General features: G+C 32.3%; 8 protein-coding genes across 23 annotated transcripts in view; 6 read left to right on the top strand and 2 right to left on the bottom strand.

Moving 5' to 3' along the window:
- The first annotated feature begins 4,439 nt into the window (after positions 1-4,439).
- LOC112698332 (uncharacterized) lies at positions 4,440-5,981 on the top strand. Its single transcript, XM_072220801.1, has 4 exons — positions 4,440-4,469; positions 4,569-4,659; positions 4,948-5,210; positions 5,513-5,981. Exons 1-4 carry the CDS (start codon positions 4,440-4,442, stop codon positions 5,621-5,623), a joined length of 495 nt encoding a protein of 164 aa, XP_072076902.1. The 3' UTR covers positions 5,624-5,981.
- Positions 5,982-11,937: 5,956 nt separating this feature from the next.
- LOC112697917 (zinc finger BED domain-containing protein RICESLEEPER 2-like) lies at positions 11,938-15,068 on the bottom strand. Of its 2 annotated transcripts, XM_025751293.3 has the most exons (4): positions 14,826-15,068; positions 12,712-14,391; positions 12,299-12,614; positions 11,938-12,229 (listed from the first exon to the last, which is right to left on the bottom strand). In XM_025751293.3, the coding sequence occupies exons 2-4, from the start codon at positions 13,567-13,569 to the stop codon at positions 12,105-12,107; spliced, it is 1,299 nt and encodes a 432-aa protein (XP_025607078.1). In that variant the 5' UTR covers positions 13,570-14,391; positions 14,826-15,068; the 3' UTR covers positions 11,938-12,104. The 2 variants fall into 2 exon arrangements, with proteins under 2 accessions (XP_025607078.1, XP_025607076.1); XM_025751291.3 differs by having other exon boundaries at positions 11,938-12,614.
- Positions 15,069-16,417: 1,349 nt separating this feature from the next.
- On the top strand, positions 16,418-19,269 carry LOC112697916 (F-box/FBD/LRR-repeat protein At1g13570-like). Of its 3 annotated transcripts, none has more exons than XM_025751290.3 (5): positions 16,418-16,591; positions 16,736-16,790; positions 17,268-18,110; positions 18,321-18,476; positions 18,748-19,269. In XM_025751290.3, exons 2-5 carry the CDS (start codon positions 16,788-16,790, stop codon positions 19,024-19,026), a joined length of 1,281 nt encoding a protein of 426 aa, XP_025607075.1. In that variant the 5' UTR covers positions 16,418-16,591; positions 16,736-16,787; the 3' UTR covers positions 19,027-19,269. The 3 variants fall into 3 exon arrangements, with proteins under 3 accessions (XP_025607075.1, XP_025607074.1, XP_072075546.1); XM_025751289.3 differs by having other exon boundaries at positions 16,428-16,630; XM_072219445.1 differs by having other exon boundaries at positions 16,428-16,790.
- Positions 19,270-19,920: 651 nt separating this feature from the next.
- LOC112697915 (protein DETOXIFICATION 33-like) lies at positions 19,921-26,609 on the top strand. Its single transcript, XM_025751288.3, has 9 exons — positions 19,921-20,283; positions 21,138-21,333; positions 22,163-22,508; positions 23,309-23,395; positions 23,532-23,588; positions 24,087-24,325; positions 25,082-25,200; positions 25,638-25,724; positions 26,231-26,609. Exons 1-9 carry the CDS (start codon positions 20,005-20,007, stop codon positions 26,288-26,290), a joined length of 1,470 nt encoding a protein of 489 aa, XP_025607073.1. The 5' UTR covers positions 19,921-20,004; the 3' UTR covers positions 26,291-26,609.
- Positions 26,610-30,073: 3,464 nt separating this feature from the next.
- LOC112697914 (large ribosomal subunit protein uL30y-like) lies at positions 30,074-34,254 on the bottom strand. 3 transcript variants are annotated; one of them, XM_072219444.1, is made up of 8 exons: positions 33,766-34,115; positions 32,904-32,950; positions 31,844-32,022; positions 31,633-31,730; positions 31,462-31,519; positions 30,854-30,933; positions 30,660-30,762; positions 30,074-30,459 (listed from the first exon to the last, which is right to left on the bottom strand). In XM_072219444.1, exons 3-8 carry the CDS (start codon positions 32,018-32,020, stop codon positions 30,244-30,246), a joined length of 732 nt encoding a protein of 243 aa, XP_072075545.1. In that variant the 5' UTR covers positions 32,021-32,022; positions 32,904-32,950; positions 33,766-34,115; the 3' UTR covers positions 30,074-30,243. The 3 variants fall into 3 exon arrangements, with proteins under 3 accessions (XP_072075545.1, XP_025607072.1, XP_025607071.1); XM_025751287.3 differs by lacking the exon at positions 32,904-32,950 and having other exon boundaries at positions 33,766-34,254; XM_025751286.3 differs by lacking the exons at positions 32,904-32,950; positions 33,766-34,115 and having other exon boundaries at positions 31,844-32,029.
- Positions 34,255-43,537: 9,283 nt separating this feature from the next.
- LOC112697913 (small ribosomal subunit protein uS9c-like) lies at positions 43,538-46,033 on the top strand. 2 transcript variants are annotated; one of them, XM_025751285.2, is made up of 3 exons: positions 43,538-44,002; positions 44,831-45,134; positions 45,737-46,033. In XM_025751285.2, the coding sequence occupies exons 1-2, from the start codon at positions 43,667-43,669 to the stop codon at positions 45,116-45,118; spliced, it is 624 nt and encodes a 207-aa protein (XP_025607070.1). In that variant the 5' UTR covers positions 43,538-43,666; the 3' UTR covers positions 45,119-45,134; positions 45,737-46,033. The 2 variants fall into 2 exon arrangements, with proteins under 2 accessions (XP_025607070.1, XP_025607069.1); XM_025751284.3 differs by lacking the exon at positions 45,737-46,033 and having other exon boundaries at positions 43,541-44,002; positions 44,831-45,383.
- Positions 46,034-46,662: 629 nt separating this feature from the next.
- Positions 46,663-50,597, top strand: LOC112697912 (probable hexosyltransferase MUCI70). 2 transcript variants are annotated; one of them, XR_003151351.3, is made up of 7 exons: positions 46,689-47,225; positions 48,214-48,434; positions 48,522-48,698; positions 48,784-48,939; positions 49,408-49,684; positions 49,930-50,326; positions 50,422-50,597. XR_003151351.3 is itself a non-coding variant. In XM_025751282.3 (6 exons), exons 1-6 carry the CDS (start codon positions 46,841-46,843, stop codon positions 50,160-50,162), a joined length of 1,449 nt encoding a protein of 482 aa, XP_025607067.1. In that variant the 5' UTR covers positions 46,663-46,840; the 3' UTR covers positions 50,163-50,597. The 2 variants fall into 2 exon arrangements, 1 of the variants encoding a protein (XP_025607067.1); XM_025751282.3 differs by having other exon boundaries at positions 46,663-47,225; positions 49,930-50,597.
- A 2,489-nt stretch (positions 50,598-53,086) lies between these two features.
- Positions 53,087-60,948, top strand: part of LOC112697909 (uncharacterized) — a 17,246-nt gene continuing 9,384 nt past the window's right edge. For 5 of the 9 annotated variants that reach the window (XR_011873578.1, XR_011873577.1, XM_072219436.1 and 2 more), the window contains exons 1-3: positions 53,156-57,132; positions 57,253-59,839; positions 59,942-60,948. The exon at positions 59,942-60,948 is cut by the window's right edge. The gene's annotated coding sequence lies outside the window, so the exon portion shown is untranslated. Of the gene's footprint in view, positions 57,133-57,252 lie in introns of all 9 variants that reach the window. The other 4 variants (XM_072219440.1, XM_072219441.1, XM_072219442.1 and 1 more) reach the window with 4 other exon arrangements.

Below are 60,948 nucleotides of genomic sequence, written 5' to 3'. Positions count from 1 at the left end.
TAAGTAATCTTCATGATCTAAGTCCCTTTCCAGAAAATTTAGTGTGAATGAATTTATTAGCATGTTAATTGTGATTTATACATAAACTCAAACTTGACTCACAAAAAGGTAAACCATAAATCCAAAGCATACTCTTTGTGATGCATACTCAAAAAGAATCCTACAAGATCAATAAGGGAAAGCTAGAATCTTCCCAAACTATATCTCTCTCTCTCACTCTCTATATATATGTATACACAGTTTCAAGAAATAACAATCAAAGATTAATGTATTGAAGTTTTTAGTTTGTAATATGATCGATCACCTTGCTCCTCCTTCCCCTTCGTTCTCTTGGAAGAGGCGGCGGCGGCGGCGGCAGGATTGGGGCCCTTGTAGAAGTTTCTGGCGGGCTAAAAAATTTTGATATGGTAGTAAAATGAATGTTATACTTTAACGTGGTGATTTTTGGTATTTTTCAAAATTACGGGAGTACACAAATCGGATCCACTTTAAAAAATTTTAAAAATTTGGAGTACACAAATTGGACCTACCGATTTGTGTTAAAAAAATTAAAAAAATTTAGAGTACACAAATCGGATGTACTCCAAAAATTTTTTATTTTTTCAACACAAATCGGACGGTTCGAGTACAGAAATCGAACGATCTGATTTGTGTACCTAAAAATCGGAGGGTCCGATTTCTGTACCACTTAAAAATCGGACGTACTCCAAAAATTTTCTATTTTTTCTACGATGTGCGCACTTGGCATTCTGAGAAAGAATCGAAACCGGTCAGAGAAACAAGAAAAATGGGAGAAAACAATGGACGGTGGCTCTAAGTCTAAGAGTAAAACAAGAAAGAAGCAAGCTCACAAAACCGGCTTGACTAAGAAGTTAGTTATTTATACTCGAAGAGTTAGTTGGCATTTTGCATTTTTGTTACTTTGCTCCTATAGAACCAAAAAAATAATAATTAATTTAAATTTTTGTTGATAAAATCTTAAATGCCGATAATATCATATTTTCATTTACTTAAAAAATATTTAATTCGGATATAGTTATAACTTAAATTAATTTGTAGATAGTTGGTATATACTAATCAAGTAATTATGCATTACCCAAATAATAAACAAATTAAAAGTGTATAATTCAAAATAATTCTAATATTTCATTCTTATTATCTAAGTTCTATATATATTATTTATCATTGAATTACCAATTATACTGTTAATCAATAAATTCATATCAACAAACAATATTTAATAAAATTTTCCGTTTAAATTTTATAAAATGTTTACTTAACAAATAAGATAAAAATAAAAATAAAAAAATCTAATAAAGTTTTTAACATAAAAATAAATATAATTTAGTTGAAAAGTACATTTACTTAAATAAAATACACTAATAAATTAGTTCAACCTCAAAATTATGTCAATATCTTATTTTGATTTTCGTTACAAGTATATTCTAAATGATTCTATGCAAATTGAATTAATTGGATCCGATTTAGCATGTATATGTTGTAACAGTAATAAATCTAATTGATTCGATTTATATATTAAAATAGGATATTGACGTAATTGAGACTAAAATGATTTATTAGTGTATTTTACTCTTAAATATACTCTTAAACACAGGTAAATATTAATTTTGTTATTTATTTACAAGATACTTCATTCGTACATAGTTGTAACTTAAATAAATTAGAAGATAAATAGTACTTATAATGTATTACACAAATAATAAAAATATTAAAATAGTTTATAATTCAAAATAATTCTAAAATAAATATCATTGTAAAATAAATGAAACTATTTTTTATTTTATAATATGTAAAATTTATAATTATATAACATATAATATTAATAATATAAATATTTTGTTTTATAATAATAATATTTGAGTAAAATACTCTACATAGATTAAGACACTAATTTGTAGTCAGTGACATAAAATTAACATAAAATAATGTCTATTTTGTTGTAATATAAATAATTAAGGAAGATATAATAAATATAAAATAAGAATATGTAAATAAGAAATTATAGTATTACTATTTACTACAATTACTATCACAATATATTAATATTATAGTATAAGAGAGAGAAGAGATTGTTGTTATTGATTTTGTGTGTAGTGTATAATCAACGGAGGCTTAACCTCCTATTTATACATGAATAGGGTCCACATTTTTAACCTTCATTAAATGGAAGTTCTCTTAGTAATATGAGTATTCTACTATGGAAATATTGAGCCATCCATGTTATTAATGGTCATCCACATCATTCATACTTATCACAACACTTCCCTTTGGATAACCATTTAGGATTATTGACTCATTAAAACCTTACTAAAGAAAACCCAATGAAAAAAACTTTAGTGAAGGAAAAAGAGTACAATATCCTTTGTGATGGGGACAGCCTCATTAAAAACTTTGTCAAGAAAAACTCAATGGAAAAAAACTTGACCAAGGAAAAAAGAGTACAGTCTCCCCCTCTTGTCGACATCATTTAATGTTTCGAAATCGGTGCATCCCAATCTGATGTACCAATCTTTCAAAAGAAAGTTTTGGGAGTGACTTTGTAAATAAATCTGTCAGATTGTCACTTGAGCGGATTTGTTGGACATCAATTGTCCATTGATTTTGAAGATCATGAGTGAAGAAGAATTTGGGAGAAATATGCTTTGTTCTATCACCTTTGATGTATCCACCCTTAAGTTGAACAATGCATGCTGTATTATCTTCAAACAAGACAGTTGGAGCTATCTTATGATCAATCAGTTCACATGTCAGGACAGTTGGAGCTATCTTATGATCAATCAGTTCACATGATGACAGAATATATTGGATCAAACTCCTCATCCAAAAACACTTGCGACTAGCTTCATGTATCACTAGTATTTCGGTATGATTAAAGGATGTTGCAGCAATCGTCTGTTTCGTGGACCTCCATGATATAGTTGTACCACCATATGTGAACAAGTATCCTGTTTGAGATCTCCCTTTGTGTGGATCAAACAAGTATCCAGCATCTGCATAGCCAACTAGTTGTGACTTGGATCCATAGGGATAAAACAATCCCATATCAACCGTTTCATGAAGATATCAAAAAGATTTGCGTGATTCCACTCCAATGTCTTCTGGTTGGAGAGGAACTATACCTTACTAGTAAATTCAATGCTAATGATATGTCAGGTCGCGTATTATTAGCAAGATACATTAGCGCTCCAATGACACTAAGATATGGTACTTCAGGACCAAGGATATCTTCATTCTCTTCTTTAGGACAGAATTGATCATTCTCCACATCCAAAGATCTTACGATCATTGGGGTACTCAAGGGATGTGACTTATCCATATAAAATCTTTTCAAGATATTTTCTGTGTATGTCGCTTGATGAATAAAAATCCTATTTTTTGTATGCTCTATCTGCAGGCCGAGACAAAATTTAGTCTTTTCAAGATCTTTCATCTCAAACTCTTCTTTTAGAGTTTTTATAATTGTTCGAATCTCTTCAGGAGTTCCAATGATATTTAAATCATCAACGTACACAGCAACTATAATGAATCCAGATGCAGTTTTCTTTATGAAAACACATGGACAGATATCATCATTCTTGAATCCATTTTTGGCCAAATACTCAGTAAGACGATTATACCACATTCGTCCAGATTGCTTTAGACCGTATAAAGATATTTGCAATTTGATTGAGTATAACCCTTGCGAATATTCATTGGATGGTTTAGATATCTTTAGTCCTTCAGGGACTTTCATATAGATATTCCGGTCTAATGAGCCATATAAATACGCTGTTACCACATCCATTAAATACATATGCAATTTATGATATGCAGATAAACTGACCAAATAACGCAATGTTATTGCACACTGATTGATTTATTAGAGGAAAATTATTCAATAGTTTCATGTTTTAGTTGATACCGGAGTTTTAGATGGGTGATGAATTAATAAATGTTGAGAGGGTTTATGATAGGACACAACTTCATCTGAAAGATATATTCAGCTCTACATCTCAAGAAATGGCTTCATTTATTTGTATGTGAATCTTTTTATCCAACTACTGTGTATAAAATATCAGTCACACTTTTTTGTTAGAAAGTTTCCTCCTTTGTTGCTTCTAAAAGTGTTGGGGATATTTATCTTGAGAATGGAAAATTAAGCTCCCTTCTTATATGAGTAATAAGTCATTCTTTTTTCTGACACAAATTTTTATTTGGTTATGTAAATGCTAAATTGGTAGTATTTGGATGATATTTTATTGCAAAATTATCTTTAACATAAACTCATCCAATACAGAAGCAATAGAAAACTGGCGCAAGGAAAGGTTGAATGAGATTAAGTTGGCCCTTGTTAGAGGGACTTCAAGCTCAAACATCAATTTTAAAGAGGTAGGTATGGCCGTATGGGCAATTGATTTTCTGTGACATTTCCTACATTTATGAGACACGTTCTTGTCTTCTGCACATTGGTAATGAATGCTCACACAAATCTTTGACACTTTAGTACTTTACAAAATATCTATTTGAACTTCGTGGGCATACTAGCAAGAGCTTTGGATTCTGGTTAGGATACGTTTTCTGAAGAAATTGGCCTTTGGATACCTGTTCAAGTCGCAAATGAGGAACATGATGACAAACCAAATGGTGCTGAGGAGTTTGGTAATATCATGTTCTTTAGACTATTTTTCTGAGTCAACCTCCAATATATTCTCTAACAAAACAATGAATAAAGTTGTTCCTTTGTTTTCTTAATAATGAACCTGTTTGGTAATGGAATGATGAGGGACAAATTTGCCATTTGTGGTTTACTCGATGTCATTTAAGTTGTCATTTGATTTCTCTGGGATCAATTAACAAATTAACATGCAAGGCGTCACAGAATCTTGAAATATGCATGTATCTTTTCTTTCTGTGCTAAAACAAATTTTTGCATGTGACAATCCACAGATGAGGAAGTTCTTCCAGGTAGGCCCCTTCCACCTGTGTGCAATGCGGAACTTCACACAGATTATGGTGGCGATGCAGTTCGATGGGGTCTTACTCACCCCCAAGATAGTGTAGCCAATTGCTGTCAAGCTTGCTTGGATCAGGCTAAAAACGCCAAAGAAGGCGAAAAGAAATGCAACATTTGGGATTATTGTCCATCAGAGTTTGGGTGTCATTCTCCGGATATTTATCAGCACAAACATCAGGAGTGCTGGCTAAAATTTGTAAGTTAGCCTTTGATACTTACTTTTTCTGGATTTGACAAATTGCTCTTGAACATGGTAATCAAACTCAGAGTTTGCCTAAATTTGTGGAGCTTAAAGGAAACTAAAACTTGTAAACTTGTTAACTTTATCTAAGGACCTAAACTTGTACCCAGAAAAGTTTGCTAGTTAACTTGAGAATTTGATAACTGTGCTGTTGAACTTTGAACCAATGTCTGTTCTGGTCTTAGAAGTTCCCATCTATTGTTGTAGTTTTTCTTCTCTGCTGACTAATTTATACCTTCATGGTATTCTGAATCCAGGTTGAGAAACCGAAGCTGAACTTTAAAGATAGGTATCCGAAATGGTATCGAAATTTGCATCCGTCTGCACCTGTGATTGTTCCGTGGGCCTCTGGAGTTGTTAGCGCATGAGCCAAATAGCTGACGCCAAATGTGACAAAATCAACTGGGTCCGGCACTACGTTCTAGACTTACAGGCACATAAAATCTAGCTTAGGAAAGCCTTTGCCATGCTTTGAAGATCATAGTATGGTGTTGGTCAACATATTTTTGCCCCCTATTTTTACAGTTAGAAAGAAAATGAGAAGGGGAAGAGAGGGTTTTCCCCTAATGGTGATTTAGGACTAAGGTTTTGGTTAAAGTGAGTTCTAATCACCGAGACAATGTGAGTTAAATAGATGAGAAAGAAGTTGTTTTTGTTGTGATCAATGTATCTGGTATTATCATTCATTTATCTGTGGGATTTATATTCATCCCACTCAAATATAATTCCTGCATTGGTAATATTGATGGTCTAATTCATTTATCTGTGTCTTTGAGTTTTGATTTGAAAGGGCCAAGAAATGCCTGAAGTGTAAACTGTAAAGTGAAAGCTTTTTAATTCCTCACTCTTTTCCATTCATTTCATCTATTCCCCTACCAAACTCCAATTCATAAATGCACTTTGAAGTATTTTTTTTTAAAATTGATAATATTAATAAGGAATGAGTAACTAATTGTGGTGCTGCTTGTATTTTTCTAGTTAACATTGTCTGAAGAATGCAAAATAGACTATTGTGTCTAACAAAGTTAAAGTATCTCCTTGTGCCCCTCTCTTTCTCTCTCTCTTAATAATTGGTTTAGAGTGCAAAATAAATTGATAGTAAAAGACCGTTAGATTATTTAATGAATTTGAGTAAATTATCTAAGGATTATCAATGGTCAACTTTATATTAAGATAATTTCATCCAAGTTTTTACCAAAATTCTTTCTTTTTTTTTTTAAAGAAAGAGCTCAACACACAAAGTAGAGCAAGAGCGAAACAAGTAAGAAAACAAGAAAAATAAAAGCGTAAACATCCTTCTGTCATCTCTGGCATTACCATCAACAACAAAAGGGATAAGCACCTAACCACTCAGTGAAGCTTTGGAAGGATAAAGTTATAATCTCCTGAGCTCCTTTTTCTTTTTTCTGAAAAATCCTTCGGTTTCGTTCCAACCAAATGTTCCACATGATCGCCCAAAAGCACACCATCCATCTCTTGCGCTCCTCCTTTCTATTTGATATCTCATTCCAACTCTGAAAGTGCTCCTTCATGGTACCCGGACAAGTCCATTGCAATCCAACATAAGATAACCAAGCACACCACACCTGCCATGTAAAACTACAACCAAGAAACAAGTGGTAATCATTTTCATCACCTCTGTTACATAATACACAAAGAGTATCTTGTTGGCTAATAACCCCTAGTCGACACAGTCTCGCCTTTGTATTGACCCTGCCAATCAATCCAAACCAAACAAATAACTCCACTCTAGGAGGTACAAGCCCTTTCCAAATCGACTTAGTAAAGCTGTAACTTGATATATCTTCTGGAGCCATTTCCACATGCAACATCTACACAAATGAGTTAGTAGAAAAAATGCCTTGGTTATCATATTTCTACACCACTCTATCCTCTCTCCCATATGCAAGTTTGATCAATCTCAAAGTATTATGAAGTTGGTTCACTAGCTCCAACTCCCATTGGAAAAGTTCTCTCCTCCATTGAAAGTTTCACACCCAAACTAACCCATCCCAAAACCCACAATCCCCTATCATTGATACTCTTTGGTTTGAAACAGAGAAGAGTCTCGGAAAGCGATCTTTCAAAGAACCTCCACTAATCCAGACATCCTCTCAAAATCGAGTACGTCTCCTATCTCCCAGCTCCATAGCCAAACCAGTAATCATCCTCTGCCTAACTTCTTGATCCTTGAACTGAAGTTGACATATATCCTTCCACGGGCCTCCCTGAACAGGTAATTTCTGAGAGGATAGGAGCTCATTTGGATTCAAGTTGTTACAGGAGCATACCACCTTCTTCCACAACGGGCACTCTTCCTTAGAGAATCGCCACCACCACTTAAACAGAAGGGTTGTATTGCGTATCACAGCATCTCCCACTCCCAACCCGCCTAACCTTTTAGGAGTCTGCACCACTTCTCACTTCACCAAGGTCATACTAGGCCTTCCATCCTCCTTACTCCATAGAAAACTCCTTTGCAAAGAAATCAACTTTTATGCAACAGCCTTTGGCATCTTATAGAGGCTCAAATAATAAACCGGAAGGCTATTTAACACAGATTTGATAAGTACCAGCTTATCGGCTTTATTGAGCACCTTGGCTTTTCACAGACTGAGCTTCTCCTCAACTTTGTCTATTATCGGCTTCCACATCTTAACCAACCTTGGGTTCGCTCCTAAAGATATGCCCAGATATTTAACTGGAAGAGAGTCTTGTTTGCAACCTAACACACTGCACATACATTGTACCCACTGCTCATCACAGTTAATAGGAATTAAACTTGACTTCTCAAAATTAATATTTAAACCTGACATCAACTCAAAACACCGAAGTAACCTCTGGTGATTCTTGATGGTCTCATCATTAGGAGGACAGAACAAAATAGTATCGTCAGCAAACTAGAGATGCGACAACTGAATCTGATCTCTTCCAACCAACAATGGTGCTAAGCGCCCATTTCTAACTACTTCTTCAAGCATTCTATGTAAGACCTCAACAACGAGTACGAATAAGAATGGAGATAAAGGATCACCTTGTCTCAGACCCCTTTCCATCTTGAACGGCTTAGAATGCGAGCCATTTATCAATACTGACATAGAGCACGAACGTAGACACTCCATAACCCAAGCCTTCCATCTCTGTCTAAATCCCATCTTCTGCAGCACAAGGTCTACGAACTTCCACTTTACTCTATCATATGCTTTCTGGAAGTCTAACTTTATTATCGCAGCTTCCATCTTCCTCATTTTGATCCACTGAACTGTTTCGCATACGATAAGCGCCCCATCATGAATCTTCCGGCCGTTGACAAATGCACTCTGTGTCTCACCTACTAATCCTGGCATAACTGCTCTCATCCTCCTAAATAGCATCTTCGAGATAACCTTATACACACATCCCACTATGCTAATCGGCCGCAAATCTTTGATCTCCTTAGCACTAGTAAACTTAGGGGCCAGCGCCACCCAGGTTACATTAGCGTCTGTCGGCAATCTAGAGGTTTGGAAGAAATTCAGCACCGCTGTCGTGAATTCAGAGCCAATGTCGTTCCAACACTTCTTTATGAAATTCAAGTTGTAACCATCACTCCCTGGAGCCTTTGACGATTCACAATCCCACACTGCGTCTCTAACCTCCTCCGGTGTTGGTAACCTCTCTAGAGTCATAGCATCCTCCTCGTTGATCTTTTCCACCAGGCCATCCCTGAAACCCACCATCGGAGACTTCTCTTGACGATATAACTCCTTGTAGAACTCCCTTATGGCAATCTTAATCCTCGCTTGATTCCTTATCATTCTTCCATTAATGACCAGAGCATCAATTCTATTATTCCTCCTTCTCGCAGAAGTTAGATTATGGAAATACCTCGTGTTTTTATCCATGTGCCTCACATGCCTAGACCTCGACATCTACTTTCAATGTATTCCTTTCCTCACATACCACTTCTCACAGCAAGTAACTAAGGCCTTCCTCCTTGCTTCCACTGTTTCATCATACATCCCATTACCAACCATGTCATCAATTTTCTTAATCTCTTCTTCAAACTTCCTGATTTTCTTATCCATGTCACCAAAATTGTCTTTGTGCCATCTTTCCAAAGGACCCGTCAACGTCTTCAATTTATTGGTGAATTATAGCTCTCCCAATCCTCTCCATTCCTCCTTAACCACCCTTAGGAACCCTTCATGTGAAAACCACGTATCAAGGTTACGGAACGGTCTTGGTCCATCCCTTATCCTCTTGTCTTCTATTATAATAGGGCAATGGTCTGACAATCCCCGTGGACCACCCCTTAAACGAGTTTCTGGAAACACCTCAAGCCATTCCAGGCTAACCAGGACTCTATCAATACGGTGATGAGCGGATAATTTATACGCTTTTTGGCATTGTTTTTATATAGTTTTTAGTATAATTTAGTTAGTTTTTAGTATATTTTTATTAGTTTCTAAGCAAAATTCACATTTCTGGACTTTACTATGAGTTTGTGTTTTTCTGTGATTTCAGGTATTTTCTGGCTAAAATTGAGGGACTTGAGAAAAAATCTGATTCAGAGGCTGACAAAGGACTGTAGATGCTGTTGGATTCTGACCTCCCTGTACTCGAAGTGGATTTTTTGGACCTACAAGACTCCAAATGGCGCGCTCTCAATTGCGTTGGAAAAGTAGACATCCAGGGCTTTCCAGCAATATATAATAGTCTATACTTTGCGCGAGTTTTGAGGACGTAAAATGGCGTCAAAACGCCATCTCCTTGCCCTTTTCTGGCGTCAAAACGCCAGAACTGGCATAAAAGTTGGAGTTAAACGCCCAAACTGGCACCAAAACTGGTGTTTAACTCCAAGAGAAGCCTCTACACGTGTGAAGCTCAATGCTCAACCCAAGCACACACCAAGTGGGCCCGGAAGTGGATTTTCGCATCATTTACCTATTTTTGTAAACCCTAGTAGCTAGTTTCATTATAAATAGGATCTTTTACTATTGTATTTTCATCTTCGGATCATAGAGAATTCTGGATGATATATTTTAATATTTGGGGAGGCGGGCCATTCGGCCATGCCTAGACCTTATTCTTATGTATTTTCAACGGTGGAGTTTCTACACACCATAGATTAAGGTGTGGAGCTCTGCTGTTCTTCGAGTATTAATGCAATTACTACTGTTTTCTATTCAATTCATGCTTATTCTTATTCTAAGATATCCTCTTGCACTTCAACATGATGAATGTGATGATCCGTGACACTCATCACTATTCTCAACCTATGAACGCGTGCCTAACAACCACTTCCGTTCTACCTTAGATCGAGCGTATATCTCTTAGCCTCCATTCCGAAAGATCGGAGTCTTCGTGGTATAAGTTAGAATTATTGGCGGCTATTCCTGAGATCCGGAAAGTCTAAACCTTGATTGTGGTATTTCGAGTAGGATCTGGGAAGGGATAACTGTGACGAGCTTCAAACTCGCGAGTGTTGGGCGTAGCGACAGACGCAAAAGGATCTCTGGATTCTATGCCAACGTGATCGAGAACCGATAGATAATTAGCCGTACAGTGACAGCACACCATAGTTTCTGTTTTCTATTCATATCTTTTTTTTTTCTATTTATGATATCTCTAAAACTATTTTTAAGATATTTATTAACAAGACTTTAACAATTAGTAAATTATATATATTATAAAATTCACATCCATTGATAACAAACAAATGAGAAAATATAATTAAAAAATATAAGTTACTATAATGAATATAAAGTATGATAACAAACAAATGAGAAAATATAATTAAAAAATATAAGTTACTATAATGAATATAAAGTATGAATTTTATACTTGATAGATAATGTTAAAATATAGTAAAAATGTTCGCAAATTATTGGATTTTATTAATTATTAACTTTTTATTATTAAATTTATTTTTATTTAAATAGTATTTTTTAGTTTATCAAACTAAAAATTGTGGATATAAATTTCATTTAAAATTTATTAATCAATAAATTATTACATATACAAAATATAATTTAATACTCCCGACATTAGTTAAAATATAGGTGAGCTGACTACTAAAGTAAGTGTTTGATTAGATTAATTTTTTTGTTGAAAAAAATATTATTTTAAAAAAATAAAATATTTTTATTAAATTTTAAATATATTTAGATATATCTTTTAAAAATATTTTTATTAAAAAATAAATTATTTTTTTGTAAAATCTAATAATACCTTATTCTTAAAAAAAATAAAAGTTTTTAATAAAAGTATACGAAATCCTTTTGGTGCTGACCACGTTAAAGACTGCTATTATGCAAACTACAAAGTTAAAAAATCAATATTCAAAAATAGTGTAACTTACTATTTTTTATAGTGATTTAAACATTAATAATTAACATATAAATTAATTTGATATTCTTTAAAACATTGAAAAATAGATAAGTCGTCAACTAGTTTTACTTTTACCAAATGTTGAGTAATCTTGTCGAATAAACCCAATCTTTAATGAAGATCAAGTTATTTTACATCTTGTAAGAATTATCAAAGCTCAATTAAAAATGTTAATTTAATATCCAAGATATATAACTGATAACTGTTTGTCAACTAAAAAAGAAAAAACAACTAATATTTCTTCTGAAAGATACTTCTGCTAAAATGAAAAGTAACTCCATAATCAAAATTAAAATAGACTAGCTGAAACTAAAACCAAACAACCTCTTCACTTGTTCATACGGTACTCCTGAACAAAATTAGTTGAGTTTCTGAGAAATCATAACCAAAAACCAAAAACCAAAAGTTAGGGACAAAATAATTAACTAGAAAGCATGATTGTAATAAATTGCAAGTGTAAACGGATGATCCAACTCTTCAACCATTTAGAGCACCATCATCATCATCATCATCTTCATCTTCATCTTCCTCTTCATCTTCATCTTCATCACAATCCCATTCACATTGATCTTCATCACAATCACATAAATCTTCATCTTCATCTATTACAAAAATAGAAAATAAATAAAAACAAATTGATATATGATAACAGAATATCAGAAGGAAATTACCTTTACAGTAAAAACCACACAACCAAGTTCGACTACAAATGAAAGCTTGATGATTCTTTGACAGTGTTGAGCTTCTGTACTTTCTAAGAACTCGAGCACCAATACTAAAATCAAACTTAGACGCCACACTGGTAATGGGAATACTCAACAAGTCACAAGCCATCTTTGATAATTCTGGAAAGCGTTTCTGAGTATACTTCCACCATTCCAGTACATCCAAATCCTCATAATAATCAAAGTTTAAATTTGGTTCATCCAGATAGACATCAAGTTGACTCTTTCCAACTCTGAGTGTAAGTTCATGATGTTTCAATGCCTTCCATAGATGACAGTTAGCAAGTAAACAACATGAGTCAATTTATAAGAGAAAAAAGAAGGTTAAATCATATATAAAATTGAATAAATATACTTACACCAAACATTCTCTGCTTCATTTCATTTAATCCAGCTGAACTTGATGGTGCAGGATGGGAACGAGTTGGAGTAGCACTCTGCACATTGGAAGTAGTAGAGGGAATGTTGTTGTTGCTTGTATATCCCTCAAAAAGCTTATACAACTTTCTTTTCACATGCTCTGTCTTCTCATGACTTGTAGAAGGATCAATTTTTGAAAAGAGAAACTCCAAAGAAGAAAGCTTAATCCGGGGATCAAGAACTGCTGAAAGTCCAAGCACAACACTATACTCCTCCCAATATGTCTTAAATTCTATCAGCATTTTTTCTCCCACACTCCTTATCGCCTCGTCTTCACTATTTAAACTTTCTTGCAGGGTCAGTTGAATTTGGTGAATTTGTAAAAAGTATAAGTTGGAAGTGGGATATGATGTGTCGGAAAACAATTTGGTAATGTCATAGACGGGAAGTAAGAATTTATACATCTTTTCGGCTCTTTTCCACTCTTCCACAGAAGGACAGCACTTAAAATCATGATCGTTCACTTGAAAGTTGACAAATGCACTCTGTTTTTTGACAGCACATTCAAGCATCAAATAGGTTGAATTCAATCTAGTAGGATTATCTCGACGTAATTCAAGCCTGGTGGCTTTACCACCGAGCGTTCCAGCACATTTTTTAAACTCTATCCTCCTACTCTTTGATGCCGTCACATATGCAACACTTTCCCTAATCTTGTCCAATACATCATTGCATGCTTCCAATCCTTCTTGCACAATAAGATTAAAAATATGGGCACAACATCTCACATTAAAAAACTCTCCATCACATAACAACCAGTTTTCCACAGACAAATTAGTTTTCAGATTTTCTTGCATGCCATCATTGTCTGGATCATTGTCATAAGTGAGAGAAAAAAATCCTTTTCTCTATTCCCCACTCCCTCAAACATTCTTGAATTTCTGAAGATATTTCAAATCCACTGTAAGGACAAGATATGTAGCAAAAATCAAGAATTTTGCTATTCAACTTCCAGTTTGAATCAACAAAATGTGCACTCAAACATATATAAAGCTCAGTAGTACAAGTTGTCCATAGATAGGAAGTTAGACAAATCCTATTAGGAATACTTGCTAGTGTTTGTTTAAGCTTCTCCTTCTCTCTCATATGAATCTTCAACACATCAGCTCTAATAGTATCACTAGAGATGGGCATTACATTTGGATTCAAATATTGCACCCACCTTAGAAAGGGCCCTCGATAAAATGCCCCTATTGGAAAATCACTCTCAAGTACCATGCCAACAGCCATCTTACGTAATACCAATTGGAATATCTCAGGATACTTTGATTGCCCTTCTGTATCATTAACTAGTTGACGAGCATCTTCAACTTCAATTTCATCACATTGTTCGATATGGTGGATTAATAACGCGGTCCCATCTAAACGATCCTCAACTTTAAATTCCTTTCGACAAGCATTACACCTAGCCCTTTCACTTCCATCCTTTCCAACACCAATTTTGGTGAAAAAATTCCAACAATCAGAGATTGTTAGTTTACACCTTTTACAGGTAGGTTCTTCGGATTCAGCTACATGTGTGAAATCTTCAGATTCCCTTTTTGCACTTGGCTGACTAACAGATTGGTCACACAATTCCATTTTAATTGTCAAACAACAAAAATGGACTATTCTAGTTACTGCAGAAAACAACATAGCACAACATAACACAATTATTTGAGTTCTGGCTTCTAAACTTAATTAACACTCACAAACAGAAAATGAAAAATAATAGGCAACTCAACCAATACAGAACACAGCCACAGTATCAATATCTAGCAGTATGTTCTTTTCATGAATGAGTTTGATCAATAATAATAATAATAATAAAAAGCACTGATCAAATAAGTAGCCCGCAACTTAAAAATGAGCTTATAAAGTAAAAAAAAAATGAAACAAGGATAGGAAAAAGAAAAGTGACATTGCAGAACACAAGAAGCGGAGGACAAGGGTTCGTAAACAATGTTACTACACTCTAAAAATTCTGAAAATAAATATCGTGAAGACGTGAACAATGTTTAAAAATTAATGATGATTAGAAAAAACAAAACAAAAGCACATCCGTGACACGTACCGCAAAGAAGACGAGATGCGATCACCGGAGACGAAGAGCAGAAGAAGAAGCAGGTCGCCGCCGGGAGAAAGAGTAACCTCCGCCAGAGATTGGAAGAGAAGAAACGAAGAAAAAGAAGCAGAAGAATGATCCAGTAAGAAATCGGAAGTTTCGAGAAACTACGTCATGATTCAGTGACTGACTGAGTGAGAGTGTATAGTCAGCTTAACTTCTGTATTCGCGCGCCAAATGAGAGAGAGGGAGAGAGAGCGCCCGCGCGCAGCGCTGTGCGTATTGGGCTAACTTAGCTAACAAAAAAATATATACAGACCTATCTAATTTAGCCCGATAAAAAAACATATACTCTAAATATAAAAGAGTTTAATTACTTTTTTCTTTGTTTTTCTTTCCTAAAAATTAAATACAATATATAAAAAATAACATAACATATTAAATACATAAAATTCGATGATATAAAATAAAAGTATGAAACATGTATTATTTGAATTTAAGGCACAAATTATATGTAAAATACACAATATTATTTAGTCTATTATACTTCAATTTATTTTTTTCTTTGTATGAATCTAATAAAAAAGATGAGGACTGGAGAGCGAAAGAAAACAAGTTGAACAATGGTAGAAGCATGACAAAACAAAAACAGCGATAAAATTAGGGCAAAACAAAGGTGAAATAACATAACCAACAAATAACCAAGACCAAAGAAAAAAAAAGTTAAATATAATCAATTTGTGATTTAGTAGACAATCATTAATCCACTTAAATAAGTATGGAAGTTTCACATTTCACTTTGTGCTTAGTCATTGGATTGCCAAGTAATCAGCTTAGGTTGATTTAGTAGTTAGTTCACTAGTCTATTTAAGTAAGTATTAAAATTTGAATTCCGACTTATATATGCAACAATTTTTTAACTAATGACAAATTTTTAAATAAACAACTGATCTACCGATGAATTAGTCCTTTAAAAAATATTGTAAACAAAAACAAATTAAAGAGTTTGATATATACATCAAATTAATTAATTTTTAAATATATCACTTAAAATTAATCTAAATATATGAATTTAATTAGATATTATATAAAAAATTATTGTGAGTATATTAAAATTAAATTTTTTATTTATAATATTCTTAAAAAAATTTATTAAACTACTTATTTGTGAAAATTTTTAAAATTATTTTTGATAAATTATTATATACGCAAAATAATATTAAATTCTAATATTTATTTAAACAAATTAATGCATTAATTACTAAATTATTTAAAAAAATTATATACATTATACAATCCGCGTCAATTGATAACCACAACAAATTAAATAAGAGTGAGAAAATATAATAAAAAATACGAATATATTACATGTATACTAAAATTAATCATTAATATAAAATATATATTGAAATATAAATATATATTAGTGGCTGATTTTAGTATACGAATAATATTTTTGTAAAAAATAACTATAATAAAATGTGAATACAAAAAATAACTATAATAAAATGTGAAGTAAAAATTTTTATTCAGGAAAAATATCCACATGTAAGCAACTATTGTATTTTCTTAATTAGTAATTATTAATAAGCAAATTCATTAGGGGTTCTTAGTTTCGAAACTCCACTTATTTTGTCATTTATACCCTTGTTCTCCAGCATATACAACACGAAACAAGCTCTATGCTCTTCCACATATCAGTTTATAACCACTACACTGCCACTACTCTCTGCTGTGTTTCTGATCTAAAACCCCTCTTTGATCCGATTCCTCTGGTATTCAGACAAGCTTGCTTCTTGGATTCTTCAATTTCGGTCCTTTCTCCATTACTCTCGTCATTCTCTTCATAATTGTTATATATTTTGTTAGTCTGATTGTTCAATACGTGTTTTCATTTTGGGGCTTTTTCTCTGTTGTAGGTACCTTTGAAGATTACGTGCGGTGCCTGGAAAATTTACTTGCTAGCTTAACATGGTAATTTCCCACGATTCTTCTGCATAATTAAATAATTAATAGTTATAATATGAAATTTGATGGATTTATTCATTAATTTTATTTATATATTTTGTTTGGGGAAGTTTAGGGTTAAAAAATGATGAATTTAATCTTTCTATGGCACGTTGGTAAACCTCCTAACATGTATTTTGAGTTTATGATTGAAGAAAGTTTGGTTCTAGCTTTTGTTCTTGTGGATAAGCCAAATTGCTACAAGCAACAGCTTTGATGTGTTACTTTGTGGTTTTTGGTAAGGAAAAAAAAAAAACAAAATTTGCTAGCTGGAAATTTAGACACCACTAAAATAATTTTTTAATTATGCCAAATTGTCAAACTATTTTGCTGTCCGAATTTCGGCATATATTTTTCGATTTTCTAAAGACCAAAGGCCACCATGTATCTAGTAACATAGTGTTTTTTTAACTGATTCTTTCATCCTTTGTTTGATATGTGAAGCGACGAGAACAAGTCCAGCCCGCTTGCCATTCAGATTTTGAGCCAGATAGATTGAGTTGCTTACCTGGTCATGTTATAGACCAAATTCTTTCGCATTTGCCCCTTCGGGAAGCAGTGAGAACAAGTGTGTTATCAAGCAAATGGAGGTACAAATGGGCAACGCTACCAAATCTTGTGTTTGATAACCAATGTCACTCGGTAGCTTCCCAAGATCATTCAGATATCAAGAACAAGCTTTTGAGAATCATCGATCACGTACTTTTACTTCATGCTGGGGCAATCAACAAGTTCAAGCTCTCCCATCGCGATCTCATTGGTGTGACTGATATTGATCGTTGGTCACTTCATCTAACCAGAAGGTCTGTCAAGGAGTTTGTGCTGGAAATCTGGAAAGGGCAGCGCTATAAGATACCATCGTGCTTATTTACTTGTCAAAGTTTAGTTCATTTAGAATTGTTTAATTGTTGGCTTAAGCCTCCATCGACATTTCAAGGCTTTAAGAACTTGAAGAGTCTTGATCTGCAGCATGTTACCTTGGCTCAAGATGTGTTTGAAAACTTAATATCTAGCTGCCCCATGCTGGAACGATTAACGTTGATGAACTTTGATGGTTTCGCTAATCTCAACATTGATGCACCTAATCTTCAATTTTTCGACATTGGAGGCAAATTTGAAGATATCAGCTTCGAGAACACTTTCCAGTTATCTGTAGTATCCATTGGTTTGTATTTAAACTTTGAAACCAATCAAAATAGATTGCGTGGCAGTTCAAGCAATTTGCTCAAGTTTTTTGTTCATCTCCCTCATGTTCGAAGGCTAGAGGTTCAAAGCTATTTCTTAAAGGTATTTTTTCATATCATAATTTAATTTCTTGATCATTTGAATATTGAATTAAGGTATTACCCTATTAGAACATTTGAATGGTGCAATGCTAGTTTTTGCTGACAAAATATAGTGTATTGATGCCTTGGTAACTTGGTTTTGGACCTTAAGATCAACCTTGAGCTGTAATATTCTGATTTAGAGCTAATATGTTTCTTCTTTCTGCCCCAGTATTTGGCAATAGGGGCTGTGCCGCTAAAGCTTCCAAGACCATGCATTGATCTTAGTTACCTCTCCATTCGTATGAACTTCGATGATTCAAAGGAAATTTCAACTGCTTTATGCCTGCTAAGAAGCTCTCCTAATCTGCAAGAACTAGAAGTATTGGTGAGTACTCACTTTAACTCGAGTGTTACTTGATTTTGGATAATAATTTTCGGTTGCACATTCATATTTAGTCATTTATTTTAAGTTATTATTCTCTAATTTAGGAACTTTGGCATTATTTGATCCATGTTATTGACTCCATCTAGTGGGACAAGGCTTAGTAGTAGTTGTTGAATGCTCTCCAATTTTAAGATTAGTTTAGCTTTGCGCATTTGTCCTGTCCCTGGAAATTCCCTATATTTTAACACGTGCAAGTGATGATTGCGTGTAGGCTCGCCCTGACGAGCAGAATGTCCTGATACACCCTTATTGCGGGGAAGATGAATATTGTAGTTGTCCTATCATGCAATTGCGACATGTGAGGATAGATGGTGTCTCTGGTACCAAACCCGAATTAGATTTTATCAGTTTTCTGCTTCTGTATTCGCCGGTGCTAGAAAGGATGACTGTGAAGCCGGTTTCAAGTGGAGTGACTGAGTTGATGAAAGAGTTATTAAGGTTCAGGAGAGCTTCAGGGCGAGCTGAAATCATTTACCAAGAATCTCCTTGATGCTATCATTATATTCTTAAATGTAATTATCAATTTTTTATTTTACTTTGTGTTTCTTTTTGGTGTTGAATGTATGGCTTTTCATGTTTCTACACTTAGCAACTTGTAACTAAGAAGCCATGGTGTGAACCTACCTATGCTTAAAATCCAAGACATCTATGCATTCTATGACTGGAAGAAGTTGCAATCATTACAATTGAAAATTTAAGTCATTTTATTATTTAAGAATTAAGATCTTAGTAACGAGTGTCTCAGTGATAATAATCTATATATTAGATTTATATACTTCAAACTTTAAATCAAATTTTGGGTTGGTTTATCTAGTCAGCTTTTTGACTCATGATTTCAGTTTAATTTTTGGATTTTTCTTATTAGTGGATTATTGATAAATACTTCAGTTTTTAGTAAGTTTTTGTTATGCTTGAAAGAATCAAAGATAAATTGAGCAAGTCCTCATCTTTTTTGTTTTATAATGTGAATTGTTGTTTGACAGAAGTTTAATGCAGAAATTATGGATCATACTATATGTTTATGTGGTGACAATAACATAGAGAAATATGCAGGGGGAAATGAGCACGTGCTTTAATGCTTAGAAGCATTTGGGGCAATCAATTTTGGCCAATATTTTTTGGTGGGGCTAATTAACTTCAAACTTTATAGCTATCCTTCAAGTCAAAATATTCAGGTTGAAAGTTTGGGTAGCTGAAACACCCACTTGTATATAATTATTTTCTTATTTTCTTTTTTTCCTTTTGAAATGTGGAAATGAATTGAAAACTTTAGAGGGAAGCATCAATTTGACATAAGAAAAAATAAAAATACCAATAAATTATTCCGTAAAACCAATAGCAAGTAGCTACCATTCAAATACATAGCTACCTAAGATTTTCTCATCTCCAATATAAGTTATTGCAGTTACTCTCCAATATTCAATGACCCTTTGCAATAAATTTTTTGAAATTACCTAACTTAGTAACCATGCCTATGAACACCACCCCATTACTTGATAACAATAATGGAAACCATGGTATCATTAATGCTGAGAATGATGATGAAAGGCCATTTAATTTGGTTAAGAAATTTGGTTTTGAATCAAAGAAGTTATGGAAGTTAGCGGGGCCAGCAATAATCACAGCCTTGGCTCAGTTTTCACTTGGTGCACTCACTCAAACATTTGCTGGTTTGACCAGTGAGCTTGATCTTGCTGCTGTTTCTGTTGAAAACTCTGTTATTGCTGGCTTGGCTTTTGGAGTCATGGTAATGAGTAATAACTTTACTTTTTTAATTTAATTTCTTTTCTTGCTACTTGACTTCTTTTACATAATTTGATTCTCTGCACATTTATTTATGAGTTAGGAGACATAGACACATCAATAAGTATAATTAATTTTTCATTCAATCTTAGGCCTTTTCATTCAATGAAGTCAATATAGTATAAAAACTCAGGTGCAGTCGACTTCACATGAAGTGAATAACTGAGAGCCGTTAGATGGTTTGACTGATTTGACTAAATTTTCATCCAACAACTCTTAATTATCAACTTCACATAAAGTCGACTGCACCTGAGTTTTCACATATTTTATATAGATTCCGCTTTGCTGCTATTCACAAGTAGTACAAAATTTGCACCCTAATCCTATCTTGCGAATACTTGTTCTGCCCCTATTTGCTTTTATAACTTTTTAAATTAAATTTCTATTGTAACTTATATGTATAAATATACACATTAGATTGAAAGTTTGGGTAGCTGAAACACCCACTTATATGTATATATTGCCATCCCTACTTAATTACATAGAGGTATATACTATTTAGTCTTTTGTTAACAAGTTCCTTACGTTTGCAGTTTTGGTGTTGCCATTTTCTATTTTTGTGAGCATTAAGGATTTGTATTTATTTTATCATTAACCAAAGTATGAAGTTTAATTTGCATGTGCTAGATTTACACCCAATTTGGCAATGTTAGTGATGAATGGGCAAATCTAAAAATAGTTTTTTTTTTGTGTGTCAATGTCATATTGCATTTTTGTTTTTGTATATTTGTGTCTTTGTACATGTCTCCAAATACAATAATGTTATTTCACAAAAAAAAAATGAATACAAATTAACAGTTGGGAATGGGGAGTGCATTGGAGACACTATGTGGGCAAGCATATGGTGCTGGTCAGATTAGAATGTTAGGAGTTTACATGCAAAGATCATGGATCATCTTGTTGACCACTGCCCTTATTTTGGTACCTATTTATGTTTGGTCTTCTCCCATCTTAAAGCTCATTGGAGAGACTGATGAAATCTCAGATGCTGCTGGTTAGTTCTCATTCAACTCTTCCAGCTTCATTGTAAAAATTATGTTATTGCATAATAATAATAATGCCTTACATCATTAAAAATAAAAAAAAATTAATTATAACGACAGCTATTTGCAATTTAAGTGTCCTTAAATAATAATGTAATTCAATAGTAGTATAAAAATATTCTAGTTGATTATTAGGAAAAAATTGGCTTATATTATATATACACACTTTCTCAATATTTTATATAATTAAAAATAATTATGCTAAGAACTAACTAGGAGTAAAGTCAACTCTAGCCAATTAGTTGAAAAACAGGTTCGTTACAAAAAAATCATTACCATAATTTTTCAAATTTCAAAATAAAAAATAAAAAAAGGCGGACTTAGTTGGTTTATATTATAGTTGATCTCCTAAACTTTTTCAATTAAAAAATACTAAAAACACTTAAAAATATTAGTTTGTATTTTAATATTAATAAAATATTAAGATATTATTACAATTTATCTAAAAAATACTATATATATATATATATATATATATATATATATATATATCGTTTTCGTGTCTTACAAAAAATTAAAACTAAATGTTCGTATATTTGGTGTCATATCATGTCTAGTATTAGTACATGCTTCCTAGATTATTAGAAAGATATATATATACACACTAATTTTTTTTTCTTTAAATTTCTCACTTTTTTTTTAGTTACAAACTGTTTTAAATCAACTAAAATTATAATTTTGTTTTATAAATTACTAATTAAAATTGTCTATTATAGATAACTTTTAATTCCAATATATCATTTTCTGATGTTATATTACTTTTATTTTCTAATTGGGTAGGAAATTTTGCTTTGTGGATGTTACCTCAATTGTTTGCTTATGCATTGAACTTCCCAATCCAAAAGTTCTTACAATCACAGAGGAAAGTTGCAGTGATGTTATGGATATCAATAATAGTGTTGGTGCTACACATATTTTTCAGTTGGCTCCTAATGTTTAAGTTGGATTGGGGCTTAACTGGAGCAGCTATTACCCTTAATTCATCATGGTGGCTAATTGTCATTTTGGAATTAATATACATTTTCGTCACAAAATCTGATGGTGCTTGGAGTGGATTCACATGGCTAGCATTTGAGGATTTGTATGGTTTTGTCAAACTTTCTTTGGCTTCTGCTGTCATGTTATGGTATTTTTCTCCACTATTTTCTCTAAGAACGTTTTCATTTTTTATTTTTATTTTTACAACTATGTTACATGTACACTAAAATTAAGGTTAAATTACACGGTTAGTCCTTACACTTTAAAAGTTTGTAATTGGGTTCCTAAAGAAAATTAAAATTTGTAATTTAGTATCTGCCATTCAAAAAGTGTTTGATTTAACAGAATATTTTCAGCATATTCTCTATTTTAACAGAATATTCTCAACATATGTTATGCTGAGAATATTCTATTAAATCAACACTTTTTGAACGGTAATGACTAAATTATAAATTTTAATTCTCTTTAGGACCCAATTACAAATTTTTAAAGTGTAGAGACCAATTTGCAATTTCACAAGTGTAGGACCAACTATGTAATTTAACTTAAAATTATCGACAAAAATCAGCTACTAGTATAATACATGTTAAAAATGAGTTAAACAATATATATATTTATATACAAATACACAATAACTAATTTTGATAGTTGATTTTAGTGTATAAATAATATTTTTATTATTTTTGATATTGATATGTTTAAAATTTTATAAAAAAATAACTAAAATAATAAAATTCTATTTTTTATTTTCACCTCACGTTTTTTTATTATAAAATTTCTAAAATAAAAACTAAAACTACAAACTAAACTCACCCACACTTTGAGAATATAGGGGAAATTAGGATGACAACATTTTTTTTATTAATTATTATTTTGTGATTTTGCTCTATTAAGAGCTTTTACAAATAAATCACACAAACTTAAGAAAATTTACTTTTCTAATGGCAGCTTGGAGCTTTGGTACTTGATGATATTGATGGTGATAACAGGGCGTTTGAAAAATCCTCTAATACCTGTTGATGCCATATCTATCTGGTAAAATTTTCTTTACTCTCTCTATCCAACGTCTCATTATTTCCTTATAGAAAAAGTTAACAAAAGTTTCAATTTAATCACCATTATTGTGTTTATGTTCCTTGTAATCTCACTTATTATTATTCACATGTTTCAGTATGAACATAAATGGTTGGGATGCCATGATTGCAATTGGGTTCAATGCTGCAATAAGGTGACTTGGCTACATCATATAACAACATTTTAAGTTCTATATAATATAGGAAGAGTTTTAAGTGTACTAGAAACACTGGTGTTTTAGTTGTTTTAACTGTGGATTTGAATTATAAAAAATATATATAATATATATTAATTAAAATCAACGGTTAAAATAACTGGAACATTAGTGTTTTCAATACACTTAAATTTTTTTTTTATAATATAATATATATACATTTTGGCTTACTTAAAGAAAAAGGGTTTGTAGACATATTGAATGTAATTTAGAGAAATATTAGGGCTAGTAAATTTTATTAATATAACTTTAATTTAGATAACAATATATTTTTTGAATATTACGTATAAAAATGATTTATTAGTCAAATATTTGTCTAGAATAATAAATTTTATTAATTATATAGTATTATTATTTAATTAATTTTAATTTTCTATTTCATTATTAGATACAATAATTTTAAAGAACTTAAAAGTTTGAGTTTATTTTTCTGAACAGTGTGAGGGTATCAAATGAACTTGGAGGTGGTGATTTCAATGCAGCAAGATTTGCAGTGTGGGTGGTTTCCATAACATCAGTTTCCATAGGAGTTATAATTATGATTATAGTACTCACAACAAGGGACTATTTTCCATACTTGTTCACAACAAGTGTTGCTGTTGCAAAAGAAACAACTAAGCTTGCTTCCTTATTAGGTGTCACAGTGCTTCTAAACAGCCTTCAACCTGTCCTATCCGGTTAGTTATTTCCAACATATTATATTTATAAAAAAAATAATAATAAAAACTCGAGTATAATCTTTATATAAAGTTAATATTAGATCATAATTTAATTAAATATATTAAATCATCTAACGACTTTTAACTATCAACTTCATATGAAAATAGCTGCGTGAGTCTCCACCTATAAAATATTTGATTTGAACAAAATAGTTTTGTTTTGTACATGTGTCCTTGATTTTTTTTGTTATTTAACTAGCTCTATAGTTAATTTTTTTTTTTTTTTTGCGGTTAAGGCTTAAATAGTTAAATAATTTTTGAGTCCTTGTAAAATATGTGAATTTTGACTTGGATCTCTATTCCTAATTTATTCTTTATTAAATATCATTATCATCAATCATAAATACTTGTGCATATATAAATCAGTTCTTATATCAGTTTTTATATATTTGTACATAATTTTTTGTATTATTTTACACATTTTAATGTATATGTATTTTATTTTTGTATTTTAATATATATTTTATATAAATAGATAATTTAGTGACCGATTTCTATATATATATATAACATGATTGATTAAATATTGACGTAATAAGTTAAATAATGATGTATCTTATGTTATATCATTGTTTATTTAACTGAATAAGCTAATATTAGAGATTAAAACAGAAAGTTTTAAATTTTATAAAAACAAAATTATATGGAAAAAAGTGTGTATTTTATTGACACAACTTATTCAAAATTAAATGTCAAATACCTATTATGTATTAGGTGTTGCTGTTGGAGCTGGGTGGCAAGCTCTTGTAGCATACATCAACATTGGTTGTTACTATATTGTTGGTTTACCAGCTGGGATACTTTTGGGATTCACATTTGGTTTTGGAGCAGAGGTAATAATTAATTAGGATTTATATTATTTCTATTTACTATTCTATTTTATTTACCAATGTGATGCCATATAATTTTTTTTTAACTTCCATTCAGTAAAGACTTAATATAAGAATATGTAAAAATTCAAGTGCATTCAATAACTGAGAACCGTTAAATAAAAATTTAGTTAAATTTTTTAAATTATTTAACGAATCTCAATTATCAACTTCATGTGAAATTGACTGCACCTAAGTTTTCAACCATAAAAAAAATACGGTAGCAATGACTTAATATTATAACATGTGACATATATCATACTCCAGTTTATTCTCATTCTTTTCAAATACAGAGTTTAGAAAGGAAAATATAATAATTAAAAAAAGTTGATTGTGGACCCTTTATTAAACATTGTTTATAATATTATGAAAAGCATATAATTAGATTTTACTATTTTCAGGGTATTTGGTCAGGGATGATTGGAGGCATAGCTTTGCAAACCATAATCCTTATCATCGTCACATCAGTAACCAACTGGAGAAAAGAGGTTTTTTTTTTCTTTTTTTTCTCTTATTATCATAATACAGGTGTAGATTAAGATTTAAGCAAGACATTGAATCAGTTAATAATTTTTTTTTCCTAAAGAAAAAAAATTACTAAATAAGTTCTTCAAGAATTGCAATGTAGCACTTATAATGTCTGAACGATGACATGACACACTAAAAAAAAAAAGGATGAAAGAGTTTTCCAAGAACTTGTAAATTTAATATTGTAATTTTTTCAGGATATACTTAATTTTTTTTCTAAGAATTTATATGTTGATCACAAAAATTCCTTAAAATTTAAGTTGATACATATCTTATAAATTCATCACAAAATTCTTCAAGAAGACCCCTTTTTGTTCTTTTGTTAGTCAAGTAGTAATTTACTAAATTAATGTCTAAAAACATTTGGATTTTTGAACACTAAATGTCAATATTTACTCTTTAAGAATTAAGTAATAATATGCTATTTAATATGTTTCATATTTTGGCAATGGAAACTTGTTCACAGGCTGATGTAGCTGAAAGTCGCGTGAAGAAGTGGGGAGGATCAACTGCTTATGAACAATGATTTTTGTTTTGATTTTTACCTTTCATGATTATTTGATTAAATTAAAAGCATGATGAATTGTAAAACTATTAGTTCGCTCAATAATAAGTTAAGGTGGAAACTCAGGTGCAGTCGATTTCAGGTGAAGTTGATAGTTGAGAGCCGTTAAATGAAAATTTAGTCAAATCAGTCAAATCATCTAACAGCTTTCAGTTATCAACTTTACGTGAAGTCGACTGTACCTGAGTTTTTACCATAAGTTATAGTAGAGTTGGAAATTCAAAATCTAAGAAGTTTTTTTAGACAAAAATTGTATCATTATTTGCTATTTTATATTTGAGAGGATTAACACTTTTTTTTGTTCCACTTCAGTTCTATTATTATCTTTTGCTATTTTATAATAATAATAATAATAATAATAATAACAATAATAATTAGAAAGGCTCGAGATATTTTGAAAATCTATAAGTAAATTTTTAGAAATATGTATATATTTTGAATCAAATTATTCTCAAATATCATACACAGAATATATTTAAAGTTTAAACACTTAGTTAATCATATTTAAGACTTTAAATGACATCTTAATGAATAAGAAAAAAAAGTTTAACAGAATAATGGACAAAAAAATTAGTTTGACTCGTACAAAAATGTTCATGATTAAAAAAGAGTAATTTATTGTTTTTTATTTAGAAAAAATCTCTCGTAAATTACTCTGAGAAAAAAATACATTAATTCCTTAAAGATTATACTAAACAAAAACTTTGTACAAATGAAAATGATTCATAAATTTAATTTACTATCTTGTGAGAATATTTAAATATTATTCAAAAAGTGTATATAATAGAACTGTTACTTTTAAATTCTATTTTGTAAAAACTAAAAAGTAAATATCTTATTGGTAGATAATTTACTCAAAAAATAAATGTTTAATTATTCTCTTGATCCTTATAATTTTACCAAACTTTTTATTTATTGCTTGTATTTCCTTGAGTTATTGAATTCATTTTTAGCATTTGTCGTGATGATGATGATGATGATGTTGATGATGATGATGATGATGATGATGATGATGATGATGATGGATGATGATGATGATGGGATGAGGTTGAAAAGGGGCACACTGGCAGCTGAATAACCTTCCAAGTATAGGAAACAAGCCCATTTGCATTAATGAGGAATCCACACTGAAAGGAAAAGAAGAAAACTGATGATTCCATTGGAGCCGAAGAAATTAAATAAAAAAAATAAAAAATAAAAAATATAAATGTGTTTTCTGTAACAGTCCAAACCGCCTAAGAGTTTTGTCTTTGACGATAGGGATGATGGCCAAACCCCCCACACTCACTCGTCAAAACGCGTTATGTTAGGGATAGGTATCCACACCCTTATAAGGCATGCTTCGTTTCTCTCCCCAACCGATGTGGGACCTTACATTTTCATCGAATAAGACATAAAAAAAATTATTTTTATTTTTAACGTTTAAATTTAAATTTTAGATTTATAATTTTAGATGTGTTTCAAACATATTTTGTATATAAATCAATAATTTTAGATGTGTAATGATAAAAAAATAACCAATTTTTACAAGCATACATTTTAATAATTTTAAAAACGTTAATGTTCAAATAAGTAACGATAAAATCCAACAAACAATAAAAAAATAAAAAATATTAGATGAGTTTTTATCGAATAAGATATAAAAAAATTAATTTTATATTTAGCGTTTAAATTTAAATTTCTGATTTATGATTTTGAATGTGTTACAATTAAAAATAAAAACGAATTTTTACAAACATACATTTTAATAATTTTATAAGCATTAATATTCAAATAAGTAACGAAAACTCTAACTATTAAAAAAAATATTAGATGAATTTTTATCGAATAAGATATAAAAAATTAATTTTATTTTTAATGTTTAAATTTAAATTTTAGATTTTTTATTTTGGATGTGTTTTAAAAATATTTTCGGTATAACTTAATAATTTTAGATGTGTTACAATTAAAAAAATTAATTTTTACGAACATACATTTTAATAATTTTAAAAGTGTTAGTATCCAAATAAGTAATGAAAAATTCAACTAATAAAAAATTTTATTGAAAACTATAAACTTTTATTAAATTTTTATTTGTTATCTTTTTTTTTTTCCGAATATCTACAATTGCTCCTTTATTTATCTTTAATTTGGTCTAATTATTTTATGTTGGTGGTCTTCTCTAATCATTATGGAGACAAAGATTAAATAAATAAATAAAAAAGAAAGTAAAAAAAAAGAAAAGAATATTGATGCATAAACTCATAATTTATTTATTGTTTAATTCAAATGTTGATATAATCTTATTAAAATTTCATTCGACAGTGATGATAAATGAATTTTAAGTTAGCATGTAAGTTACTCGAAATAGAAATAAAATAGCACGACTTATTTAATAATGATAGTAAAAAAAATAAATATAAAATAGTAAATTTATTTGTAAAAAAGTAATAAAAATTTTAGTATTTGAAATTTTAATTAATTTTAATTACTAACATATTTAACTATAAATTAAAAATATATTTTAATTAAAATTTAATTAAATAATATTATTTGAATTAAAATATTGATTGAAAACTGAATTTCAAAAGACACAACATTTTTTCATTGTGGCATAACATTACAATGACTTATTGTAATTGTTGCCTCTGATTCACATTTTCAAGATATTACATTTTCCAATTTCATCCTCGTCGTTTCTATTTCATGGCTCGAAAACGTAATTCAAATAAAATAAAACAAGAAAAATTATTATTACTCTTAACATTTTCTCATCCATGTTCAAGATAAAAAAAGGTTTTTTTATATATAAGACCTTTTGCACACCTTTTTTTATCGTTATCGTTATCACCTCATGTTCAAAATTATTAATACCCCTTGCACACTTATGTAACACCGTTTCTTCTCATTTATTGTTTCTTTCTTGTAATCGGTCGTTTTCCATGTCTGCAGTTTTGAATCTTGTCTTGTGGTGGCCTCAACTTTCTCTCTTGGGAGGATTGTGATTTGTAATTCGAAACAAATGAATTCAAATTGTATAAATATATATACTAATAGTAAATCGAATCTACCTAATTCAATTTATCTTAGCCTCCTTTTTTTATAAATCGAATTAACCAATTTAATTGTCTCGATTTACTATGGACAGGTCAAAATCGAATTAACCAATTTAATTGTCTCGATTTACTATGGGCAGGTCAAAATCAAAGCATTTTCCTACTAAATCGAAGCTAGCTAGTTTGATTTACCACTATCCATGCTAATTCAAATCCATTTGATTATAGATATAAAAACAAGACAACCATGTAACCTATTTAGATTTAGGACATTGGTGTAATATTGGAATCCATAACATTTGTTTATGTGAATTACTCTAAAAAATACACATTTTTTGTAATTCAAAATATATTTTCTATCAGTAAATTTCTATAATACATCTTATATAATTTATTTGCATAAATCTTATTTTAAAATTATATTATTAGCCCCATAATAATATTCTGAATCCGTACATGTGTTTTTTTCATTCTACAGGGTAGAATTGGCCAAATGTTAATATAGCTCAATTCTTAAATAAGGGCATCAAAACTTATTAGTATTTTCCTTTGCTTCCTCATGATCCCAAACAAGGTGCATGAACAGAATAATATAGTTTACTTCTTTCTTGTCAAAATGGTGAAATGCAATTGAGATATAGTTTAGAGGGAGTAAATTGTACTTAACCACAACAAAATTCAGAAAAGGAATCAAAAGAGAAAGCAAGAATGATCAGAAATCAGAATTGAACAATAAAGTCAAAATCATAACATCCTCATCGGTTCAAGCATTAGTCAAAATAACAAAGATTCTTTCCAAACCAAAACTAGAAGAACGAAAAAAAACATCTTATCCTTAATGATTTTATAATACTAATGACCATATAACAAAAAAGTAAATTAATTCATCCTTCTAATAAGCTCATTTATGTAAGCTTCCCTGTTACCTGCGTCACCTCCTTCAACATAGTGATTTCTTTTCTTCTTCAAACCACCCAATGGAGCCTTCAATTTGAAGGGCCATAGATAGTTGTTTGCTTCTCTGAAGTGAGGACCAACTGTCATTATCTCGTGGATCAGATCTTCAACGCATATAATTCCGTGCTTCCCCAATGTCTAACATTGAATATTTTAATCATGTAAGGGCAATTGAACATATCATTACAACAACAATCACTTAATTTGTTTCCTTTTTCAGTCACCATCATGGTTTAACACCATTGGATCAATGTACGAGTATATGAAGAGATTGAAAGAAAAGTGACAATTACATATAAAAGAGATTGAAGGGAACATAAATCATACACCAAACTCACCTGTTCAATGATGGCGTTGTCTGTCAAAGCAATTCTCTGCTTATCAACTTTTCCATAGCCTCTCTTGTAAATTAATTCTCTAACACTCTTCAGATTGGGATACCTGAAATATCAATTTTGAATGCTTTAAGAAGGCATTATGCAGGTAAGCGACTCAAGATGATGTGGTCTCTGAATATGTGAAATTCGCATACCCGTATGTAACATACGGCTCTACCCTGTGCAGCATATTCATGGTTGCTTTGTTAACCTTGAGGAATACACCATTAAAGATCTGAAGCCAAAAGAACTTGAAATAAGGCTATACCCTAATACCACAAGGACATAGTGTATAAATATAAGATACACCACAATTAAGAGCATAATTTGGGGGAGAATAAGTTGTGAAAGAAAATTAACATAACTTTGAATTTTATGTTGTGACTAATATTGGTGGCCTTGAGACATTGCGCATATTACTGAATACACAAGACAAACAATTTGTGCACAATCAAAAGAATAATGTTTTCTAATCATTAAAGTGAGGTTTTTCTACCAAGTAGATCAGAATACATGAAATTTGCCAAAAACAAATGCTTCTCGAGAATGACAAAAAATGACCAGACAAATATAACCTATTCCAATTTAAATACACATTAAACAGGGACTTGAATTCAAATTGAAGCACATCAATGATCATCACATTAAACATGGTTATAAAACAACAGTCATGAACTGTACCACTAGCACCAAGTAAACCATAATAACGCCCACATAAGAAATAACACAATAAAGCTCAACATTCAATGATTATAAGCAGTACCTGTCTCAACCTCAACAACTGCAAGATCTTTCTTGACTTGGGGTCCATGGCATTGATACTGAAAAAACACAGCTCAAACAAGTAAGAATACCCAGATTACAGAATTGGTTAAAACTTGGGAAACAGTATAAATAGCATAAATATGGAGTAACAAAGGAAACAAACACATACCCACGGATGCGGATGATAAACAGGAGTTTAGCCTCTGGATCAACATAGAATCCACCTTTCAGCTTTGCTTCCCGCTTCAATTGGATCAGCTCCTTTTCCTGTAATATAAAAGCGGGTCAATGTGGCGGAGAAAAATGCAAAGCGCAATAAAGGAAACAGAAACAAACGTTAAAACAGAGAAAAACGGAAATAGATTAAGGTGAAATGCAACCTGCTCCTGGTATTCCTTTGCATATTGCTTTGCCCTGCTGTAAATGAGCTTGCGGCTCTCAGCTCTCTTCTTCTTTCCAGCATTCAGCTCCTCCTTTTTCTTCAAGGCCCATTCCTCCTCCCTTTTCTGCTTCTTAAGCACAGACTCGGGAACAATTGCTTTCACCTCCTCACCCATCTCTGCCATTCATTCAAAATAAAAATCTCAGTTATGATTAACATCCAACAAAGAATTCATTAGTTTCAATTATTATACCGACACATTTCAGCTCCAACTCAAGCTAAATGTTCAGTGTTTCAAATAAAAAACCTACATGCTCTCTTAAACAATAAAAAATAGGACCTTCCAATGTTTTTTAACAATGAAAATCCATTTACATCAAATTCATACTAAGAACAGAGAACTTCCAATGTTTTTTTAACAATGATAATCCAATTTTCCACACAACATGCTGAATACAAGCTAATCAGATCACGAGATATAATAGGAATAATACGGACAAATCAAACGAGCGACAGAAAATAAATGAAGCCGAAGCAAGGAATGAAATCAACACAATTGAATGAGACAAATAATGAACAAGACATAATCATAAAAATAATACACAGAATTAAATTAAAAAAAATGGGAGTTTGATCAGGAAAGCATTGAAGGAATCTTATCAAACACTTGGTATGCACTTCATTCGCTAATACAAGAAATACCTAATACAACTTAATCAATCACTCCGTCCCCACCCCGACCTCTAAAAGGAGATTGTGCAATACCCGAGAAGGAGACGACCAATGAGGGGAGCAACGACAAGCCGACGCACGGACTAATAAAATTATTAAAATTTATTATACATGTAGATATTATAAAAACTAAAGCAGTAACTAGGTAAAAATATTTGTACATTTCAGCGTAAAAGAGTCATGCATATCATAATAAAATCAATTTTCTTTTTTATTCTCAAATTCTCTTTCACTCTATGACTTATTGGCTCTTGCACAACAATAAACTGGTGCTGGTGCTGCATAATTCTTCTATCCAATTTATCATCTCTGAGCAATTCCTTTACCTCTAATGACATTCTTGGCAACAATATACAGTTCTTGCTTTTGGAGGCTAGAACCAAGAAGATCAAATTCAGTACTCACAAAAAAATCCAAAATAACAAACTTACATAAAAATTCAAATCACTAACAACAAAGAATTCAGAATCAAAAAATTATAACAAAGACTTATAATCAAGTATTCAACAATAAAAACTCAGCATTCAAAAACAGAAAACTCGGCATCCAAAGTCAGAAAATCCAAAAACAGAAAAACTAAAAGAATCCATACTCAAAACAAAGAATTCATACTCAGCATCCAAAGTAAATTCAGAATCACATCACCAACAACCCCCAACTCAGAACACACAATTAACAAAATTAACAACCACAGTTAAAATCAATCATCAACTCCAACTCAGAATCTCATCCACAAAATTAACTCAGCAAGAAAAATTCAACAAAATCATTGAAATTAACCATCAACCATTATTTCAAAAAATTAGCAACATCATAAATTGAAGCAACAGCGCTTAACGACAACAAGGGATAAGTGTCGGTGAGAGAGGAAGGAAACTCAGATCGGACAGAGGGAGGAAACAGAGAGGGCTCGAAGGAGACTAGCTTGACGACATCACAAAAATAACATAAATCACAGAACAATTCGTAAAATACAAAAATTAACTCACAGACGTCTCAAAATCATATAAATTACATAAATCACAGATTCCACAAAGAATCACATAAATAATAGAAATCAGAATTAGAAACAGAAATATAAATTATAATTAACATGTCTCACAGAAATCATAACACTGCTACTGTAATTAACAAATGCTTCAAAATCAAAGTAAATGAAAATTTCAGAGTTCACAGAAGGTGACTTACCGGAGAGCAGAGCAGCTGTTGGCGAAAACGAAGAAGAGGCGCAGACGCGAAGACCGGCGAAGATGGCGAACACTGGAAGACGGCGACGACTCACTGCTGTAGTGAGCGGTGACGTCGAGAGTGAGAGGGGAGGATCTTAGCGTTGGCGGTGAGGGGCTGAGGGGGTAGGATGTGGCGGTCGGCGGTGGTGAATGATGAGACCGTGAGAGGAGAGGGTTTGAGAGTGACGGCTAGGGTTAGGAGGTTCTTACATGACATATATATAATAAGAAAAAGTGTGGAAACCAACTAAAGTATAGGACAAGCCATTGCTTTATTTTTAGGGTTGGATCCATTTCTAGTTGGTTTTCTAGCAAAACGATATAATAATTAATAAAAGGCATTTTATTTTAGTATCTTCACATCCTGCGAGTAAAAACAGTTTCTATATTTATTCTCCGACAGTAAATTCCTGCAGATACTCGTTCGACCGGGGGTTTTGTCATTCCTAAATGAATTTAGGATTAGAGCCTTAAAGGAAGAAGAGCAAGACTATTATTTTTTTTTTAATCTAAAGCTGCGTCGTTTCGATGGTTATCACTAAATCAAAAATTTAAAGAAACTTGTTCGATTTTATCGGTTCATCAATTAATAGTTGATTCAACCAATTTTTTACTGGACGTTTTAAACATTATCCAAAGTCCAAACCAACCACAAAAAAAATTGATGATTTTATTGGAGCATAATAAATTAAACAAAAAAAGCTACTCTATATGATTGAGTTTTGGAATATTTAATAAATTTGTGAAATTCTCACAGTGGTCTAAAAATATAATGTAACATCCCCATTATAAAAGGTTTTACCCTAAACAAACCTAAAAGAAGATGAACTATTAAATTTTATATTTCATATTTTTAAATTTATAGTGAATAAATAAACTTACAATTTTATTTCGTTTGCATTACAATTTTAGTTAGATAGAATAAAAATTATTTCATCTGCAGACGAAGATTAGGGATTGACACCAAACTCGAGGAAGGAGGTGCGATTGCTTAATGAAAAAGAAGGGCGGACGATTAGACGACGAAGGTGGTGCTTGAGCTTGATGGACGATGGCAGTCCTTTCGGCAGTGATAGAAAAGTTAGGGTTTCAGGTGGCAGCTCTCCGAAGAAGAAAAAAGGATAGCTGGGAGGGTTTTAAGGATTTTTTTTTTTCTCTATTAAACTTCAAATAGTGTTGTTTATGTAAAATCGGCTGGGTCTCGGTTCAATCCGACTAGCCGGTCCAACAGTTCACGAATGATTTTTAATTTGTGATTTTTTCTTCTAATCAAACCACAAAAAATGTCCAGTTCGTGGTTAGACCAATCTGACCAACCGGTCCGATCCAATTTTTTAGAACCATATTTTTGGGTTCTAGCAATAAGGATAGAGTTGTTGTCATCCTACAATTTGCTAGAGCGGAATTATTTAATGGTAATATTCATTCACAATTTTCTCAAAATATATTTTTTTATGAATTTTTACCCTTTGTGTAATAAATTAAAATGTTTAGAAAATAGTTTTACAAAATTCCATGTATGGCACAAAGATATTCAATTTAAAAAATGAAAATGTCATTCAATATAAAAATAGGTGTGTATGTTTCTTTTTTTTATTCTTTAGCTTTAAACTATTTGTGTGTCATCTAATGTAATTTTTTTCTTTATTTATTTAGTTTTGCAAGATTTAAATGACCTAGCCTAGAGACAATATCAGCAGAATTTCAAATGAGGCTATATTCATAAAGTTTATTAAGGCAAAAACTATTGAGTAGTTAAAGAATTAGATATATAATTTTTTTAACTGGAAAAAAAATTAATTCATTGCCATAGATTATTTTTATTTATTCATCTTAATTATTTAAGTTTAATTTTAAGATTTAAAAACTCACCGAATTAGGAGATTTGTTCAGTTTTTATATTCAAATCAAACTTAAATTTGTTTTTAAGTTCAAATTATATTTAAATTTTATTTTTACTGTCATATTATGTTTTTTCCTCTCACGTTAAACCAAAATTTTTTTTTTTAGAATGTTGTTTGTGTTGTCTTGGCTACCTACCATAAATTATATTATGGATACTCCAAAGTAATGGTGCGACCAATATAAATATAAAAAGTCTATTTATATTCTTACAAAAACTTTCAAGTGTTCAAATTATGACGAAACTAAAAAGATTATTCTTAATTTCTATTTTCTGATTAAATTAAAGACAAGCATTAGAAATTAAAAGGTGATAGAAAAAATTAATATTAATATACAGTTGATACAATTAAATAGGATATGTTAAAAAAGAATTTTTAATTCAAATTTCTATATTCCTAAGTGAACAACAAACATTTAATATTAATATTCTCATTCTAATTTTTATTTGCTAATTAAAAAATTCTATTTAAAATTTTAAAATTTTAATACTAATTTCTAATTAATTAACTTTTTAACCGTTTGATTTTTAAATTTAATTTTTTATATGTTATATCTATAAATTCTTTCTTTACTTAATTCACATTGTTATTTTTTAGGTTGTGTTTGTTTCCGAAAATAAGATAAGACAATATACTGAGAAAAAAATATAAATAATAGAGTCATAAAATTTTGTGGTATTGTATTCTGTTGAGTGATAAACTAGAACAATGTATGAAAATTCAATTTATTCTCATTTTTTAATTCAAAAAATTTAAGACAAGAAATATAATAATAAAAAATATAATTATGAAAAGTTAATAAGAATAATAAAAAAATAAAAAATAAGTTGTATCTCTTGTTAGTATAGATGGACACAAAATATTAATTTAGTATCTTTTGACACATTGTCTCGCTTTATATCTCCTCTACTAAATACGATTTAATGTCTATATGTTATTATCTCAGTGTCTTTGTAAATAAATACAGTCTTAAATTGTATATGCACAATAGAAATATTCTTTTTTTCTTTTTAAATTACAAACTATTCATTTTCAATCTCCTTGTTTAAATATATATGAATTTTATATTATTTCATTATTATGCATTTCTCTATGCTTAATTATAGTGAGACTATCTATGTTAACTTGTATATTAACCTATTTAAAAACTACACATATGCACCTTTACATAAGTTATTTATAGGGCAATTCACGAAAATAAAATATTTAGCTTTTAAAATTATGGAAATACAACTTTTGCAATTTAAATACAAAAATACAATTTTTTATAGACTTATGTAAATCATGAGAGGGGTCCAACGGTTTATACACGAGTTTCACTATATAAACTAACCTAGAGTGAGTGGGATATATTTACATCTATAATTTGTATTGTCAACGAAATAAGACTATATTTTAGAGTATATTTTGAATTTATTCAAATTGTAAAAATGATATAATTTTAAATTAATTTAATTTATAATTTTTAATCTAATTTAATTTTATGCAAATGATTGATTTATACAGTATTAATTTAAATTTATTTTTCAAATTATTTTAATTTAATCTAATATAATTTGAATTAAATAGAATTATATTCTATTTAAATTTTAATTTTTTAATTTAAGTAACTCATTCAAATTTTTTATACATATATTCAAATAATATTTTAAAATTTTAATACGTATATTTATATATATTTATTTAAATAATATTCTCAAATTTTTATTAATAATAATATATTTTACTCCAAAATATTTAAAATTTAAATAAATATAACTTAAATTTTTAAAATTTTAAACCTTATTATTTAGATGATATATAATTTCATATATTTTTTAATAATTTTTTTGGTGACTTAAGAAGGATAAATTCAACAAAAAGAAAAAAAAAGTTTCAATAGAAGTTGCAAGTCTACAATATCACTGGGGATAAGCATTCGAAAGTCTGACCATGTCAACAATCATTTAGTGTATTTAACTTTTTTCTTTTAACTAAGTTCAAATGTACTTTCTATTTTGGACTATTATTTTAGAATGTTTTCAATTTTTTAAGTGTAAAACAAATAAAAGGACAAATTACTGAAATAAAAATGACACTCTACTATCCATAGTTATTAAAACCGAATCGGTAATCGACTCCGTCATACGACTAGATCACTGGTTCAACCGATGAGTTATAGATTTATCCGGTTGATCCGGTCATAATAAAAAAATATAAAATTAAAAAAAATAAAATTAAAATTAAAAGTTAAATACATATTTTTGAAATATATTAATAATAATTAAATATCAATTCTTAGATATAATGTATAGTGCAAAGAAAGATAATAAATTAGTCACTAATACAAAATATTTTTTCAATTTAAATGAACAAGAAAAAAATAAGAATAAAGTATTGTTTTTGTCCCCAATATTTAGAGTAAATCCTATTTGCGTCCCTAACGTTTAAATCATCCTATTTGTATCCCTAACGTTTGTAAAAGTGATTCAATGTTATTCTGCAGTCAATTACACATCATGAGCGCTTTAGTTTGAGTTTTGAAAATCTCTTCTTGGAGTTAGAATACAAATGTCTGTGATAGAATCGATGATTTACTCCGAAAAATAGCTCATCAAAAGTTGAAACTAATTCCTACAACATTTACATAATTCACTTTTCTAGGAATATAATTGAATCTAAACACAAATAGTGAGTATAATATTAAAATCAAACACATCCAAGTGAGACCTAATTGAGAATGAATACATCCAAGTAAGAATAATTGAAAAATATAATCTGATTTGTTAGTATAATTGATAGTAGGATAACATTGAATAATTTTTATAAATGTTAGGGATACAAATAGGACGATTTAAACGTTAGGGACACAAATAGAACTTACCCCAAACGTTGAGGACAAAAATAACACAATTATTCTTACTTGGCTCCTCACCACAACAACGACAAAAATGACACTTTACTCAGATATTGTCTGCAATTGGCCAAGACGCAAACAATCATATATATGTTATTGCCTATGCAATTGTCCCTGTTGAGAACACTGAAAACTGGAGATGGTTCTTGGAATTACTCCATCAAGACATGAGGGATTATAAGAAGAACAAGCTCTGTTTTATCTCAGATATGCAAAAGATATGCAATATTTATAGGTTGTCACTTAAAATGATGTTTACACACTGGGCTGCTGATTATATATGCTGAATTAATCTATTGTGACTTAAATTGATGTTTATACACTGGTTGTGACTTAATACTTCTTAGTCATAACAAGTCACTTGTTGTTACTTATTATTTACCTATTGGGTGTGTTTCAACATGATGATAATAACACATGGCTGCTGTCTATAGTTGCTGAATTAATCTATTGTGACTTATTTATACAGTGGTTGTGACTTAAGAATTCTAAGTTATTTAGTGTCAACCTATCTATTGTAGTTATCTATCTGATATTAATACACTGGGCTGCTGTCTATATATGCAGAATTAATCCTGGACTGATTATATGCTGTATAATGTTCTGTCAATCTGTTGTTACTCATTTATCCTGTTCTACATAATGTTCTGTAATAGTGCTGTGTAGGGACTAGTTTGATGTCACTTACATAAGTGTAGGGACTAGTTTGATGTCACTTGAACAAGTCTAGGGACTATTTTGATGTCACTTATATAACTGTAGGGACATATTTGCTGCCCGATAACAACTATCTGACCCCTTCTTTGGTATCTGAAATAGGGCCTTATAAATGCAGTTAAGGAGGTTTTTCCAGATGTGCATCACAGATTCTGTGTTTGGCATCTGTGGAAGAACTTCAACAAGCAATGGAAGGATCTCCAGCTTAGAGGGCTACTTTGGGATTGTGCAAGGTGTACTAGCCAAGATGGCTTCCTTGATATCATCAAAAAGATTGAAAGGGTAAATAAGGAAGCCTGGGAGTATTTGAACAAGTGGCCTAGAGACTCTTGGAGCCGGGCATTCTTCAGTAATGCACCTAAAATAGATAACATCTGCAACAATGCCTGTGAAGTCTTCAACTCCAGGATCAAAGATGCTAGAGCTAAGCCTATTATCACACTCTTGGAAGAAGTCAGAATGTATGCAATGAGATCGATAGCTAGGAACAAGGTGAAGCTGAATTCGAACACTGGAGTTCTACCTCCTATACAACGTAGCAGGTTAGAAAAGATACGGAAGGAATCAAAAAATTGGGTCCCGATGTGGTCTGGTGACGCAGATTATGAGAAGTTCGAAGTACATGGCTGGCCGACCAACATGGTTGTGGACTTGGGAAAGAGGCTCTGCACATGTGGTTTCTGGCAATTGAGTGGTACTGTTTTTTAAATTCATTGTCTTAGTCTTATTATCATTATCAACCTTTGTTGTAGGCTTACTGTTGTTGTCTTCGTTGTTGTGTGAATGTTGTTTAGGGATGCCATGTGTGCATGCGTGTGCTGCACTGGCAAGGGCTGGTAAGAGACCGGAGGACTACTGTCACCAGTGGTTGACCATGGAAGCATATAACAACACATATGCCTTTCATATCAATCCAATTCCAGGTCAAGCACTATGGGAAAAGTCACCATATAACAGACCACAAGCACCAAAATTTAGAAACAAGCCCGGACCACTCAAGAAAAAAAGAAGAAAAGATGCTGATGAGGAGCCAAGTGGGAGTAAGAAGTTAAAGACAAAGATGAAAAGAATATATAAAAAAGGTCGATGTCGTTGTTGTGGTGAAGCAGAACACACGAGAAGGAACTGTCCAAAGAGGGCTGCTGCCGAAGAGGCTGTTGCAGCTGCAGAGGCTGCCGCTGCACAACCCACTGCTGCTAATGGTGGTGAAGGTCAGGCCAACTCTGCTGCCCCTGTCCCAGAAGCCCCAACCGAAATCAATCTTGACCAAAGTCAACCACCCTCGGAAGCAACTGATGACTCTCAACAGGTTCATGAGCTTATATGATTTTAAATTTATCATACTCACATTCTTACCTAGTTTACTAACTATGTTACATTTCTTGGCTGATAGGTTCTACCCTCACCTGTTAGGCCGCCAAAGCTCCCTTTAAAAAGAAAGTTAGCCAAGGGTTGTGAAAAACCAGCTTCAGAAAGTAGCAATCCACCAGTAACCACCCCACCTGCTGCTACCCCACCAGGAAGTAGTCATACATCAAGGAATCCCCCACCTAACCCTATGCAAGGTGCAACACAGGGAACTGCTACAAGGCTTGCAAATTTCATGAAATTTGTGCCCAATCCTGGATTCAAGGCACCCAGACACAAAAAATGAAGATTAGAATGATTATATTTACGGAAAGCAGGCTGTTTTTTTGTATCTATTTTGCTGATGTTGTTTACAATGCCTAAAAACATTGTCCCAGTGTTGGGGATTTTAGGGAAAGCAGGCTATTTTTTTGTATCTATTTTGCTGATGTTGTTTACAATGCCTAAAACATTGTCCCAGTGTTGGGGATTTTAGGGAAAGCAGGCTATTTTTTATATCTATTTTGCTGGTGTTTTGGCTTTATAATGCCTTTTTTGAATCAAACATTACCAATATGAATATGAATTATTAATTATGATTTTATTCAATTGAGTTTCTCAGCCTTTTCTTTATATATTATCATCTGTTACAAATCTAAGACTAGTTCAAGTGTTGTCCATTTCTATTTCATTGAAAAGAAGTCCAGGAACAGAAGTATGCATATAATCAAACACCTTAATTTTCATTTCTTTCAAACAAAAGGATAGGAACAACTACATGAACAAGGAATGCATATAACATGCATGTCATTTGTTTTTTGCTAGACACAGTTGACCCTGCTCTCTATCCAGCTTTAATACAAGAACACCAATTACAATCAACAGCATGAACACAAACATCAAAATTCCCCCCATTTTTAGAACCCTAAATTCAGCTTCTAATTTACCAAATTTCCAAGCCATCTTCATCTTCCATTCTTCATCATCAACTGAATGTCTTGTTCTATCATCACATGGCATGGCATCTTCCAAAACTTTATCAACCCACAAAAACAATCCACACCATTTCTTCCCAACGGTCTGCACATCAAAGAAAATTCAATAAGCAAAATTTATATCCTCCAATACAGCATCAACAACAACAACACTTACATTGTAGTTTGGGCAACCCAGGAACGGTCTCCCTGGATTAGAATCCGTCCCTGACCACCGGAGCACCGGTCTCGACCCGCAGGCACACCATTCTGGCAAACGAGCTTCTCTGTTTCTGTTCATTCTCCTCATGATGCTTCCAAATGATCGTGGGTTGTTCGAACTCCCAGCTGCATTGCTCGTGGTAGCCATAATCGGCGGGTTTCAGAGAGGGAGAAGAGAAGAACACAGCACCAACGAGAAGAGAGCAGAGTGAACAATGTGGCCTTCAAATTTGGGGATTAGGGTTTTAACTAACCCTGAGGGACCAAATTGAGTCGGAAGAGTTTACTCTGCCACATCAGCTAGCCGTTGTGAGTCCCACGTGTCACCAACGCTGCCAGCTAAGCTTTCCGGTTGCGCCACGTGTATTGAAATTGCCGGAAGGACAACTTTGAGTCCCGGAGTGTAAGTTCGGGGATGACTCTGAGGAACTTTTAAGTTCAAGGACTACTTTGAGGCTCGAGTGCAACTTCAGGGACTACATTGAGGCTTATCTCATATATTTACATCATATGTGTTGTTACTTGTTTGGTATTCGTGTGAGTCTATGCTTAAAAGGAATAAAAAAATAAAAATCATTCTCGTTTGGTCATAGATATGAGTAAGAAGCAAGTTGAGGAAGCTCCTACAATGGTTCGGCAGCCCACGGGTACACTGTAGACCCGCGGCGGGTCTAGTGATACCTGAGGTGCGAACTGGCCGGTTTTAAACGGATTTGACCACCGTTGACCGGTTCAAATGCATGTCCGATCCAATTAACCAACCTAATCAGTCAGACAATCGATTTACCAGTTTTTCAGTCGAACCAACCAATTCGGTCCGATTATGATAACTTTGCTACTATCAACCCCACATTTAACATTTTTGGGGGAATAGTTGAGAAAGCTCCTACAATGGTTCGGCGGCCCACGGGGACACCATAGACCCGCGGCAGGTCTAGTGCTACCTAGGGTGCGAACCGGCCGATTTTAAACGGGTTTGACCATCGATAACCGGTTCGAATGCATGTCCGGTCCAAGTAACCAACCGAACTGGTCAGACCATTGATTCACCAATTTTTTGGTTGAACGGTCCGGTTCGGTTATGATAACTATGCTGCTATCACACCATTCATTCTAAGTTGGTATATATAGTAGAACTCGGTACGTGTAAATCGTGAAACCCCTCCAGTGGTTTATGTCTATTTCAAATCCGTGGGACCTCTTCCAATGATTTACATAAATTTGTAGAAAATTGCATTTTCGTATCAAACTACAAAAGTTGTATTTTCGTAATTTTAAAAGCCAAATATTTTATTTTCTTAAATTGTCCTTATTTATATATCTATTCAAATTTTAAAGCGTTATTATGTAAATGACCATGACAATATTATACTAAATTCAAAAAATTTATTATATAAAGCCGAAGAAAGTGTTATATTAAACTAAAAAATTTAGAATGATAAAATATTATTTTTGATTAATGTCAAATTAAAAGATAAATCCGTTAACACTAGTATATATAGAAATTTAGTTAAAAATTAGATGAAATTATAAGGACATAATCAAACAAAATAAAAATACTAACGAATTATAACGAATTATAGTTCAAATGACATAGTCTTAGCCTCTTAGGTCTCAAATTCGAGTCACTTCTAACTTTAAAAAATAAAGAAATAATAATTCATTGTTACCGAAAAGGAAAAAAAAAAAGAAAAAAAAGGCAACTTCGTTATCCTGCTCTATAACTCTATCTTCAACATACAAATCCCTTCATATCCAACCAAAGCTTCCATTTTGGCGAAGGTAGTTACAGTTGCAGACATGGCAGCTTCACTATCATCCCTCACTTCCTCCTTCTCTTCACTCTCCTTCTCTTCTCACGTTTCCCAAAGATCCCACGCGCTCACGCTCCCTCCCTCGCGCGTCTCTAAATCAACTACATTCCCCTCCCTCGCTGTCTCTGCCTCTTCCGCCGCCGCTGCCGTTTCTCCGGCGGAGCCAGAAACTGTTGACCTCAGGCGCCTCGTCAAGTCCAGGCTTCCCGGTGGATTCGCCGCTCAAACCATCATTGGTACCGGTCGCCGGAAGTCTGCCATAGCTCGTGTTGTTCTTCAAGAAGGAACCGGGAAATTCATCATCAATTACCGTGATGCTAAGGTTAATTTCGCATTCCAAGTTCAATTTCACTTTGTTATTAAGTAAAAAATTTGATCTTGTGTGTGCTTGTTCATAAAGCTAAGGTTAATTTAGTTTTTAATTCTAAGTTTAATTGATTTTGTCATTAAGCAAAAATTTGAGCTTTGGTTTTAATTTTAGTAGTAGCATTCTTGTCTTAGGTATATGTGTGTTTTTCATCAATGTGTGTAAGGATAATTTCATTGTAAGTTCAATTGATTTTGTTATTAACTGAGATCTGCAGATGCTTATATGGCTGAAATATTCAAATACCTTAGCAGTGGTTCTTTGTCTATTGATACTTGAGAATGTAATTAAGTCATATGAGATGTGTTTTTTCATTCTAAGTTCAATTAGTTTCTCTATTAAGTAAAGATTTTAGCTGAAGTATGCAATTGGGTCTGTATATATGGATGAAATAGGAATGGTATGTATGTGTATTCTTGTTTTTAATATTGGTGGTAGTAGTTGTAGTTGTATTGTACTTGTAGTTAAAGATGAAGAATAGCTGCTAATGTTGTTCATTAAATAAAATATGTTGTTATAGTATGCATTCACTTTCGAGTGTGATTGGTTTAGGTGGAAATAGGAGTATAGGACAGTAGTAGTTCATGGTTGATTACGAATGAAAATTACTTGATGCTTGCTTGATAGTTGATACAGCTAAAATTGATTCTGATTTTCACTTCGCATAGCATTTTTTGATCTCTTGCCATCTTCTAATATCTATTCATTTTGTTATTAAGCATAATTTAGCCAAGGTTTGATGTTGGATCTATGTATATGTAATATGTCATATATGTTGCACAGGAATATCTTCAGGGAAACCCATTGTGGCTTCAATACATTAGGGTCCCCTTAATAACTCTTGGATATGAAAATAGTTACGATGTTTTCGTCAAAGCCGAGGGTGGTGGCCTCTCTGGTCAAGCGCAAGCAATTTCCCTCGGTATTGCCCGCGCCCTGCTGAAGGTGAGTGAAGATCACAGACAACCTTTGAGACAAGAAGGGCTTCTGACTAGAGATTCTAGAGTGGTTGAAAGGAAGAAACCTGGTCTGAAGAAAGCTCGTAAAGCACCTCAGTATTCCAAACGTTGAGGTCGAAATCATACATGTATGGTTTTTGTCTCTTTCTTTCCTTTGTGTCTCTGTAATTGATTACATCTGAAACAATATCAATTGTTTTCATTTTAGTTGTAGATTTCCTTTTAGAAATGTTAAGGAGAAATTAAATAGTTCCCATGGCTTCTGTATACATAATGTCCTTTGTTTCTACTTATTTTTCCTTTTTCTGTATCAACCTACATTGAATTCGGAATTGTAGGCATGCTATGAGTATGATTTTACTGTGTTGTATCCTTTATCCCCTCTAGTCTCAACAAAAATCATTATGGTAAATTATACTAACCTTTCTTGAGGTAAGTGATGTTACACATGTTCATATAAAATGTTGTATGTCATATAACTTAAATCTCATGAGAACCTGAGAGGTTAATGTATACTTTTATAAATACAAGAGTGTGCTTAACCTCAGAAAAGATTAGTGTAATTTATCCAAATAATATGGCAGTTTTAATTTGCAAGACCTTATCTTTGTGGTCTTTACCCGTCATTTCTTATTTGTATAGTAATTACCCCTGTTTTTCAGTGAACTGAGATGGTTTAAACATAGGCATGTAAATGATCTGAATTTCTTAAATTTTTGCGTTTATGTAGGCCAAGCTTATGCCTGTTATAAAGGAAGGGTATTAATGACCTTGACTCTCATTTATATGAACCACCATGGGACTTTTGTCAAATATTTGCAATTTTGCAGAAGTTTGTTATTATATATATAAAGGTAGTAAAGTACCCTGCTTGTGGTGAGAATATGAAATGCATTCACTCACATGAACATTCTTTACTTTCCAGCTTTATAAGGCATATAGCCATATACTACACGGTCCTCGATTAAAGGATTTGATTTGATAAATGGCAGGGATCCTCAATCTCAATCCAAAGGTCTTTAGTAAATCTTTTTGTTTTTTGGTCATACTTAATACTTTTATTATTTAATATTTTGAAGTTGACATGAGTTTAGTTTATGACTATCGCTTTGAATTTTGACATGGATTAGTGTTAAATTCGCAGATTTATATTTAAATTTGACATATTAAATTAAAAATAATATTTTATAATTATAATTTTTTTGAGTTTAGTATAACACGATCATTATCATTATATAATAAATATACTGAATATGTTATTTTATCATTATTCATCATCAGTAACTTCTTGTTCTTCGAAAATTTAAGACGACAAAATTTATTTCAACAATAATTGAACGAATATCTATATATAAGTTTAGAGAGAGATTTTCATTGTATTTAAAGACATTGTTCAATAAAAAGAGAAAATTTATATCATCTAATAATTTTTAAAAATATTTTTATGTGAATAATCACTCTTAAACATAAAAAATGAATTATAATGTTTAAATTTCTCAAAAATTTTCTATTAATTAAAAAATAATTATATACTAAAATTAATTATTAATATAAAATATATATTAAAATATAAAATATATATATATATATATATAATAACTGATTTTGACAGTTAATTTTGATATATAAATAATATTTTTGTAAAAAAATATATATATATTCCAATTTCCAAGTTCCCAAATCTCGTAATTACTATTTAGTGCTCTTCTATTGTTGCATTTTATATACAAACTTCGATAAATCTCGTTCCCATTTGGTCATTTCCCCCTCTTTCTTCAATTAATCCACCCTTCACACCAAAAATCACCATCTCCTTCTTTTTCTTCTATCTACGATGTTTGCCAACAACCACACCAACGTATCGATCACCGTTTCCGACGAAGAACCCGATGAACTCGGTCGTATGCGCGTCCGTGCTCGCCGGAAACGGAAGAAACTCAGCAACAGAAGGCTACTCCGGCGGCTCTTTGTGAGGTACTGGACACTTCTCGTCATTATCCCCGCCGCGTGCTTGCTCTTCTTCGAAGCTTCTAGAATCGCCCGCTACAATTCTTCCAGCTCCAATAACGTGGATTCGGAAACAGTTACAGAAACTACGCGTGATAATCGCGTTGTCAATGAATCGAAACCCGCGGTGGAAAAGGGAATGGGAGTGGAGCAACATAAGAACTTGAATCGCCTTGATCCAACTACTCATGTTGTTGGTGGTGTTAGAGAACGTAAGGTTTTTTTTACTTGCTCCTGGATCAGCTTATTTTTCTCACTAAATTAAGTCTTTATATTATATTTGGTATGTTTGGTGTATATACAAGACTGAGTTGTCTTAGTATCTTATTTGATTCAAGATAAATATGGATATGAAATAAGAATGTTATTAAAGAAAATGTTGTTAGTGTAATTATGTGTATAGTTTATTAGCTTTTCAATTTTGTGTTTTTACAATGTGATGTGGAATTTCTTTGTTCAATGAATTATGAGTTTAATTTATTTTCGTGTATGTCCCTTCTAAACAGCTGCAATGTAGAAAAATAAATGGTTTCTGGTTAAGACAGTGACTGTGGAAGTAAGCCGTTAGTTATATTGTTGGATTTCTTAATTTTGGTGAATGTAGCTCAATCGACAAGTAAAAGTAACAGTGTGAGTGTTTATATTAATGTGATTAACCTATTGTTGTTGTTGTTTTTGTTGTTGCTACTTATCGTTTAATTATGTGGCATTAGCATTCATTTGCTGCTGAAGCAAGGTTTCTAGATATATTTTTGGGGTTCTTGAAGGAGGCCTCTTTGAGAGTTAATAATTATGATGATGTGTGGAGTAATATGGATTGTTCACTGAGCGAATGAGTTAGATAGTGTATGCATCACGTCCGACAAGAGTTGTCTGGTAGAATAATATGGTTAGTAACTGAAAGTAATAACCCCTAGCTAAACCAATTGGGAACTATTTATAGTTAATGCTTAATAACTCTGTCTAAGTTGCATTTCGTAGCAAAGTTTTACATAATACACAAAAGAAGATTGTGTTAGTAAGTAGTCAACAGATAACACAAAACTTTGTCTATCCTTTGTAGGCAGTTGTGTTGTAATCACTCATAAATTACGCTATATATAGCTGGCATCAACTGATCTATGCAGTCAACTCTATTTGTGGGACTGAGCTTGACTGTTGCTGATGTTGAATGACATGTGACTTTTCTAATGGTATCAGGTTGCTTGAAGATCCTACCACCTGAAAAGCTTGAGACCATGGATTTTCCTGAGGAGAAAGAATCAGGTGGCCCTATCGATGAAGTTTTATATATGTTGTCAGAGAGTGATGCATCTTTTGTAGGAGGAAATACTACACTGTCTCAGTTACGTACAGAAGACATAAGATTTAATTACTTTACTGGGAATCAAACTTTTGAGGAGAGAGATAGAAGTTTTGAGGTTATAAGCTGATTGGTAGTTTTTATTTTATTTGATACTTGGGTTTCTATTTGGCATGCTTGCCTTATACCCTGTTTCTTTATATAGATGAAGAAAACTGTGAAAGTACATTGTGGGTTCTACAGTGTTAATGGAGGATTTAAAATATCTGATGAAGATAAGAGTTACATGCAAGCTTGCAAAGCTGTGGTATCAACTTGTGCATTTGGTGGTGGTGATGATCTATATCAACCGATTGGAATGGCTAAGGCTTCGATTCAGAAGGTTATTTAAGTAGTATAAGAATTCATTATTAATGTAGCTTGGAAGCCACCAATCTTATTTGCCAAACCAATTTAGTGATGTGCAGGTTTGCTATGTAGCATTCTGGGATGAAATTACTGTAAAAGCACAGGAATTAGTAGGACGTAGAATTGGACAAAATGGATTTATTGGGAAATGGCGTGTTGTTGTCGTTCAGGATCTTCCTTTTTCTGATCAAAGGTTGAATGGTAAAATTCCCAAGGTATTAAACCTTAGAGCTCTTTTCTGCATATGGTAAATGATGTAGCTAAACTTGATTCCTTGTTGCACATAGTTGTTCTGGTATGATTCTTTTTCTGTTTCGCCCATTGTTATGTAAACACGCATACAGATGGGTTGTTTTCTTCACCAACTCCCTTTTAATATTTCAGTAACTCCATCAATTGTCCATATTGAGATATGCTAGCTTATCAAACTCTAGATTTTGCCTAAACTCGCGAAGCTTAGTTAAACGTGAATTCGAAAATTCAACTTGCAAACTTGATTTGCAGATCTTAATTAGTAAACTTGAACAAGTTTATGTGTTAACTCAAGATTTCGATAACCTTAGACATATCTTTCATTTGTGAAGGATAATATATGTCCATCGTTCTCTACTATTTTCCGCTCCCCTTTTTTATTTGTTATTTTTCCTGATTCTCTCCAATCTTCTTCAATTGGACATTTTCAGATGTTAAGCCATCGCCTTTTTCCTCAAGCTAAGTATTCTATTTGGGTAGACGCCAAGTCCCAATTTAGGAGGGATCCACTAGGTGTTTTGGAAGCCCTACTTTGGCGCTCGAATTCGATACTTGCCATATCTGAACATGGAGCTCGAAGTAGTGTCTATGATGAGGCTAAGGCTGTTGTCAAGAAGAACAAAGCCAAGCCAGAGGAAGTTGAAGTGCAATTGAATCAATACAAAAAAGATGGCTTGCCTGAAGACAAGAGATTTAATGGAAAGAAAGGTTTCCTTAAATTATATTATAATTACTAACAATATTCTTAAAATTGTTCTAATTTTAGTGACAACGAAAGATTGCTGTTGTAATTCATCCAAGGTTTTCCTGTCATTTTTTTACCACTACTAACGTCTATAGCTGCATGTATGTGAATAATGAATTGTATGCTAATGCTTTCATGATTATATTATCAAACCTGGACTTCCATTGGATTGTTTTTTCAACCTTTGCACCATTCTTGTGCTTTGCAGCTCTTTGTGAAGCCTCTGTTATCGTGAAGAAGCACACACCGCTAACTAATCTGTTGATGTGTGTCTGGTTTAATGAGGTTGTGCGCTTCACTTCTCGGGATCAGCTCAGCTTCCCATATGTTCTGTGGCGGCTGAAAGCATTCAAAAACATCCATATGTTCCCTGTCTGTACCCGGAAGGATCTTGTCAATAGCATGGGACACATCCGCAAGGCAAAACCATTGCAAGGCTGACCTGATTTAGTTAAATGGTTAGAACCAATGGCTATATTTGCAATTGTCTAACACATTCCTTTTTTGATAGATTCATTGGTCCCTGTAAGTATGATCGTTACTTGTACCACAGTGTGAGCTCTCTGATTAGATTATCTCAGAAAAGATATAGCTTCTATGAAAAGGTAATTCAAACAAACAAAAAAGATTTTTGCTGTGTAGCTGGTTCCTAACACACATGAACTTGTATGGTAACGTCAATCTTTTCATAATTTTTCAGATTGATGTTCCAATAAATCATGTGAGTTGGAAGTTGGAACAATGTTAGACATACCAATGAACCAGTTGGGCATAGCATAATATTATCCGTGCGGGTAGTACGTGCATTGTCAGCTTGGGGATTCGTATTTGTTACTTTCTTTGTTCTCTTTCATCTATTATTGTTACTTTTTGATACATCTTTAGATCAATTTATAGTTTTATACACAATTAGTTGTTGAAGGATGATGGGTTGTTGTCAAAAAGCTTAGCTTAGGATATAGTTGTGCCTAGATGTGTTGCTTTTATGGATATTTGGTTTTAGTGTAAGTTTAGCAATTAGTTATATGTTTGTGGTCTGTCCCTTTCTATTACCAAAATGTGGAGTTTTAACACCTGATAAAAAGATACCTTTCGTGTTTTAAGTTTCTAAAACGGGTAAATTGGTTTAAAAGTTAGAACTCATGATCCAAATGATGCATCAATAGCTTTTAGGGGGGAACTTCTGTGGCTTTAACATCAAGATACATTTGACTAATTCGTCACAATCACAAATTCTATATGTAAGTTTTTTATTTTATTTGTTGGACAGGTATAGCTGATTGATTTATAGGCTTATATGTCCATAAACAATAACTAACGGGCTTGGTCTTATTGTGGTCTTCGAGTATGTTTGGAAATCGTTGGATAAAGAATTTTTTTTAAAAAGGCCATCAAAAAATAATTATGTTTGGATAGGAAGTTTAAAATGGGATATAATCCAAGGGGATCATTTTAGGCTAAAAAATAGCTTATAAGTAAAATAATACTTCGAATTTTATGATTACAGACAAAAGATTTTTTATCCCCTTATTTTGAATTGTAAAGATTTTATTAATTTAAACTCAACTATCAAATAATACATAACAATATTTACATAACAGTATAAAGAATTATCTTGTACTATTTTACAATTATACTACTTAAATTTTTGTTTCCTCACATATTCCAAAGATAATAAATTATTTTACAATTACTTTTTAACTAAAGGAACCAAATATAAGTTGATTGTCACATAATTAATTATTTTAAAATGTCATTATAAAAATACAAGTTATTAAAATAAATTTAATTTTTAGGTATTTTCAACTGAGATTTGTCTACGTGATTTTGTCTTGCCTAAAAATCATAGCCTGCTGGTAACAAAGGTGTCTTTAATCGCTCAAAAAGTTAAAAAAAAAAATCTCACGATAATTTATATTATAAAAATAATTTAATTTCTTTATCTCATACTATCATCTCATGTATCATCATCACATTAAGTTAAAAGCAGTGGCGGAGTTTAAAATAAAATTAAAATTTTGGTCCACTAAAATTAAAATTTTGGGATCACATAGAAGATAATTATTAAGATATTTTTGATATGGATCCCATTTAAGATAAGTTTGTCTAACTTCATCTCTCTGATTTGGGTGATATTGTCAAACTTAATGCCATTTTTCAGGGCCTCGTTCCAAAGAATTAAGGTTAAACTCATCAGATGCGACTCTTTGAATTTTTGAAGATTGTATCTCACTTTTTTCGTGATTCATTAAAATAGAAAAACTATCTATAGGTGTTGATATTGTAAAAGTTATATGTTCTCATTCTTAAATATCAGCCTTCTTCTTAAAAAATGCATCAATTCTTTGATTTTTCATGATTATTTTATATAAAAATTAAAATATATATCCTGTAAAATATGTAAAAAAGAAGTTAGAAAGACAAATATTAAAATTTATAATATTTATTGATTTTTTTTATCAATTTATACAAATACAATAATATAAATACTTATTAAATATTCTAATATCTTTTATCATATAAAAAATTAAATAAAATAAATAATAAAATACAAAATAATATTAAATTACATAAATAAAAAATAATTAATTTTTTATATTTGAATTTAAAGGTAGATGGAGTGTTGCTTATTGAATAGAGAGCTGTGAAATGCGAATACACTCAGTTCAGTCTAAATTCAACATGTTTTGAATATTTAAAACTAAAAACTATTGTGTAATTAAAGTAAGAGATGAAGATTAAACGTTGGTATTTTAAGTCATAGTAAAGTATTTGAGTTAAATAAACTATTTTTTATTTTTAAAAAGTATAACTAATTCTTTTAACTAAGCTCCGGTTAAAAGATAATTAACTCTTATACTAATGATCTGAAAAAATAAAAAATAAAAATAAAAATAAAAATCACGAATTTATCTATTATTTCTTTGATGACTTTTTTTGGTGACTCTCTATTATTAGTGTATAGAAAAAAAAATTGTATAATTAAATATTAAACTTTTAAAAAGTTGATATGATATAATTCATATGGCATCTCGGTTAATCTCCGGTATCTCAGCCAGTAGAAATCCAATATACCATGGGACACGCGCTTGAGTCGCCGCCCCATGATTTGTAATTTTTTTATTGTATTTGCCACCGGGTATCACAGCTGGAACTTTATAGAAAGCGCTAGATAATAATTATATTTTCTTTTAATTTAAAATTTATTTAAATTATATTTAAATCAACATTCTTTTCAGGTGATGCTTATCTAGAAAGCAACAAACTCTTCAACAGCTTCCCACCGCCTTAATAGGATAACCGCGTCAAATCAACGCCACTATTTTATTAAACGCATCATAATCGTCCATTCTCTCACCCACCGACTTAATCATAGCCGTCCATCCTGACCCATCCCTTCGTATATAAACACCTGCGTTCTCTTGATTCTCTTCATACTGCCTTGTTTGTAGGTTATTTTGGACGCGTTGTTGCAATGGTTTCGGTTTGAGACTCCTTATCTTTTAGCTAATTCTACTCTTCTTCGCTTCTGTGAATATTTGCTTTAATCTTCTTCCCTTCGTGTGGTTCTCTATGGTTTCTGATTTCAAGATATCATTCTCCATGGTTTCTGATTTCAAGATATCATTCATGATCTAGAAGATTCGATATCTTTTTGCTGTGAATTACTATCTGATTCTTTTTATAGAACTGTATTCGGATATGTGGATTGTGGATTTGCTTAGCTGCTGATTGAGATGCTTTCTTCTGGATTTCAAGAAAACGCGGAGTTTGTTCTTCTTATGACGATGATCTTTGAAGCTAATATAATTTTGAACCGCTTGTGATCTTTTCTTTCAAATCAATAACTTTGAAAATTGTTATTAGGTTGCTCAGGGAAAAGAACGAACATATGAACGGAGTGTTATTCATTGTTTGCTGGATTGGAATTATGATTTTCTCTGCTTAAGTATGGCGAGTTTTCTTGGATGGTCTGTTAGCTGGATTGAAGATCCTTTTTGTTCTGGAAGTTTGGTTGAGCTTTTCTAATTTGATGATCTGTTCTGTTACGGTTCTGTGTTTCTGTTACGGTTGTGTGTTGTTGAACATGGCCTTTTTTTTCACGGAACTGTTTTATTGATTGTTCAGGCGAGATCTTGATTGTGAACGCTAGCTTTTTGTCGGTGATTGGAGGATGAATTCTGCTTCTTCCTAAATCCGAAAAAACTGAGAACTCTCTTTACACCCTGCTTTTTCTGAAACTACTATTCTTGAACTATTGTTCTTATGTATAGAGATTTAGCTACGGTTTTGCTTGTTGAATTTGGCTTTTCTTTCACGGGACTGTTTTCCTGATTATTCAGGCGAGATGTAGAGAACGCATGCTTTCTGTTGGTGATTGGAGAATGAATTCTGCTTTTGCCTGGATCAGAAGAAACCGAGAACCCTATTACCCTTGCTTTTTTATTCCCTGAACCTTCTTTTCTTCGACTGTTCTTATCATCATTATGTAGAGGGATTCAGCTTCGGTTTTGCTTGCTTTGCAGTGCATTTGGGAGGTTGGAGAGTTGTAGATAGGAGATATTGGAAGAATTTACTGCTATAATCGACACGGACGACAAGATATCTAATTCCTTAAAACAGAACAGATTCTTTACTTTTATCCGTTTTTTAAGATTCAATTATAAATTATAAATCATGCATGTGAAGTAAAATGTGAATTATATTCTATGCAGCGTTTGTCCACCTTGAAGCGTGGTTGAGTGCGACACATGCGGAGGATAGAGAACACGAACAGTTTTTCTAAATTTTCTTTCCCTGCATTTTCTTTCCCAACCTACTGTGTTAGCATTGTGAATTAAATGTGGATGTGTTTCCTATGCAGTGTTATCTGATATTGTTACCCGCTGGTGTTGAGTGCATCCTGGTCGATATGTTTCTTGCACTTGCCTGGTTCATTTGTTTAAGTTTTGCTGCTTTTTTTTTAATATTATTTAAATAATTGGCTGCTTTGGTTCTTTGTTGTTTTCTTCATAATTCTGTCTTTCTTGGAAATCGGTTTATGTTTCTCTTTTTCTCTTAGGAGCCAATTGAAGGATACGGGATTGCACTTAGGCGGTGTGTCCAAGATTCCGAAATTGATAATTCCCTCCTAACATATGCATCATTCTTTTTAGTAATAAATAATAGTTTGATTACGGAGTTATCTTGTTTGTGTCCTGTAATGCTTTAAATTGGTTGCAGAAGTCTGGAATAATGGATAGAAGATATATGGCGGGAAGGCTCAAAATAATACAAGCATCATAATCTGATCAACTTCTTTTTTAACCATCTTGCGTTAATGGTCGTGCAAAATTCAATTTGAACTTGGTTCTCTTGCAGTGTTTTCGTTTTGGTCGAGTAACATTGTGTAGCTGGTGACTTCTGTACCTGGAGTTTTGGACGCACTGGATCTCTCGTCTCTTGTCTCTTGTTTTTTTTTTTTTTTTTTTTTTTTTTTTTTTGCTAGTTCATATGCGTAAGTATGCAGATATCAATTGAATTTCATCTGTTCATTTGCAGTGTTGTCTTCCAATCAATACTTTTGGCAACGGCATTCATGTATAATGGTGACTTCTAACTGGCTTTAGTGTTCTCTGTGTCTAACTGGCTTTAGTGTTCCTGTGCATTACATTTCTTCGATGTTCTTCCATATTGCTTGGGCAGGAGTGTTTTTTGATCTGTTTTTCCTGTGAATTTATATCTAGTCGTTTATAGAACTGTTCTTGGATTTGTGGATTTTGGATTGCTTAGCTGCTGATCAAAATGCTTCTTTCTGGATTCGATAATTTTAGGAATAGTTACAGTTTCACAGGGAAAAGAACTGGCTATGAACATATGGACAGGGTGCCATTCTTGTTTGTCGGATTGGAACTATGATTTTCTCTCGTCAGGTGTAGCGAATTATGTGGATGATGTGTTAGCTTCATTTAAGATCTTTCCTGGAATTTTGGTTGAGCTTTTCTAATTTGATGATCGGGTTCAGTGATAGTTGTGTTGTTTGAACATGGCTTTTCTTTCACGCAGCTGTTCTGTTGATTGTTAATTCGACATTATCTGGATTATGAATGCTCGCTTTTTTGTTGGTCTTTGGAGGATGAATTCTACTTTTGCCCAGATCTGAAGAGACTAAGAACTCCCTGAATCCTTGCTTTTCCTGAAAATTTTCCTATTCTGTACTATTTATTCCTGGAGATTTAGGTTTGCTTGTTTTTGCTTGGTTTGCAGTGTATTTGGGAGATTGGGGATTGTAAATCAGAAGAATATTATGCAAGACAGGAGGACCATATATCTAATTCCATAAAAGCAATCTGATTCTCTATACATTTTATTTCCTTGATCATTTAACTACGTATTTAAGAAGCATGCATTGTGAATTAAAATGTAGTTTATATTCTTTGCAGCATTGTAGCCGGGTTGTTGAGCACAATGAATACATTGGATGGAATCTAGTTTCCTAAAACAGTTTCTCCAAACTCTTCTTTCCTTTTTGTTCATTCCCACCTACTGTGCTAGCAGCATTTGAAATAAATGTCTTTATGGTTTCCCGTGCAGTTCTTTGTCCGATCATGGGTGTTGAGTGCATCCTGGTGATAAGCTTTTGCACTTGCCTGGTTCATTTGTTTAATTTTTGTGTTTTTGTTTTTAATTTAAAATTTGCTACTTTGTGTTGTTTCCTTCGTTATTCTCTCTTGCTTTGAAATCGGTTTTTGTTTCTCTATTCATTAGGAACCAATTGAAGGGTATGGGATTGCACCGAGACTGTATTCAAGATTCCGAGATTGATATGTCCTTGTTCTATTGTTCTTTTTTCTTTCTGCCCCCTAAATATTATAAAAATAACTTTATATAGTCATTTCACGTTGTTTATGACCTCCAATGCTTTTCATTGGTTGCAGCGATTTAAAATTTTGGATTAGAAGATATAATTTGGAAAAGAAGCTCTGCAACAATAATACAGGCTCAGGATCTTGGATTAAACTTGTCTTGTCTATTGAATTTTTCTGCCATATTTATTTTCTAGCATTAATGGTTCATTCCAAGTTCAATTTGAACCTGTTTTCTTGCAGTGTTATGTTCGTTGAGTTGGTCGAGTAACATTGTCCGTGTAATCGTTAGTTGTGGAGTTGGTGACTTCTACCTGGAGTTTGAATGCCCTAGATCTTTTCTTTTCTCTCTCCTATTTTCTTTTCATGTATTTAGTATGAACATGACAATTCCTGTTCCTTTGCAGTGTTGTCTTCCGGCTGATACTTTTGTCTACGATATTCATATGGTGACTTCTAACTCGGTATAGCAGTTTGTGTTTTGTTCTTCATGATTTTGACTGTTAGCTTTGAGAACGATGATAGGCCATTCCCTCATCCTAGTTGTGGACACTCAAGATAGGAGAGTAAGCGTTTAATGAGCTGTTTAATGAGCTCTTATTGGTCGTCATATACCATATATTGACTGTATCATATATAGTCAATTTATTCAATCACACGAATCGTATGGTTGTTTATGCTTCCAGTTATCTCCGAGCAGGATCACATGGTGCATCAGTTGTGGGGGGTTATTAGTTCTCAGTCTCACTAATAAGGATAAGAGGATTTGATTTTAGTTCAAACATTTTTGGTTGGTGTTTTCTCTCTAGATGAGGTATTGGAATTGAATCGTGAACATGCTTTTTGTGCAGTTAAACCACGGAGTGTATTGGAGATTAACTTCGGGGATTCAGGAGCAAGATATTTTCTGCACAATTTTCCCAACTTAACTTTGCCATTTGTTCTCACCTTATGTTTTGGTTTGATCTGGTCTTATCAGTTTGGCAAGTTGTTTCTTTTGTTTATTTTCAGCTTTCTGCATACGTGTTTGCCATAATTTGGCACATTACCCTAATTGGAGAATTTTGCTTCAACGCTGTGAGGGGTCTGAATTATGTTAGAACTTTTGGATTGTTGTGCTGGCCTTAAAACTGTTCTTGCATGTCAAGTATTGAAGGATTTTGTTATTAGGTTTTAACTTGATTTTACTTTACTTCTAAGGGAAAACTGTAACCATGATGGCTTGATTTCACTTTCTGTTGGGGAAAACTATGATTTTGTTTTGTGCGCACATAACTAGAAACTTCTTTTCGGCTCATTTCTGTCACTCTTCATGTTGAGTAGTATTTGGCAGCATCTGGAATTTGCAAGTCGACTTTTAAATATTGAAGGACTTCTTCTTGGATGGTTTAACTAGGATTTTGTACTTAAATGAGCGACTTCTGAATGGTTTTCAAATTTTCTTCGAATATTTTTTAAAGCTTCATATTTGGGTTTTCAACTTAAAATTGTCTTTTGTTCTATGTTTGGCTCTTCTATATTCCACAGGATCAGTGATTTGTATTTGGACTTGGGTATTGAAGGACCTAAGCATAACTGGTGGCTGGTTTTTCCTGGATCTTCACCTTAATCTCTTCCCTTTTTCCTACCGTTCAGTGTCGTATGTTTGTGAGGAGCTGGGATTGCAATTGGACTTTCCACGGGTTTTTTAAACCTTCAACCTAAACATCACTTTTGAGTACTGAAAGATTTAAGTATATTTGGGACAGGTTTTTAACATCTGCTGCTGGTTTGTTTGGATTTTCAAAATTTTTCTCTTTCGTCTGGCAGGATAAGGGATTTGTAATTCGACTTTTGGGTGTTAAGGACGCAAGTATAATGTTGACTTTTAACTGGTTATTAAATTTTTTTGTTTGTGGATTTTCACCATGATCTCTTCCATTCTTCTACGGTTCAGTGTCTTATGTTTGGCAGGATCTGGGGTTCAATCTTGAGTATCGTTGGATTTAAAGTATAACTGGGACTGGTTTTTAAAGCTTCATTGTTTGCGTCTTCAACTTAATTTTTCTCTTGCATTTTTCTCTGTTTGACTTTCACATTCAGCAGGTTTAGGGATTCATAATTGAATTGGAATTTTCCTCTTCCGTTCTTATACGTTTGGCCAATATATTCAGCAGGTTTAGGTGTTGAAGGATCCAAGTGTAACTGGTTACTTCTAATTGGTTATTAAAAACATTTTTGAGTTTTCACCTCTCTCTTCCGTTCTTCTATGGGTTCAGTATGTCTTATGTTTGGCAGGGATTTGCAATTGCAATTTAAATGGTTCAACTTGACGTCACTTTCGAGTATTGAAGGAGTTGAATATAACTGTGCCGGGTTTTTAAAGCTTCTGTTTGGATCTTTTTTTAAGGCTTTTTCTTTCTTTGGATTTTCAACTTGACTTTTCTCTTTTGCTCTTCTACATTTGGCTCATATATTAAGCAGGATCTGGGTTCGGTAATTGGACTTTGTTCTTGAAGGACCCAAGTATAACTGGTGACTTCTAACTGGTTATTACATTTTCTCTGTATTTTCACCCTAATCTTGTCCCTTCTTCTAGTTATATTTGGCAGGAGCTGGGATTTGCTTTTTGGATTTTAAAGTTCAACTTAACATCTCTTTCTACTTTTTATGGGTTTTAATTATCAGCTTACCATTTCACTTTAACTTGGCATCTCTCTCACTTTCTATGGGTTTTAGATATTCCGTTTACCATCACTTCGGAGTAGTGAAAGATTTACAGTACAACTGGTGACTTTTATCCAACAAACACCACACACAACAAACAAAAGAACACACTAGAACCACTCACGTCTATTCTACTCTTCTACATCTGTGAAGCGCCCCTTTTCTGCTTATTGATTGCATGTCGGTTTTGTCTGGGTTACTTTTGCATTTATTTTGAATGCAGGATCTTAAGGTGGTCAGATACACCCGGTTAGACATGGTTATTTGTTAGGTGTTAAGATTATATGCTTCTTTGTTTGAAGATCTCTACTATTCAATTCTTTATGTGATTTGTCAAGTTAGTAGAATTCTTTGTGAAAATACCTCTCAAATTTCATAATGTAGGTTAGCACAGTAAGTATGAAGTTTGAAATGGAAATGATGCTCTTATTCATCTATATTACTTTTCCTCCGCGGGGGAGTTGGTTGCCTCTTAACTTTGCATGGAATTTTGTTGTAGCCTCAGGTGAATCTCGGTGAGGGAATGTTCTTGTTGCTAGGGATTTGGATATTACTGTGGTAGCAAAGGTTTCAGGAATTTTATTTATTTAATTCATGGTGAATTACGAAGTTTGTTTTTTTTTTTTTTATTGAGGTTTACCATCATTTTGCGAACTTGCTTTTCCGCAGTTCGCGAACCCCATTTTTTGGCTGATTTCAATCTTGGGGGAGCGGAAGATCACTGGCGTTCAGGAGTTGGTAGCCGTTTCTGAAATCTGAACTCTTCTAATGCATTCTGTAATTTTTCTCGTTTGGGAGAACTGTGGTCTAACTTCTGTGCAGTTCGAGTGAGTACTCTGGCATGCGGAGAAAAGGGGTGTTCAGGGAATGGCTGGGGTGATTGGTGGTTCTACAGCAGTTATGGTGTTTTTTTTTTTTGTTCTGGAAGCAGGATAATTGGTTATAATTCTTGTCTGTTGTCGCGCATCTATATTATTTGATATCTGCAGTCTGGTGAAGATATTTTCCATGTGCAAATGTAGTGGTTTCTGTAGTATGCCATGGTTCAAGAGCATCCCTCATCTTCTCTAGCAAAAGAAGTAAAAGCAGAACGATGTTTTTTGAGGTCTGCATTTTCTGCTCACCTGTGTCTTTCACTTTCGTCTTTGAAAGCTGTTTCATTTTCGTGGGTTTGTTTATAAAATTTGTTTCTGTGGCCGTTGTAAGTAGCTCTTCTGTTTGTTTATTCTCAACTTCTGACACACTACAGAATGGTTGGTGCTATTGGGTGGTTGTGACAACTTACAAGTTAAGTTCTATGTCTTTGAAGCAGCATTCTTGTGCAGTTTTCTCTCGCAGCTTTGCAGTAAACTTTATGTGCATCTAGCCATCTACTATTCCAGTGTTTTTTTGTGATTTGGATTTTTATTTGGATCTTGATGGGTGGTAGTGTCGCCATGCAGTTTGTTATGTGATCTTTAGGCCAATTTTATATGTTCCTGATGGTTTCTTTTGTGGGGTATGCGCTGGTTGATGTGCATTGGTTAATTTTGAATGGGTATTAGGAAGGTATTTCGGAGGCTATGATCAGTGCATTGGTTCCAACAGTATATGACTGGTAGAATGGTGGTGTTGATGTTTATGCATTGTTCAACTATTGTTCAGTAACTTTGGTTTTAGTTCGTTGCTTTTTGGGA

The sequence above is a fragment of the Arachis hypogaea genome, chromosome 16 (assembly GCF_003086295.3).
Source record: "Arachis hypogaea cultivar Tifrunner chromosome 16, arahy.Tifrunner.gnm2.J5K5, whole genome shotgun sequence".
Lineage (NCBI taxonomy): Eukaryota > Viridiplantae > Streptophyta > Magnoliopsida > Fabales > Fabaceae > Arachis > Arachis hypogaea.
This window is presented reverse-complemented; position numbering and strand designations above follow the sequence as displayed.

Bases quoted from the DNA above. Each gene is read 5' to 3' on its own strand.
- LOC112698332 (XM_072220801.1), top strand. From the start codon at position 4,440: ATGAGACACGTTCTTGTCTTCTGCACATTG. The intron at 4,660-4,947 runs GTAATATCATGT...GACAATCCACAG, and splicing joins AAATGGTGCTGAGGAGTTTG to ATGAGGAAGTTCTTCCAGGT. The intron at 5,211-5,512 runs GTAAGTTAGCCT...TTCTGAATCCAG, and splicing joins AGGAGTGCTGGCTAAAATTT to GTTGAGAAACCGAAGCTGAA.
- LOC112697917 (XM_025751291.3), bottom strand. From the start codon at position 13,569: ATGCAAGAAAATCTGAAAACTAATTTGTCTGTGGAAAACTGGTTGTTA. The intron at 12,615-12,711 runs GTAAGTATATTT...CATCTATGGAAG, and splicing joins TGAAGCAGAGAATGTTTGGT to GCATTGAAACATCATGAACT.
- LOC112697916 (XM_025751290.3), top strand. The intron at 18,111-18,320 runs GTATTTTTTCAT...TTTCTGCCCCAG, and splicing joins TTCAAAGCTATTTCTTAAAG to TATTTGGCAATAGGGGCTGT. The intron at 18,477-18,747 runs GTGAGTACTCAC...GATTGCGTGTAG, and splicing joins TGCAAGAACTAGAAGTATTG to GCTCGCCCTGACGAGCAGAA.
- LOC112697915 (XM_025751288.3), top strand. From the start codon at position 20,005: ATGCCTATGAACACCACCCCATTACTTGATAACAATAATGGAAACCAT. The intron at 23,396-23,531 runs GTAAAATTTTCT...CACATGTTTCAG, and splicing joins GTTGATGCCATATCTATCTG to TATGAACATAAATGGTTGGG. The intron at 25,201-25,637 runs GTAATAATTAAT...TACTATTTTCAG, and splicing joins CATTTGGTTTTGGAGCAGAG to GGTATTTGGTCAGGGATGAT.
- LOC112697914 (XM_025751286.3), bottom strand. From the start codon at position 32,029: ATGGCAGAGATGGGTGAGGAGGTGAAAGCAATTGTTCCCGAGTCTGTG. The intron at 30,934-31,461 runs GTACTGCTTATA...TTTTGGCTTCAG, and splicing joins AGTTGTTGAGGTTGAGACAG to ATCTTTAATGGTGTATTCCT. The intron at 30,763-30,853 runs GTATGCGAATTT...TTGATATTTCAG, and splicing joins GAGCCGTATGTTACATACGG to GTATCCCAATCTGAAGAGTG.
- LOC112697913 (XM_025751285.2), top strand. From the start codon at position 43,667: ATGGCAGCTTCACTATCATCCCTCACTTCCTCCTTCTCTTCACTCTCC. The intron at 44,003-44,830 runs GTTAATTTCGCA...TATGTTGCACAG, and splicing joins TCAATTACCGTGATGCTAAG to GAATATCTTCAGGGAAACCC.
- LOC112697912 (XM_025751282.3), top strand. From the start codon at position 46,841: ATGTTTGCCAACAACCACACCAACGTATCGATCACCGTTTCCGACGAA. The intron at 48,940-49,407 runs GTATTAAACCTT...GGACATTTTCAG, and splicing joins TGAATGGTAAAATTCCCAAG to ATGTTAAGCCATCGCCTTTT. The intron at 49,685-49,929 runs GTTTCCTTAAAT...TGTGCTTTGCAG, and splicing joins GAGATTTAATGGAAAGAAAG to CTCTTTGTGAAGCCTCTGTT.